Source organism: Cucurbita pepo, chromosome 19, assembly GCF_057944985.1.
Source record: "Cucurbita pepo subsp. pepo isolate OVF chromosome 19, ASM5794498v1, whole genome shotgun sequence".
Lineage (NCBI taxonomy): Eukaryota > Viridiplantae > Streptophyta > Magnoliopsida > Cucurbitales > Cucurbitaceae > Cucurbita > Cucurbita pepo.
Window position 1 is genome coordinate 6,497,538 of NC_141816.1, and position 72,089 is coordinate 6,569,626.

Below are 72,089 nucleotides of genomic sequence, written 5' to 3' on the forward strand. Positions count from 1 at the left end.
GCATGTACTTCAAATCTCACAGATTAGGATTTATTAATTAGGGTTCGATTTTCAGCACTCTTCTATTGTTTCATGCACACCGTCTCTTAGAAATTAATTCTATTCTAATTCATTGTGCCTGATCATTACACACGGAAATTTCAAAAAATGTTGACCGTGACTCGGATTTTTTAGCATGTACTTCAAACGTCACATATTAGGATTTATGAATTAGGGTTCGATTTTCAGCATTCTTGAATTGTTTAATGCACACCGTTTCTTAGAAATTAATTCTATTCTAATTCATTGTGCCTGATCATTACACACGGAAATTTAAAAAAATGTTGACCGTGACTCGGATTTTTTAACATGTACTTCAAAAGTCAAAGATTTGGATTTATGAATTAGGGTTCGATTTTCAGCACTCTTCTATTGTTTCATGCACACTGTTTCTTAGAAATTAATTTTATTCTAATTCATTGTGCCTGATCATTACACACGGAAATTTCAAAAAATGTTGACCGTGACTCGGATTTTTTAGCATGTACTTCAAACGTCACATATTAGGATTTATGAATTAGGGTTCGATTTTCAGCATTCTTGAATTGTTTCCTGCACACCGTTTCTTAGAAATTAATTCTATTCTAATTCATTGTGCCTGATCATTACACACGAAAAAATAAAAAAATGTTGACCGTGACTCGGATTTTTTAGCATGTACTTCAAACGTCACTGATTAGGATTTATGAATTAGGTTTCGATTTTCAGCACTCTTCTATTGTTTCATGCACACTGTTTCTTAGAAATTAATTTTATTCTAATTCATTGTGCCTGATCATTACACACGGAAATTTCAAAAAATGTTGACCGTGACTCGGATTTTTTAGCATGTACTTCAAACGTCACAGATTAGAATTTATGAATTAGGGTTCGATTTTCAGCACTCTTCTATTGTTTCATGCACACCGTTTCTTATAAATTAATTTGATTCTAATTCATTTTGCCTGATCACTACACACGGAAATTTGAAAAAATGTTGACCGTGACTCGGATTTTTTAGCATGTACTTCAAACGTCACATATTAGGATTTATGAATTAGGGTTCGATTTTCAGCACTCTTCTATTGTTTCATGCACACCGTTTCTTAGAAATTAATTCAATTCTAATTCTTTGTGCCTGATCATTACACACGGAAATTTCAAAAAATGTTGACCGTGCTTCGGATTTTTTAGCATGTACTTCAAACGTCAAGAATTATTATTTATGAATTAGGGTTCGATTTTCAGCACTCTTCTATTGTTTCATGCACACCGTTTCTTAGAAATTAATTCAATTCTAATTCTTTGTGCCTGATCATTACACACGGAAATTTCAAAAAATGTTGACCGTGACTCGGATTTTTTAGCATGTACTTCAAATGTCACAGATTAGGATTTATTAATGAGGGTTCGATTTTCAGCACTCTTCTATTGTTTCATGCACACCGTTTCTTAGAAATTAATTCTATTCTAATTCATTGTTCCTGATCATTACACACGGAAATTTCAAAAAATGTTGACCGTGACTCGGATTTTTTAGCATGAACTTGAAACGTCACATATTAGGATTTTTGAATTAGGGTTCGATTTTCAGCATTCTTGAATTGTTTCATGCACACCGTGTCTTAGAAATTAATTCTTTTCTAATTCATTGTGCCTGATCATTACACACGAAAAAATCAAAAAATGTTGACCGTGACTCAGATTTTTTAGCATGTACTTCAAACGTCACATATTAGAATTTATGAATTAGGGTTCGATTTTCAGCATTCTTGAATTGTTTCATGCACACCGTTTCTTAGAAATTAATAATATCCTAATTCATAATGCATGATCATTACACATGGAAAATTCAAAAAATGTTGACCGTGACTCCGATTTTTTAGCATGTACTTCAAATCTCACAGATTAGGATTTATTAATTAGGGTTCGATTTTCAGCACTCTTCTATTGTTTCATGCACACCGTCTCTTAGAAATTAATTCTATTCTAATTCATTGTGCCTGATCATTACACACGGAAATTTCAAAAAATGTTGACCGTGACTCGGATTTTTTAGCATGTACTCCAAACGTCACATATTAGGATTTATGAATTAGGGTTCGATTTTCAGCATTCTTGAATTGTTTAATGCACACCGTTTCTTAGAAATTAATTCTATTCTAATTCATTGTGCCTGATCATTACACACGGAAATTTAAAAAAATGTTGACCGTGACTCGGATTTTTTAACATGTACTTCAAAAGTCAAAGATTTGGATTTATGAATTAGGGTTCGATTTTCAGCACTCTTCTATTGTTTCATGCACACTGTTTCTTAGAAATTAATTTTATTCTAATTCATTGTGCCTGATCATTACACACGGAAATTTCAAAAAATGTTGACCGTGACTCGGATTTTTTAGCATGTATTTCAAAAGTCACAGATTAGGATTTATGAATTAGGGTTCGATTTTCAGCACTCTTCTATTGTTTCATGCACACCGTTTCTTAGAAATTAATTTTATTCTAATTCATTTTGCCTGATCACTACACACGGAAATTACAAAAAAATGTTGACCGTGACTCGGATTTTTAAGCATGTACTTCAAACGTCACAGATTAGGATTTATGAATTAGGGTTCGATTTTCAGCACTCTTCTTTTGTTTCATGCACACCGTTTCTTAGAAATTAATTCTATTCTAATTCATAATGCATGATCATTACACCTGGTAATTTCAAAAAATGTTGACCGTGACTCGGATTTTTTAGCATGTACTTCAAACGTCACATATTAGGATTTATGAATTAGGGTTCGATTTTCAGCATTCTTGAATTGTTTCATGCACACCGTTTCTTAGAAATTAATTCTATTCTAATTCATTGTGCGTGATCATTACACACGAAAAAATCAAAAAATGTTGACCGTGACTCGGATTTTTTAGCATGTACTTCAAACGTCACAGATTAGGATTTATGAATTAGGGTTCGATTTTCAGCACTCTTCTATTGTTTCATGCACACTGTTTCTTAGAAATTAATTTTATTCTAATTCATTGTGCCTGATTATTACACACGGAAATTTCAAAAAATGTTGACCATGACTCGGATTTTTTAGCATGTACTTCAAACGTCACATATTAGGATTTATGAATTAGGGTTCGATTTTCAGCATTCTTGAATTGTTTCATGCACACCGTTTCTTAGAAATGAATAATATCCTAATTCATAATGCATGATCATTACACATGGAAAATTCAAAAAATGTTGACCGTGACTCGGATTTTTTAGCATGTACTTCAAATCTCACAGATTAGGATTTATTAATTAGGGTTCGATTTTCAGCACTCTTCTATTGTTTCATGCACACCGTTTCTTAGAAATTAGTTCTATTCTAATTCATTGTGCCTGATCATTACACACGGAAATTTCAAAAAATGTTGACCGTGACTCGGATTTTTTAGCATGTACTTCAAACGTCACATATTAGGATTTATGAATTCGGGTTCGATTTTGAGCATTTTTGAATTGTTTAATGCACACCGTTTCTTAGAAATTAATTCTATTCTAATTCATTGTGCCTGATCATTACACACGAAAATTTAAAAAATTATGGACCGTGACTCGGATTTTTTAGCATGTACTTCAAACGTCACAGATTAGGATTTATGAATTAGGGTTCGATTTTCAGCACTCTTCTATTGTTTCATGCACACCGTTTCTAAGAAATTAATTTTATTCTAATTCATTGTGCCTGATCATTACACACGGAAATTTCAAAAAATGTTGACCGTGACTCGGATTTTTTAGCATGTACTTCAAACGTCACAGATTAGGATTTATGAATTAAGGTTCGATTTTCAGCCCTCTTCTATTGTTTCATGCACACCGTTTCTTAGAAATTAATTTTATTCTAATTCATTGTGCCTGATCATTACACACGGAAATTTCAAAAAATGTTGACCGTGACTCGGATTTTTGAGCATGTAATTCAAACGTCACAGGTTAGGATTTATGAATTAGGGTTCGATTTTCAGCACTCTTCTTTTGTTTCATGCACACCGTTTCTTAGAAATTAATTTTATTCTAATTCATAGTGCATGATCATTACACATGAAAATTTCAAAAAATGTTGACCGTGACTCGGATTTTTTAGCATGTACTTCAAATGTCACAAATTAGGATTTATTAATTAGGGTTCGATTTTCAGCACTCTTCTATTGTTTCATGCACACCGTTTCTTAGAAATTAATTCAATTCTAATTCTTTGTGCCTGATCATTACACACGGAAATTTCAAAAAATGTTGACGGTGACTCTGATTTTTTAGCATGTACTTCAAATGTCACAGATTAGGATTTATTAATTAGGGTTCGATTTTCAACATTCTTCTATTGTTTCATGCACACCGTTTCTTAGAAATTAATTCTATTCTAATTCATTGTGCCTGATCATTACACACGGAAATTTCAAAAAATGTTGACCATGACTCGGATTCTTTAGCATGTACTTCAAACGTCACATATTAGGATTTATGAATTAGGGTTCGATTTTAAGCATTCTTGAATTGTTTCATGCACATCGTTTCTTAGAAATTAATTCTATTCTAATTCATTGTGCCTGATCATTACACACGAAAAAATCAAAAAATGTTGACAGTGACTCAGATTTTTTAGCATGTACTTCAAACGTCACAAATTAGGATTTATGAATTAGGGTTCGATTTTCAGCACTCTTCTATTGTTTCATGCACACCGTGTCTTAGAAATTAATTTTATTCTAATTCATTGTGCCTGATCATTACACACGGAAATTTCAAAAAATGTTGACCGTGACTCGGATTTTTTAGCATGTACTTCAAACGTAACAGATTGGGATTTATGAATTAGGGTTCGATTTTCAGCACTCTTCTATTGTTTCATGCACACCGTTTCTTAGAAATTAATTTTATTCTAATTCATTGTGCCTAATCATTACACACGGAAATTTAAAAAAATGTTGACCGTGACTCAGATTTTTTATCGAGTAATTCAAACGTCACAGATTAGGATTTATGAATTAGGGTTCGATTTTCAGCACTCTTCTATTGTTTAATGCACACCGTTTCTTATAAATTATTTTTATTCTAATTCATTTTGCCTGATCACTACACACGGAAATTTAAAAAAATGATGACCGTGACTCGGATTTTTAAGCATGTACTTCAAACGTCACAGATTAGGATTTATGAATTAGGGTTCGATTTTCAGCACTCTTCTTTTGTTTCATGCACATCGTTTCTTAGAAATTAATTCTATTCTAATTCATAATGCATGATCATTACACCTGGAAATTTCAAAAAATGTTGACCATGACTCGGATTTTTTAGCATGTACTTGAAACGTCACATATTAGGATTTATGAATTAGGGTTCGATTTTCAGCATTCTTGAATTGTTTCATGCACACCGTTTCTTAGAAATTAATTCTATTCTAATTCATTGTGCGTGATCATTACACACGAAAAAATCAAAAAATGTTGACCGTGACTCGGATTTTTTAGCATGTACTTCAAACGTCACAGATTAGGATTTATGAATTAGGGTTCGATTTTCAGCACTCTTCTATTGTTTCATGCACACCGTTTCTTAGAAATTAATTTTATTCTAATTCATTGTGCCTGATTATTACACACGGAAATTTCAAAAAATGTTGACCATGACTCGGATTTTTTAGCATGTACTTCAAACGTCACATATTAGGATTTATGAATTAGGGTTCGATTTTCAGCATAATTGAATTGTTTCATGCACACCGTTTCTTAGAAATTAATTCTATTCTAATTCATTGTGCCTGATCATTACACACGAAAAAATCAAAAATGTTGACCGTGACTCGGATTTTTTAGCATGTACTTCAAACGTCACAGATTAGGATTTATGAATTAGGGTTCGATTTTCAGCACTCTTCTATTGTTTCATGCACACCGTGTCTTAGAAATTAATTTTATTCTAATTCATTGTGCGTGATCATTACACAGGGAAATTTCAAAAAATGTTGACCGTGACTCGGATTTTTTAGCATGTACTTCAAACGTCACAGATTAGGATTTATGAATTAGGGTTCGATTTTCAGCACTCTTCTATTGTTTCATATACATCGTTTCTTAGAAATTAATTTTATTCTAATTCATTGTGCCTTATCATTACACACGAAAAAATCAAAAAATGTTGACCGTGACTCGGATTTTTTAGCATGTACTTCAAACGTCACTGATTAGGATTTATGAATTAGAGTTCGATTTTCAGCACTCTTCAATTGTTTCATGCACACCGTTTCTTAGAAATTAATTCTATTCTAATTCATTGTGCTTGATCATTACACACGAAAAAATCAAAAAATGTTGTCCGTGACTCAGATTTTTTAGCATGTACTTCAAACGTCACAAATTAGGATTTATGAATTAGGGTTCGATTTTCAGCACTCTTCTATTGTTTCATGCACACCGTGTCTTAGAAATTAATTCTATTCTAATTCATTGTGCCTATTCATTACACACGAAAAAATAAAAAAATGTTGACCGTGACTCGGATTTTTTAGCATGTACTTCAAACGTCACATATTAGGATTTATGAATTAGGGTTCGATTTTCAGCATTCTTGAATTGTTTCATGCACACCGTTTCTTAGAAATTAATTCTATTCTAATTCATTGTGCCTGATCATTACACACGAAAAAATCAAAAAATGTTGACCGTGACTCGGATTTTTTAGCATGTACTTCAAACGTCACATATTAGGATTTATGAATTAGGGTTCGATTTTCAGCATTCTTGAATTGTTTCATGCACACCGTTTCTTAGAAATTAATTCTATTCTAATTCATTGTGCCTATTCATTACACACGAAAAAATAAAAAAATGTTGACCGTGACTCGGATTTTTTAGCATGTACTTCAAACGTCACATATTAGGATTTATGAATTAGGGTTCGATTTTTAGCATTCTTGAATTGTTTCATGCACACCGTTTCTTAGAAATTAATTCTATTCTAATTCATTGTGCCTATTCATTACACACGAAAAAATAAAAAAATGTTGACCGTGACTCGGATTTTTTAGCATGTACTTCAAACGTCACATATTAGGATTTATGAATTAGGGTTCGATTTTTAGCATTCTTGAATTGTTTCATGCACACCGTTTCTTAGAAATTAATTCTATTCTAATTCATTGTGCCTATTCATTACACACGAAAAAATAAAAAAATGTTGACCGTGACTCGGATTTTTTAGCATGTACTTCAAACGTCACATATTAGGATTTATGAATTAGGGTTCGATTTTTAGCATTCTTGAATTGTTTCATGCACACCGTTTCTTAGAAATTAATTCTATTCTAATTCATTGTGCCTATTCATTACACACGAAAAAATAAAAAAATGTTGACCGTGACTCGGATTTTTTAGCATGTACTTCAAACGTCACATATTAGGATTTATGAATTAGGGTTCGATTTTCAGCATTCTTGAATTGTTTCATGCACACCGTTTCTTAGAAATTAATTCTATTCTAATTCATTGTGCCTATTCATTACACACGAAAAAATAAAAAAATGTTGACCGTGACTCGGATTTTTTAGCATGTACTTCAAACGTCACATATTAGGATTTATGAATTAGGGTTCGATTTTTAGCATTCTTGAATTGTTTCATGCACACCGTTTCTTAGAAATTAATTCTATTCTAATTCATTGTGCCTATTCATTACACACGAAAAAATAAAAAAATGTTGACCGTGACTCGGATTTTTTAGCATGTACTTCAAACGTCACATATTAGGATTTATGAATTAGGGTTCGATTTTTAGCATTCTTGAATTGTTTCATGCACACCGTTTCTTAGAAATTAATTCTATTCTAATTCATTGTGCCTATTCATTACACACGAAAAAATAAAAAAATGTTGACCGTGACTCGGATTTTTTAGCATGTACTTCAAACGTCACTGATTAGGATTTATGAATTAGAGTTCGATTTTCAGCACTCTTCAATTGTTTCATGCACACCGTTTCTTAGAAATTAATTCTATTCTAATTCATTGTGCTTGATCATTACACACGAAAAAATCAAAAAATGTTGTCCGTGACTCAGATTTTTTAGCATGTACTTCAAACGTCACAAATTAGGATTTATGAATTAGGGTTCGATTTTCAGCACTCTTCTATTGTTTCATGCACACCGTGTCTTAGAAATTAATTCTATTCTAATTCATTGTGCCTGATCATTACACACGGAAATTTCAAAAAATGTTGACCGTGACTCGGATTTTTTAGCATGTACTTCAAACGTCACATATTAGGATTTATGAATTAGGGTTCGATTTTTAGCATTCTTGAATTGTTTCATGCACACCGTTTCTTAGAAATTAATTCTATTCTAATTCATTGTGCCTATTCATTACACACGAAAAAATAAAAAAATGTTGACCGTGACTCGGATTTTTTAGCATGTACTTCAAACGTCACATATTAGGATTTATGAATTAGGGTTCGATTTTCAGCATTCTTGAATTGTTTCATGCACACCGTTTCTTAGAAATTAATTCTATTCGAATTCATTGTGCTTGATCATTACACATGAAAAAATCAAAAAATGTTGTCCGTGACTCGGATTTTTTAGCATGTACTTCAAACGTCACAGATTAGGATTTATGAATTAGGGTTCGATTTTCAGCACTCTTCTATTGTTTCATGCACACCGTTTCTAAGAAATTAATTTTATTCTAATTCATTGTGCCTGATCATTACACATGGAAATTTAAAAAAATGTTGACCGTGACTCGGATTTTTTAGCATGTACTTCAAACGTCACAGATTAGGATTTATGAATTAGGGTTCGATTTTCAGCACTCTTCAATTGTTTCATGCACACCGTTTCTTAGAAATTAATTCTATTCTAATTCATTGTGCCTGATCATTACACACGGAAATTTCAAAAAATGTTGACCGTGACTCGGATTTTTTAGCATGTACTTCAAACGTCACAGATTAGGATTTATGAATTAGGGTTGGATTTTCAGCATTCTTGAATTTTTTCATGCACACCTTTTCTTAGAAATTAATTCTATTCTAATTCATTGTGCCTGATCATTACACACGAAAAAATCAAAAATGTTGACTGTGACTCGGATTTTTTAGCATGTACTTCAAACGTCACATATTAGGATTTATGAATTAGGGTTCGATTTTCTTCATTCTTAAATTATTTCATGCACACCGTTTCTTAGAAATTAATTCTATTCTAATTCATTGTGCCTATTCATTACACACGAAAAAATAAAAAAATGTTGACCGTGACTCGGATTTTTTAGCATGTACTTCAAACGTCACATATTAGGATTTATGAATTAGGGTTCGATTTTCAGCATTCTTGAATTGTTTCATGCACACCATTTCTTAGAAATTAATTCTATTCTAATTCATTGTGCCTGATCATTACACACGAAAAAATCAAAAAATGTTGACCGTGACTCGGTTTTTTTAGCATGTACTTCAAACGTCACAGATTAGGATTTATGAATTAGGGTTCGATTTTCAGCACTCTTCTATTGTTTCATGCACACCGTTTCTAAGAAATTAATTTTATTCTAATTCATTGTGCCTAATCATTACACACAGAAATTTCAAAAAATGTTGACCATGACTCGGATTTTTTAGCATGTACTTCAAACGTCACAGCTTAGGATTTATGAATTAGGGTTCGATTTTCAGCGTCTTCTTTTGTTTCATGCACACCGTTTCTTAGAAATTAATTCTATTCTAATTCATAGTGCATGATCATTACACATGGAAATTTCAAAAAATGTTGACCGTGACTCGGATTTTATAGCATGTACTTCAAATGTCTTAGATTCGGATTTATGAATTAGAGTTCGACTTTCAGCACTCTTCAATTGTTTCATGCACACCGTTTCATAGAAATTAATTCTATTCTAATTCATTGTGCCTGATCATTACACACGGAAATTTCAAAAAATGTTGACCGTGACTCGGATTTTTTAGCATGTACTTCAAACGTCATATATTAGGATTTATGAATTAGGGTTCGATTTTTAGCATTCTTGAATTGTTTCATGCACACCGTTTCTTAGAAATTAATTCTATTCTAATTCATTGTGCCTATTCATTACACACGAAAAAATAAAAAAATGTTGACCGTGACTCGGATTTTTTAGCATGTACTTCAAACGTCACATATTAGGATTTATGAATTAGGGTTCGATTTTTAGCATTCTTGAATTGTTTCATGCACACCGTTTCTTAGAAATTAATTCTATTCTAATTCATTGTGCCTATTCATTACACACGAAAAAATAAAAAAATGTTGACCGTGACTCGGATTTTTTAGCATGTACTTCAAACGTCACTGATTAGGATTTATGAATTAGAGTTCGATTTTCAGCACTCTTCAATTGTTTCATGCACACCGTTTCTTAGAAATTAATTCTATTCTAATTCATTGTGCTTGATCATTACACACGAAAAAATCAAAAAATGTTGTCCGTGACTCAGATTTTTTAGCATGTACTTCAAACGTCACAAATTAGGATTTATGAATTAGGGTTCGATTTTCAGCACTCTTCTATTGTTTCATGCACACCGTGTCTTAGAAATTAATTCTATTCTAATTCATTGTGCCTGATCATTACACACGGAAATTTCAAAAAATGTTGACCGTGACTCGGATTTTTTAGCATGTACTTCAAACGTCACATATTAGGATTTATGAATTAGGGTTCGATTTTTAGCATTCTTGAATTGTTTCATGCACACCGTTTCTTAGAAATTAATTCTATTCTAATTCATTGTGCCTATTCATTACACACGAAAAAATAAAAAAATGTTGACCGTGACTCGGATTTTTTAGCATGTACTTCAAACGTCACATATTAGGATTTATGAATTAGGGTTCGATTTTCAGCATTCTTGAATTGTTTCATGCACACCGTTTCTTAGAAATTAATTCTATTCGAATTCATTGTGCTTGATCATTACACATGAAAAAATCAAAAAATGTTGTCCGTGACTCGGATTTTTTAGCATGTACTTCAAACGTCACAGATTAGGATTTATGAATTAGGGTTCGATTTTCAGCACTCTTCTATTGTTTCATGCACACCGTTTCTAAGAAATTAATTTTATTCTAATTCATTGTGCCTGATCATTACACATGGAAATTTAAAAAAATGTTGACCGTGACTCGGATTTTTTAGCATGTACTTCAAACGTCACAGATTAGGATTTATGAATTAGGGTTCGATTTTCAGCACTCTTCAATTGTTTCATGCACACCGTTTCTTAGAAATTAATTCTATTCTAATTCATTGTGCCTGATCATTACACACGGAAATTTCAAAAAATGTTGACCGTGACTCGGATTTTTTAGCATGTACTTCAAACGTCACAGATTAGGATTTATGAATTAGGGTTGGATTTTCAGCATTCTTGAATTTTTTCATGCACACCTTTTCTTAGAAATTAATTCTATTCTAATTCATTGTGCCTGATCATTACACACGAAAAAATCAAAAATGTTGACTGTGACTCGGATTTTTTAGCATGTACTTCAAACGTCACATATTAGGATTTATGAATTAGGGTTCGATTTTCTTCATTCTTAAATTATTTCATGCACACCGTTTCTTAGAAATTAATTCTATTCTAATTCATTGTGCCTATTCATTACACACGAAAAAATAAAAAAATGTTGACCGTGACTCGGATTTTTTAGCATGTACTTCAAACGTCACATATTAGGATTTATGAATTAGGGTTCGATTTTCAGCATTCTTGAATTGTTTCATGCACACCATTTCTTAGAAATTAATTCTATTCTAATTCATTGTGCCTGATCATTACACACGAAAAAATCAAAAAATGTTGACCGTGACTCGGTTTTTTTAGCATGTACTTCAAACGTCACAGATTAGGATTTATGAATTAGGGTTCGATTTTCAGCACTCTTCTATTGTTTCATGCACACCGTTTCTAAGAAATTAATTTTATTCTAATTCATTGTGCCTAATCATTACACACAGAAATTTCAAAAAATGTTGACCATGACTCGGATTTTTTAGCATGTACTTCAAACGTCACAGCTTAGGATTTATGAATTAGGGTTCGATTTTCAGCGTCTTCTTTTGTTTCATGCACACCGTTTCTTAGAAATTAATTCTATTCTAATTCATAGTGCATGATCATTACACATGGAAATTTCAAAAAATGTTGACCGTGACTCGGATTTTATAGCATGTACTTCAAATGTCTTAGATTCGGATTTATGAATTAGAGTTCGACTTTCAGCACTCTTCAATTGTTTCATGCACACCGTTTCATAGAAATTAATTCTATTCTAATTCATTGTGCCTGATCATTACACACGGAAATTTCAAAAAATGTTGACCGTGACTCGGATTTTTTAGCATGTACTTCAAACGTCATATATTAGGATTTATGAATTAGGGTTCGATTTTTAGCATTCTTGAATTGTTTCATGCACACCGTTTCTTAGAAATTAATTCTATTCTAATTCATTGTGCCTATTCATTACACACGAAAAAATAAAAAAATGTTGACCGTGACTCGGATTTTTTAGCATGTACTTCAAACGTCACATATTAGGATTTATGAATTAGGGTTCGATTTTTAGCATTCTTGAATTGTTTCATGCACACCGTTTCTTAGAAATTAATTCTATTCTAATTCATTGTGCCTATTCATTACACACGAAAAAATAAAAAAATGTTGACCGTGACTCGGATTTTTTAGCATGTACTTCAAACGTCACTGATTAGGATTTATGAATTAGAGTTCGATTTTCAGCACTCTTCAATTGTTTCATGCACACCGTTTCTTAGAAATTAATTCTATTCTAATTCATTGTGCTTGATCATTACACACGAAAAAATCAAAAAATGTTGTCCGTGACTCAGATTTTTTAGCATGTACTTCAAACGTCACAAATTAGGATTTATGAATTAGGGTTCGATTTTCAGCACTCTTCTATTGTTTCATGCACACCGTGTCTTAGAAATTAATTCTATTCTAATTCATTGTGCCTGATCATTACACACGGAAATTTCAAAAAATGTTGACCGTGACTCGGATTTTTTAGCATGTACTTCAAACGTCACATATTAGGATTTATGAATTAGGGTTCGATTTTTAGCATTCTTGAATTGTTTCATGCACACCGTTTCTTAGAAATTAATTCTATTCTAATTCATTGTGCCTATTCATTACACACGAAAAAATAAAAAAATGTTGACCGTGACTCGGATTTTTTAGCATGTACTTCAAACGTCACATATTAGGATTTATGAATTAGGGTTCGATTTTCAGCATTCTTGAATTGTTTCATGCACACCGTTTCTTAGAAATTAATTCTATTCGAATTCATTGTGCTTGATCATTACACATGAAAAAATCAAAAAATGTTGTCCGTGACTCGGATTTTTTAGCATGTACTTCAAACGTCACAGATTAGGATTTATGAATTAGGGTTCGATTTTCAGCACTCTTCTATTGTTTCATGCACACCGTTTCTAAGAAATTAATTTTATTCTAATTCATTGTGCCTGATCATTACACATGGAAATTTAAAAAAATGTTGACCGTGACTCGGATTTTTTAGCATGTACTTCAAACGTCACAGATTAGGATTTATGAATTAGGGTTCGATTTTCAGCACTCTTCAATTGTTTCATGCACACCGTTTCTTAGAAATTAATTCTATTCTAATTCATTGTGCCTGATCATTACACACGGAAATTTCAAAAAATGTTGACCGTGACTCGGATTTTTTAGCATGTACTTCAAACGTCACAGATTAGGATTTATGAATTAGGGTTGGATTTTCAGCATTCTTGAATTTTTTCATGCACACCTTTTCTTAGAAATTAATTCTATTCTAATTCATTGTGCCTGATCATTACACACGAAAAAATCAAAAATGTTGACTGTGACTCGGATTTTTTAGCATGTACTTCAAACGTCACATATTAGGATTTATGAATTAGGGTTCGATTTTCTTCATTCTTAAATTATTTCATGCACACCGTTTCTTAGAAATTAATTCTATTCTAATTCATTGTGCCTATTCATTACACACGAAAAAATAAAAAAATGTTGACCGTGACTCGGATTTTTTAGCATGTACTTCAAACGTCACATATTAGGATTTATGAATTAGGGTTCGATTTTCAGCATTCTTGAATTGTTTCATGCACACCATTTCTTAGAAATTAATTCTATTCTAATTCATTGTGCCTGATCATTACACACGAAAAAATCAAAAAATGTTGACCGTGACTCGGTTTTTTTAGCATGTACTTCAAACGTCACAGATTAGGATTTATGAATTAGGGTTCGATTTTCAGCACTCTTCTATTGTTTCATGCACACCGTTTCTAAGAAATTAATTTTATTCTAATTCATTGTGCCTAATCATTACACACAGAAATTTCAAAAAATGTTGACCATGACTCGGATTTTTTAGCATGTACTTCAAACGTCACAGCTTAGGATTTATGAATTAGGGTTCGATTTTCAGCGTCTTCTTTTGTTTCATGCACACCGTTTCTTAGAAATTAATTCTATTCTAATTCATAGTGCATGATCATTACACATGGAAATTTCAAAAAATGTTGACCGTGACTCGGATTTTATAGCATGTACTTCAAATGTCTTAGATTCGGATTTATGAATTAGAGTTCGACTTTCAGCACTCTTCAATTGTTTCATGCACACCGTTTCATAGAAATTAATTCTATTCTAATTCATTGTGCCTGATCATTACACACGGAAATTTCAAAAAATGTTGACCGTGACTCGGATTTTTTAGCATGTACTTCAAACGTCATATATTAGGATTTATGAATTAGGGTTCGATTTTTAGCATTCTTGAATTGTTTCATGCACACCGTTTCTTAGAAATTACTTCTATTCTAATTCATTGTGCCTATTCATTACACACGAAAAAATAAAGAAATGTTGACCGTGACTCGGATTTTTTAGCATGTACTTCAAACGTCACATATTAGGATTTATGAATTAGGGTTCGATTTTCAGCATTCTTGAATTGTTTCATGCACACCGTTTCTTAGAAATTAATTCTATTCTAATTCATTGTGCCTGATCATTACACACGAAAAAATCAAAAAATGTTGACCGTGACTCGGATTTTTTAGCATGTACTTCAAACGTCACATATTAGGATTTATGAATTAGGGTTCGATTTTCAGCATTCTTGAATTGTTTCATGCACACCGTTTCTTAGAAATTAATTCTATTCCAATTCATTGTGCCTGATCATTACACACGAAAAAATAAAAAAATGTTGACCGTGACTCGGATTTTTTAGCATGTACTTCAAACGTCACATATTAGGATTTATGAATTAGGGTTCGATTTTCAGCATTCTTGAATTGTTTCATGCACACCGTTTCTTAGAAATTAATTCTATTCGAATTCATTGTGCTTGATCATTACACATGAAAAAATCAAAAAATGTTGTCCGTGACTCGGATTTTTTAGCATGTACTTCAAACGTCACAGATTAGGATTTATGAATTAGGGTTCGATTTTTAGCATTCTTGAATTGTTTCATGCACACCGTTTCTTAGAAATTAATTCTATTCTAATTCATTCTGCCTGATCATTACACAAAAAAAAATTAAAAAAATGTTGACCGTGACTCGGATTTTTTAGCATGTACTTCAAACGTCACATATTAGGATTTATGAATTAGGGTTCGATTTTTAGCATTCTTGAATTGTTTCATGCACACCGTTTCTTAGAAATTAATTCTATTCTAATTCATTGTGCCTATTCATTACACACGAAAAAATAAAAAAATGTTGACCGTGACTCGGATTTTTTAGCATGTACTTCAAACGTCACATATTAGGATTTATGAATTAGGGTTCGATTTTCAGCATTCTTGAATTGTTTCATGCACACCGTTTCTTAGAAATTAATTCTATTCGAATTCATTGTGCTTGATCATTACACATGGAAATTTCAAAAAATGTTGACCGTGACTCGGATTTTATAGCATGTACTTCAAATGTCTTAGATTCGGATTTATGAATTAGAGTTCGATTTTCAGCACTATTCAATTGTTTCATGCATACCGTTTGATAGAAATTAATTCTATTCTAATTCATTGTGCCTGATCATTACACACGGAAATTTCAAAAAATGTTGACCGTGACTCGGATTTTTTAGCATGTACTTCAAACGTCATATATTAGGATTTATGAATTATGGTTCGATTTTTAGCATTCTTGAATTGTTTCATGCACACCGTTTCTTAGAAATTAATTCTATTCTAATTCATTGTGCCTATTCATTACACACGAAAAAATAAAAAAATGTTGACCGTGACTCGGATTTTTTAGCATGTACTTCAAACGTCACATATTCGGATTTATGAATTAGGGTTCGATTTTCAGTATTCTTGAATTGTTTCATGCACACCGTTTCTTAGAAATTAATTCTATTCTAATTCATTGTGCCTGATCATTACACACGAAAAAATCAAAAAATGTTGACCGTGACTCGGATTTTTTAGCATGTACTTCAAACGTCACATATTAGGATTTATGAATTAGGGTTCGATTTTCAGCATTCTTGAATTGTTTCATGCACACCGTTTCTTAGAAATTAATTCTATTCGAATTCATTGTGCTTGATCATTACACATGAAAAAATCAAAAAATGTTGTCCGTGACTCGGATTTTTTAGCATGTACTTCAAACGTCACAGATTAGGATTTATGAATTAGGGTTCGATTTTTAGCATTCTTGAATTGTTTCATGCACACCGTTTCTTAGAAATTAATTCTATTCTAATTCATTGTGCCTGATCATTACACACAAAAAAATAAAAAAATGTTGACCGTGACTCGGATTTTTTAGCATGTACTTCAAACGTCACATATTAGGATTTATGAATTAGGGTTCGATTTTTAGCATTCTTGAATTGTTTCATGCACACCGTTTCTTAGAAATTAATTCTATTCTAATTCATTGTGCCTATTCATTACACACGAAAAAATAAAAAAATGTTGACCGTGACTCGGATTTTTTAGCATGTACTTCAAACGTCACATATTAGGATTTATGAATTAGGGTTCGATTTTCAGCATTCTTGAATTGTTTCATGCACACCGTTTCTTAGAAATTAATTCTATTCTAATTCATTGTGCCTGATCATTACACACGAAAAAATCAAAAAATGTTGACCGTGACTCGGATTTTTTAGCATGTACTTCAAACGTCACATATTAGGATTTATGAATTAGGGTTCGATTTTCAGCATTCTTGAATTGTTTCATGCACACCGTTTCTTAGAAATTAATTCTATTCGAATTCATTGTGCTTGATCATTACACATGAAAAAATCAAAAAATGTTGTCCGTGACTCGGATTTTTTAGCATGTACTTCAAACGTCACAGATTAGGATTTATGAATTAGGGTTCGATTTTTAGCATTCTTGAATTGTTTCATACACACCGTTTCTTAGAAATTAATTCTATTCTAATTCATTGTGCCTGATCATTACACACAAAAAAATAAAAAAATGTTGACCGTGACTCGGATTTTTTAGCATGTACTTCAAACGTCACATATTAGGATTTATGAATTAGGGTTCGATTTTTAGCATTCTTGAATTGTTTCATGCACACCGTTTCTTAGAAATTAATTCTATTCTAATTCATTGTGCCTATTCATTACACACGAAAAAATAAAAAAATGTTGACCGTGACTCGGATTTTTTAGCATGTACTTCAAACGTCACATATTAGGATTTATGAATTAGGGTTCGATTTTTAGCATTCTTGAATTGTTTCATGCACACCGTTTCTTAGAAATTAATTCTATGCTAATTCATTGTGCCTATTCATTACACACGAAAAAATAAAAAAATGTTGACCGTGACTCGGATTTTTTAGCATGTACTTCAAACGTCACATATTAGGATTTATGAATTAGGGTTCGATTTTCAGCATTCTTGAATTGTTTCATGCACACCGTTTCTTAGAAATTAATTCTATTCTAATTCATTGTGCCTGATCATTACACACGAAAAAATCAAAAAATGTTGACCGTGACTCGGATTTTTTAGCATGTACTTCAAACGTTACATATTAGGATTTATGAATTAGGGTTCGATTTTCAGCATTCTTGAATTGTTTCATGCACACCGTTTCTTAGAAATTAATTCTATTCGAATTCATTGTGCTTGATCATTACACATGAAAAAATCAAAAAATGTTGTCCGTGACTCGGATTTTTTAGCATGTACTTCAAACGTCACAGATTAGGATTTATGAATTAGGGTTCGATTTTCAGCACTCTTCTATTGTTTCATGCACACCGTTTCTAAGAAATTAATTTTATTCTAATTCATTGTGCCTGATCATTACACATGGAAATTTAAAAAAATGTTGACCGTGACTCGGATTTTTTAGCATGTACTTCAAACGTCACAGATTAGGATTTATGAATTAGGGTTCGATGTTCAGCACTCTTCAATTGTTTCATGCACACCGTTTCTTAGAAATTAATTCTATTCTAATTCATTGTGCCTGATCATTACACACGGAAATTTCGAAAAATGTTGACCGTGACTCGGATTTTTTAGCATGTACTTCAAACGTCACAGATTAGGATTTATGAATTAGGGTTGGATTTTCAGCATTCTTGAATTTTTTCATGCACACCTTTTCTTAGAAATTAATTCTATTCTAATTCATTGTGCCTGATAATTACACACGAAAAAATCAAAAATGTTGACCGTGACTCGGATTTTTTAGCATGTACTTCAAACGTCAAATATTAGGATTTATTAATTAGGGTTCGATTTTCAGCACTCTTCTATTGTTTCATAAACACCGTTTCTTAGAAATTAATTTTATTCTAATTCATTGTGCCTGATCATTACACACGGAAATTTAAAAAAATGTTGACCGTGACTCGGATTTTTTAGAATGTAATTCAAACGTCAAAGATTAGGATTTATGAATTAGGGTTCGATTTTCAGCACTCTTCTTTTGTTTCATGCACACCGTTTCTTAGAAATTAATTCTATTCTAATTCATAATGCATGATCATTACACATGGAAATTTCAAAAAATGTTGACCGTGACTCGGATTTTTTAGCATGAACTTCAAACGTCACATATTAGGATTTATGAATTACGGTTCGATTTTCAGCATTCTTGAATTGTTTCATGCACACCGTTTCTTAGAAATTAATTCTATTCTAATTCATTGTGGGTGATCATTACACACGGAAATTTCAAAAAATGTTGACCATGACTCGGATTTTTTAGCATGTACTTCAAACGTCACATATTAGGAGTTATGAATTAGGGTTCGATTTTCAGCATTCTTGAATTGTTTCATGCACACCATTTCTTAGAAATTAATTCTATTCTAATTCATTGTGCCTGATCATTACACACGAAAAAATCAAAAAATGTTGACCGTGACTCGGTTTTTTTAGCATGTACTTCAAACGTCACAGATTAGGATTTATGAATTAGGGTTCGATTTTCAGCACTCTTCTATTGTTTCATGCACACCGTTTCTAAGAAATTAATTTTATTCTAATTCATTGTGCCTGATCATTACACACAGAAATTTCAAAAAATGTTGACCATGACTCGGATTTTTTAGCATGTACTTCAAACGTCACAGATTAGGATTTATGAATTAGGGTTCGATTTTCAGCGTCTTCTTTTGTTTCATGCACACCGTTTCTTAGAAATTAATTCTATTCTAATTCATAGTGCATGATCATTACACATGGAAATTTCAAAAAATGTTGACCGTGACTCGGATTTTATAGCATGTACTTCAAATGTCTTAGATTCGGATTTATGAATTAGAGTTCGATTTTCAGCACTTTTCAATTGTTTCATGCACACCGTTTCATAGAAATTAATTCTATTCTAATTCATTGTGCCTGATCATTACACACGGAAATTTCAAAAAATGTTGACCGTGACTCGGATTTTTTAGCATGTACTTCAAACGTCACATATTAGGATTTATGAATTAGGGTTCGATTTTTAGCATTCTTGAATTGTTTCATGCACACCGTTTCTTAGAAATTAATTCTATTCTAATTCATTGTGCCTATTCATTACACACGAAAAAATAAAAAAATGTTGACCGTGACTCGGATTTTTTAGCATGTACTTCAAACGTCACATATTAGGATTTATGAATTAGGGTTCGATTTTCAGCATTCTTGAATTGTTTCATGCACACCGTTTCTTAGAAATTAATTCTATTCTAATTCATTGTGCCTGATCATTACACACGAAAAAATAAAAAAATGTTGACCGTGACTCGGATTTTTTAGCATGTACTTCAAACGTCACATATTAGGATTTATGAATTAGGGTTCGATTTTCAGCATTCTTGAATTGTTTCATGCACACCGTTTCTTAGAAATTAATTCTATTTGAATTCATTGTGCTTGATCATTACACATGAAAAAATCAAAAAATGTTGTCCGTGACTCGGCTTTTTTAGCATGTACTTCAAACGTCACATATTAGGATTTATGAATTAGGGTTCGATTTTCAGCATTCTTGAATTGTTTCATGCACACCATTTCTTAGAAATTAATTCTATTCTAATTCATTGTGCCTGATCATTACACACGAAAAAATAAGAAAATGTTGACCGTGACTCGGTTTTTTTAGCATGTACTTCAAACGTCACATATTAGGATTTATGAATTACGGTTCGATTTTCAGCATTCTTGAATTGTTTCATTTACACCGTTTCTTAGAAATTAATTTTATTCTAATTCATTGTGACTGATCATTACACACAGAAATTTCAAAAAATGTTGACCATGACTCGGATTTTTTAGCATGTACTTCGAACGTCGCAGATTAGGATTTATGAATTAGGGTTCGATTTTCAGTGTCTTCTTTTGTTTCATGCACACCGTTTCTTAGAAATTAATTCTATTCTAATTCATAGTGCATGATCATTACACATGGAAATTTCAAAAAATGTTGACCGTGACTCGGATTTTATAGCATGTACTTCAAATGTCTTAGATTCGGATTTATGAATTAGAGTTCGATTTTCAGCACTCTTCAATTGTTTCATGCACACCGTTTCATACAAATTAATTCTATTCTAATTCATTGTGCCTGATCATTACACACGGAAATTTCAAAAAATGTTGACCGTGACTCGGATTTTTTAGCATGTACTTCAAACGTCACATATTAGGATTTATGAATTAGGGTTCGATTTTCAGCATTCTTGAATTGTTTCATGCACACCGTTTCTTAGAAATTAATTCTATTCGAATTCATTGTGCTTGATCATTACACATGAAAAAATCAAAAAATGTTGTCCGTGACTCGGATTTTTTAGCATGTACTTCAAACGTCACAGATTAGGATTTATGAATTAGGGTTCGATTTTCAGCACTCTTCTATTGTTTCATGCACACCGTTTCTAAGAAATTAATTTTATTCTAATTCATTGTGCCTGATCATTACACATGGAAATTTAAAAAAATGTTGACCGTGACTCGGATTTTTTAGCATGTACTTCAAACGTCACAGATTAGGATTTATGAATTAGGGTTCGATTTTCAGCACTCTTCAATTGTTTCATGCACACCGTTTCTTAGAAATTAATTCTATTCTAATTCATTGTGCCTGGTCATTACACACGGAAATTTCAAAAAATGTTGACCGTGACTCGTTTTTTTTAGCATGTACTTCAAACGTCACAGATTAGGATTTATGAATTAGGGTTGGATTTTCAGCATTCTTGAATTTTTTCATGCACACCTTTTCTTAGAAATTAATTCTATTCTAATTCATTGTGCCTGATCATTACACACGAAAAAAATCAAAAATGTTGACCGTGACTCGGATTTTTTAGCATGTACTTCAAACGTCACATATTAGGATTTATGAATTAGGGTTCGATTTTCTTCATTCTTAAATTATTTCATGCACACCGTTTCTTAGAAATTAATTCTATTCTAATCCATTCTGCCTGATCATTACACACGAAAAAATCAAAAAATGTTGACCGTTACTTGGATTTTTTAGCATGTACTTCAAACGTCAAATATTAGGATTTATGAATTAGGGTTCGATTTTCAGCATTCTTTAATTGTTTCATGCACACCGTTTCTTAGAAATTAATTCTATTCTAATTCATTGTGCCTGATCATTACACACAAAAAAATAAAAAATGTTGACCGTGACTCGGATTTTTTAGCATGTACTTCAAACGTCACATATTAGGAGTTATGAATTAGGGTTCGATTTTCTTCATTCTTAAATTATTTCATGCACACCGTTTCTTAGAAATTAATTCTATTCTAATTCATTGTGCCTGATGATTACACACGAAAAAATCAAAAAATGTTGACCGTGACTCGGATTTTTTAGCATGTACTTCAAACGTCACATATTAGGATTTATGAATTAGGGTTCGATTTTCAGCATTCTTGAATTGTTTCATGCACACCGTTTCTTAGAAATTAATTCTATTCTAATTCATTGTGCCTGATCATTACACACGAAAAAATCAAAAAATGTTGACCGTGACTCGGAGTTTTTAGCATGTACTTCAAACGTCACAGATTAGGATTTATGAATTAGGGTTGGATTTTCAGCATTCTTGAATTTTTTCATGCACACCTTTTCTTAGAAATTAATTCTATTCTAATTCATTGTGCCTGATCATTACACACGAAAAAATCAAAAATGTTGACCGTGACTCGGATTTTTTAGCATGTACTTCAAACGTCACATATTAGGATTTATGAATTAGGGTTCGATTTTCTTCATTCTTAAATTATTTCATGCACACCGTTTCTTAGAAATTAATTCTATTCTAATTCATTGTGCCTGATGATTACACACGAAAAAATCAAAAAATGTTGACCGTGACTCGGATTTTTTAGCATGTACTTCAAACGTCAAATATTAGGATTTATTAATTAGGGTTCGATTTTCAGCACTCTTCTATTGTTTCATAAACACCGTTTCTTAGAAATTAATTTTATTCTAATTCATTGTGCCTGATCATTACACACGGAAATTTAAAAAAATGTTGACCGTGACTCGGATTTTTTAGAATGTAATTCAAACGTCACAGATTAGGATTTATGAATTAGGGTTCGATTTTCAGCACTCTTCTTTTGTTTCATGCACACCGTTTCTTAGAAATTAATTCTATTCTAATTCATAATGCATGATCATTACACATGAAAATTTCAAAAAATGTTGACCGTGACTCGGATTTTTTAGCATGAACTTCAAACGTCACATATTAGGATTTATGAATTACGGTTCGATTTTCAGCATTCTTGAATTGTTTCATGCACACCATTTCTTAGAAATTAATTCTATTCTAATTCATTGTGGGTGATCATTACACACGGAAATTTCAAAAAATGTTGACTGTGACTCGGATTTTTTAGCATGTACTTCAAACGTCACATATTAGGATTTATGAATTAGGGTTCAATTTTCAGCATTCTTGAATTGTTTCATGCACACCGTTTCTTAGAAATTAATTCTATTCGAATTCATTGTGCTTGATCATTACACATGAAAAAATCAAAAAATGTTGTCCGTGACTCGGATTTTTTAGCATGTACTTCAAACGTCACAGATTAGGATTTATGAATTAGGGTTCGATTTTCAGCACTCTTCTATTGTTTCATGCACACCGTTTCTAAGAAATTAATTTTATTCTAATTCATTGTGCCTGATCATTACACATGGAAATTTAAAAAAATGTTGACCGTGACTCGGATTTTTTAGCATGTACTTCAAACGTCACAGATTAGTGTTTATGAATTAGGGTTAGATTTTCAGCACTCTTCAATTGTTTCATGCACACCGTTTCTTAGAAATTAATTCTATTCTAATTCATTGTGCTTGATCATTACACACGAAAAAATCAAAAAATGTTGTCCGTGACTCAGATTTTTTAGCATGTACTTCAAACGTCACAAATTAGGATTTATGAATTAGGGTTCGATTTTCAGCACTCTTCTATTGCTTCATGCACACCGTGTCTTAGAAATTAATTCTATTCTAATTCATTGTGCCTGATCATTACACACGGAAATTTCAAAAAATGTTGACCGTGACTCGGATTTTTTAGCATGTACTTCAAACGTCACATATTAGGATTTATGAATTAGGGTTCGATTTTCTTCATTCTTAAATTATTTCATGCACACCGTTTCTTAGAAATTAATTCTATTCTAATTCATTGTGCCTGATGATTACACACGAAAAAATCAAAAAATGTTGACCGTGACTCGGATTTTTTAGCATGTACTTCAAACGTCAAATATTAGGATTTATGAATTAGGGTTCGATTTTCAGCATTCTTTAATTGTTTCATGCACACCGTTTCTTAGAAATTAATTCTATTCTAATTCATTGTGCCTGATCATTACACTCAAAAAAATAAAAAAATGTTGACCGTGAGTCGGATTTTTTAGCATGTACTTCAAACGTCACATATTAGGATTTATGAATTAGGGTTCGATTTTCAGCATTCTTGAATTGTTTCATGCACACCGTTTCTTAGAAATTAATTCTATTCTAATTCATTGTGCCTGATCATTACACACGAAAAAATCAAAAAATGTTGACCGTGACTCGGATTTTTTAGCATGTACTTCAAACGTCACATATTAGGATTTATGAATTAGGGTTCGATTTTCAGCATTCTTGAATTGTTTCATGCACACCGTTTCTTAGAAATTAATTCTATTCCAATTCATTGTGCCTGATCATTACACACGAAAAAATCAAAAAATGTTGACCGTGACTCGGATTTTTTAGCATGTACTTCAAACGTCACAGATTTGGATTTATGAATTAGGGTTCAATTTTCAGCACTCTTCTATTGTTTCCTGCACACCGTTTCTTAGAAATTAATTCTATTCTAATTCATTGTGCCTGATCATTACACACGGGAAATTCAAAAAACGTTGACCGTGACTCGGATCTTTTAATATGTACTTCAAACTTCACAGATTAGGATTTATGAATTAGGGTTCCATTTTCAGCACACTTCTATTGTTTCATGCACACAGTTTATTAGAATTTAATTCTATTCTAATTCATTGTGCCTGATCATTACACACAGAAATTTCAAAAAATGTTGACCGTGAGTCGGATTTTTTAGCATGTACTTCAAACGTCACAGATTAGGATTTATTAATTAGGGTTCGATTTTCAGCACTCTTCAATTGTTTCATGCACACCGTTTCTTAGAAATTAATTCTCTTCTAATTCATTGTGCCTGATCATTACACACGGAAATTTCAAAAAATGTTGACCGTGACTCGGATTTTTTAGCATGTACTTCAAACGTCACAGATTAGGATTTATGAATTAGGGTTCGATTTTCAGCACTTTTCTATTGTTTCATGCACACCGTTTCTAAGAAATTACTTTTATTCTAATTCATTGTGCCTGATCATTACACATGAAAAAATCAAAAAATGTTGACTGTGACTCGGATTTTTTAGCATGTACTTCAAACGTCACAGATTAGGATTTATGAATTAGGGTTCAATTTTCAGCACTCTTCTATTGTTTCCTGCACACCGTTTCTTAGAAATTAATTCTATTCTAATTCATTGTGCCTGATCATTACACACGGGAAATTCAAAAAACGTTGACCATGACTCGGATCTTTTAATATGTACTTCAAACTTCACAGATTAGGATTTATGAATTAGGGTTCCATTTTCAGCACACTTCTATTGTTTCATGCACACAGTTTGTTAGAATTTAATTCTATTCTAATTCATTGTGCCTGATCATTACACACAGAAATTTCAAAAAATGTTGACCGTGACTCGGATTTTTTAGCATGTACTTCAAACGTCACAGATTAGGATTTATTAATTAGGGTTCGATTTTCAGCACTCTTCAATTGTTTCATGCACACTGTTTCTTAGAAATTAATTCTATTCTAATTCATTGTGCATGATCATTACACACGGAAATTTCAAAAAATGTTGACCGTGACTCGGATTTTTTAGCATGTACTTCAAACGTCACAGATTAGGATTTATGAATTAGGGTTCGATTTTCAGCACTCTTCTATTGTTTCATGCACACCGTTTCTAAGAAATTAATTTTATTCTAATTCATTGTGCCTGATCATTACACATGAAAAAATCAAAAAATGTTGACCGTGACTCGGATTTTTTAGCATGTACTTCAAACGTCACAGATTAGGATTTATGAATTAGGGTTCAATTTTCAGCACTCTTCTATTGTTTCCTGCACTCCATTTCTTAGAAATTAATTATATTCTAATTCATTGTGCCTGATCATTACACACGGGAAATTCAAAAAACGTTGACCGTGACTCGGATCTTTTCATATGTACTTCAAACTTCACAGATTAGGATTTATGAATTAGGGTTCCATTTTCAGCACACTTCTATTGTTTCATGCACATAGTTTGTTAGAATTTAATTCTATTCTAATTCATTGTGCCTCATCATTACACACAGAAATTTCAAAAAATGTTGACCGTGAGTCGGATTTTTTAGCATGTACTTCAAACGTCACAGATTAGGATTTATTAATTAGGGTTCGATTTTCAGCACTCTTCAATTGTTTCATGCACACCGTTTCTTAGAAATTAATTCTATTCTAATTCATTGTGCCTGATCATTACACACGAAAAAATCAAAAAATGTTGACCGTGACTCGGATTGTTTAGCATGTACTTCAAACGTCACAGATGAGGATTTATGAATTAGGGTTCGATTTTCAACACTCTTCTATTGTTTCATGCACACCGTTTCTAAGAAATTAATTTTATTATAATTCACTGTGCCTGATCATTACACATGAAAAAATCAAAAAATGTTGACCGTGACTCGGATTTTTTAGCATGTACTTCAAACGTCACAGATTTGGATTTATGAATTAGGGTTCAATTTTCAGCACTCTTCTATTGTTTCCTGCACACCGTTTCTTAGAAATTAATTCTATTCTAATTCATTGTGCCTGATCATTACACACGGGAAATTCAAAAAACGTTGACCGTGACTCGGATCTTTTAATATGTACTTCAAACTTCACAGATTAGGATTTATGAATTAGGGTTCCATTTTCAGCACACTTCTATTGTTTCATGCACACAGTTTATTAGAATTTAATTCTATTCTAATTCATTGTGCCTGATCATTACACACAGAAATTTCAAAAAATGTTGACCGTGAGTCGGATTTTTTAGCATGTACTTCAAACGTCACAGATTAGGATTTATTAATTAGGGTTCGATTTTCAGCACTCTTCAATTGTTTCATGCACACCGTTTCTTAGAAATTAATTCTCTTCTAATTCATTGTGCCTGATCATTACACACGGAAATTTCAAAAAATGTTGACCGTGACTCGGATTTTTTAGCATGTACTTCAAACGTCACAGATTAGGATTTATGAATTAGGGTTCGATTTTCAGCACTTTTCTATTGTTTCATGCACACCGTTTCTAAGAAATTACTTTTATTCTAATTCAGTGTGCCTGATCATTACACATGAAAAAATCAAAAAATGTTGACTGTGACTCGGATTTTTTAGCATGTACTTCAAACGTCACAGATTAGGATTTATGAATTAGGGTTCAATTTTCAGCACTCTTCTATTGTTTCCTGCACACCGTTTCTTAGAAATTAATTCTATTCTAATTCATTGTGCCTGATCATTACACACGGGAAATTCAAAAAACGTTGACTGTGACTCGGATCTTTTAATATGTACTTCAAACTTCACAGATTAGGATTTATGAATTAGGGTTCCATTTTCAGCACACTTCTATTGTTTCATGCACACCGTTTGTTAGAATTTAATTCTATTCTAATTCATTGTGCCTGATCATTACACACAGAAATTTCAAAAAATGTTGACCGTGAGTCGGATTTTTTAGCATGTACTTCAAACGTCACAGATTAGGATTTATTAATTAGGGTTCGATTTTCAGCACTCTTCAATTGTTTCATGCACACCGTTTCTTAGAAATTAATTCTATTCTAATTCATTGTGCCTGATCATTACACACGGAAATTTCAGAAAATGTTGAACGTGACTCGGATTTTTTAGCATGTACTTCAAACGTCACATATTAGGATTTATGAATTAGGGTTCGATTTTAAGCATTCTTGAATTGTTTCATACACACCGTTTCTTAGAAATTAATTCTATTCTAATTCATTGTGCCTGATCATTACACACGAAAGAATCAAAAAATGTGGACCGTGACTCGGATTTTTTAGCATGTACTTCAACGTCATCACATATTAGGATTTATGAATTAGGGTTCGATTTTCAGCATTCTTGAATTGTTTCATGCACACCGTTTCTTAGAAATTAATTCTATTCTAATTCATTGTGCCTGATCATTACACACGAAAAAATCAAAAAATGTTGACCGTGACTCGGATTTTTTAGCATGTACTTCAAACGTCACAGATTAGGATTTATGAATTAGGGTTCGATTTTCAGCACTCTTCTATTGTTTCATGCACACCGTTTCTAAGAAATTAATTTTATTCTAATTCAATGTGCCTGATCATTACACATGAAAAAATCAAAAAATGTTGACCGTGACTCGGATTTTTTAGCATGTACTTCAAACGTCACAGATTAGGATTTATGAATTAGGGTTCAATTTTCAGCACTCTTCTATTGTTTCCTGCACACCGTTTCTTAGAAATTAATTCTATTCTAATTCATTGTGCCTGATCATTACACACGGGAAATTCAAAAAACGTTGACCCTGACTCGGATCTTTTAATATGTACTTCAAACTTCACAGATTAGGATTTATGAATTAGGGTTCCATTTTCAGCACACTTCTATTGTTTCATGCACACAGTTTATTAGAATTTAATTCTATTCTAATTCATTGTGCCTGATCATTACACACAGAAATTTCAAAAAATGTTGACCGTGAGTCGGATTTTTTAGCATGTACTTCAAACGTCACAGATTAGGATTTATTAATTAGGGTTCGATTTTCAGCACTCTTCAATTGTTTCATGCACACCGTTTCTTAGAAATTAATTCTATTCTAATTCATTGTGCCTTATCATTACACACGAAAAAATCAAAAAATGTTGACCGTGACTCGGATTTTTTAGCATGTACTTCAAACGTCACAGATTAGGATTTATGAATTAGGGTTCGATTTTCAGCACTCTTCTATTGTTTCATGCACACCGTTTCTAAGAAATTAATATTATTCTAATTCACTGTGCCTGATCATTACACATGAAAAAATCAAAAAATGTTGACCGTGACTCGGATTTTTTAGCATGTACTTCAAACGTCACAGATTAGGATTTATGAATTAGGGTTCAATTTTCAGCACTCTTCTATTGTTTCCTGCACACCGTTTCTTAGAAATTAATTCTATTCTAATTCATTGTGCCTGATCATTACACACGGGAAATTCAAAAAACGTTGACCGTGACTCGGATCTTTTAATATGTACTTCAAACTTCACAGATTAGGATTTATGAATTAGGGTTCCGTTTTCAGCACACTTCTATTGTTTCATGCACACCGTTTGTTAGAATTTAATTCTATTCTAATTCATTGTGCCTGATCATTACACACAGAAATTTTAAAAAATGTTGACCGTGAGTCGGATTTTTTAGCATGTACTTCAAACGTCACAGATTAGGATTTATTAATTAGGGTTCGATTTTCAGCACTCTTCAATTGTTTCATGCACACCGTTTCTTAGAAATTAATTCTATTCTAATTCATTGTGCCTGATCATTACACACGGAAATTTCAGAAAATGTTGAACGTGACTCGGATTTTTTAGCATGTACTTCAAACGTCACATATTAGGATTTATGAATTAGGGTTCGATTTTAAGCATTCTTGAATTGTTTCATACACACCGTTTCTTAGAAATTAATTCTATTCTAATTCATTGTGCCTGATCATTACACACGAAAGAATCAAAAAATGTTGACCGTGACTCGGATTTTTTAGCATGTACTTCAACGTCATCACATATTAGGATTTATGAATTAGGGTTCGATTTTCAGCATTCTTGAATTGTTTCATGCACACCGTTTCTTAGAAATTAATTCTATTCTAATTCATTGTGCCTGATCATTACACACGAAAAAATCAAAAAATGTTGACCGTGACTCGGATTTTTTAGCATGTACTTCAAACGTCACTGATTAGGATTTATGAATTAGGGTTCGATTTTCAGCACTCTTCTATTGTTTCATGCACACCGTTTCTAAGAAATTAATTTTATTCTAATTCACTGTGCCTGATCATTACACATGAAAAAATCAAAAAATGTTGACCGTGACTCGGATTTTTTAGCATGTACTTCAAACGTCACAGATTAGGATTTATGAATTAGGGTTCAATTTTCAGCACTCTTCTATTGTTTCCTGCACACCGTTTCTTAGAAATTAATTCTATTCTAATTCATTGTGCCTGATCATTACACACGGGAAATTCAAAAAATGTTGACCATGACTCGGATCTTTTAATATGTACTTCAAACTTCACAGATTAGGATTTATGAATTAGGGTTCCATTTTCAGCACACTTCTATTGTTTCATGCACACAGTTTGTTAGAATTTAATTCTATTCTAATTCATTGTGCCTGATCATTACACACGAAAGAATCAAAAAATGTTGACCGTGACTCGGATTTTTTAGCATGTACTTCAACGTCATCACATATTAGGATTTATAAATTAGGGTTCGATTTTCAGCATTCTTGAATTGTTTCATGCACACCGTTTCGTAGAAATTAATTCTATTCTAATTCATTGTGCCTGATCATTACACACGAAAAAATCAAAAAATGTTGACCGTGACTCGGATTGTTTAGCATGTACTTCAAACGTCACAGATTAGGATTTATGAATTAGGGTTCGATTTTCAGCACTCTTCTATTGTTTCATGCACACCGTTTCTAAGAAATTAATTTTATTCTAATTCATTGTGCCTGATCATTACACATGAAAAAATCAAAAAATGTTGACCGTGACTCGGATTTTTTAGCATGTACTTCAAACGTCACAGATTAGGATTTATGAATTAGGGTTCAATTTTCAGCACTCTTCTATTGTTTCCTGCACACCGTTTCTTAGAAATTAATTCTATTCTAATTCATTGTGCCTGATCATTACACACGGGAAATTCAAAAAACGTTGACCGTGACTCGGATCTTTTAATATGTACTTCAAACTTCACAGATTAGGATTTATGAATTAGGGTTCCATTTTCAGCACACTTCTATTGTTTCATGCACACAGTTTATTAGAATTTAATTCTATTCTAATTCATTGTGCCTGATCATTACACACAGAAATTTCAAAAAATGTTGACCGTGAGTCGGATTTTTTAGCATGTACTTCAAACGTCACAGATTAGGATTTATTAATTAGGGTTCGATTTTCAGCACTCTTCAATTGTTTCATGCACACCGTTTCTTAGAAATTAATTCTATTCTAATTCATTGTGCCTGATCATTACACACGAAAAAATCAAAAAATGTTGACCGTGACTCGGATTTTTTAGCATGTACTTCAAACGTCACAGATTAGGATTTATGAATTAGGGTTCGATTTTCAGCACTCTTCTATTGTTTCATGCACACCGTTTCTAAGAAATTAATATTATTCTAATTCACTGTGCCTGATCATTACACATGAAAAAATCAAAAAATGTTGACCGTGACTCGGATTTTTTAGCATGTACTTCAAACGTCACAGATTAGGATTTATGAATTAGGGTTCAATTTTCAGCACTCTTCTATTGTTTCCTGCACACCGTTTCTTAGAAATTAATTCTATTCTAATTCATTGTGCCTGATCATTACACACGGGAAATTCAAAAAACGTTGACCGTGACTCGGATCTTTTAATATGTACTTCAAACTTCACAGATTAGGATTTATGAATTAGGGTTCCGTTTTCAGCACACTTCTATTGTTTCATGCACACCGTTTGTTAGAATTTAATTCTATTCTAATTCATTGTGCCTGATCATTACACACAGAAATTTCAAAAAATGTTGACCGTGAGTCGGATTTTTTAGCATGTACTTTCAACGTCACAGATTAGGATTTATTAATTAGGGTTCGATTTTCAGCACTCTTCAATTGTTTCATGCACACCGTTTCTTAGAAATTAATTCTATTCTAATTCATTGTGCCTGATCATTACACACGGAAATTTCAGAAAATGTTGAACGTGACTCGGATTTTTTAGCATGTACTTCAAACGTCACATATTAGGATTTATGAATTAGGGTTCGATTTTAAGCATTCTTGAATTGTTTCATACACACCGTTTCTTAGAAATTAATTCTATTCTAATTCATTGTGCCTGATTATTACACACGAAAGAATCAAAAAATGTTTACCGTGACTCGGATTTTTTAGCATGTACTTCAACGTCATCACATATTAGGATTTATGAATTAGGGTTCGATTTTCAGCATTCTTGAATTGTTTCATGCACACCGTTTCTTTGAAATTAATTCTATTCTAATTCATTGTGCCTGATCATTACACACGAAAAAATCAAAAAATGTTGACCGTGACTCGGATTTTTTAGCATGTACTTCAAACGTCACAGATTAGGATTTATGAATTAGGGTTCGATTTTCAGCACTCTTCTATTGTTTCATGCACACCGTTTCTAAGAAATTAATTTTATTCTAATTCACTGTGCCTGATCATTACACATGAAAAAATCAAAAAATGTTGACCGTGACTCGGATTTTTTAGCATGTACTTCAAACGTCACAGATTAGGATTTATGAATTAGGGTTCAATTTTCAGCACTCTTCTATTGTTTCCTGCACACCGTTTCTTAGAAATTAATTCTATTCTAATTCATTGTGCCTGATCATTACACACGGGAAATTCAAAAAACGTTGACCATGACTCGGATCTTTTAATATGTACTTCAAACTTCACAGATTAGGATTTATGAATTAGGGTTCCATTTTCAGCACACTTCTATTGTTTCATGCACAAAGTTTGTTAGAATTTAATTCTATTCTAATTCATTGTGCCTGATCATTACACACGAAAGAATCAAAAAATGTTGACCGTGACTCGAATTTTTTAGCATGTACTTCAACGTCATCACATATTAGGATTTATAAATTAGGGTTCGATTTTCAGCATTCTTGAATTGTTTCATGCACACCGTTTCTTAGAAATTAATTCTATTCTAATTCATTGTGCCTGATCATTACACACGAAAAAATCAAAAAATGTTGACCGTGACTCGGATTGTTTAGCATGTACTTCAAACGTCACAGATTAGGATTTATGAATTAGGGTTCGATTTTCAGCACTCTTCTATTGTTTCATGCACACCGTTTCTAAGAAATTAATTTTATTCTAATTCATTGTGCCTGATCATTACACATGAAAAAATCAAAAAATGTTGACCGTGACTCGGATTTTTTAGCATGTACTTCAAACGTCACAGATTAGGATTTATGAATTAGGGTTCAATTTTCAGCACTCTTCTATTATTTCCTGCACACCGTTTCTTAGAAATTAATTCTATTCTAATTCATTGTGCCTGATCATTACACACGGGAAATTCAAAAAACGTTGACCGTGACTCGGATCTTTTAATATGTACTTCAAACTTCACAGATTAGGATTTATGAATTAGGGTTCCATTTTCAGCACACTTCTATTGTTTCATGCACACAGTTTATTAGAATTTAATTCTATTCTAATTCATTGTGCCTGATCATTACACACAGAAATTTCAAAAAATGTTGACCGTGAGTCGGATTTTTTAGCATGTACTTCAAACGTCACAGATTATGATTTATTAATTAGGGTTCGATTTTCAGCACTCTTCAATTGTTTCATGCACACCGTTTCTTAGAAATTAATTCTATTCTAATTCATTGTGCCTGATCATTACACACGAAAAAATCAAAAAATGTTGACATCGACTCGGATTTTTTAGCATGTACTTCAAACGTCACAGATTAGGATTTATGAATTAGGGTTCGATTTTCAGCACTCTTCTATTGTTTCATGCACACCGTTTCTAAGAAATTAATATTATTCTAATTCACTGTGCCTGATCATTACACATGAAAAAATCAAAAAATGTTGACCGTGACTCGGATTTTTTAGCATGTACTTCAAACGTCACAGATTAGGATTTATGAATTAGGGTTCAATTTTCAGCACTCTTCTATTATTTCCTGCACACCGTTTCTTAGAAATTAATTCTATTCTAATTCATTGTGCCTGATCATTACACACGGGAAATTCAAAAAACGTTGACCGTGACTCGGATCTTTTAATATGTACTTCAAACTTCACAGATTAGGATTTATGAATTAGGGTTCCATTTTCAGCACACTTCTATTGTTTCATGCACACAGTTTATTAGAATTTAATTCTATTCTAATTCATTGTGCCTGATCATTACACACAGAAATTTCAAAAAATGTTGACCGTGAGTCGGATTTTTTAGCATGTACTTCAAACGTCACAGATTATGATTTATTAATTAGGGTTCGATTTTCAGCACTCTTCAATTGTTTCATGCACACCGTTTCTTAGAAATTAATTCTATTCTAATTCATTGTGCCTGATCATTACACACGAAAAAATCAAAAAATGTTGACATCGACTCGGATTTTTTAGCATGTACTTCAAACGTCACAGATTAGGATTTATGAATTAGGGTTCGATTTTCAGCACTCTTCTATTGTTTCATGCACACCGTTTCTAAGAAATTAATATTATTCTAATTCACTGTGCCTGATCATTACACATGAAAAAATCAAAAAATGTTGACCGTGACTCGGATTTTTTAGCATGTACTTCAAACGTCACAGATTAGGATTTATGAATTAGGGTTCAATTTTCAGCACTCTTCTATTATTTCCTGCACACCGTTTCTTAGAAATTAATTCTATTCTAATTCATTGTGCCTGATCATTACACACGGGAAATTCAAAAAACGTTGACCGTGACTCGGATCTTTTAATATGTACTTCAAACTTCACAGATTAGGATTTATGAATTAGGGTTTCATTTTCAGCACACTTCTATTGTTTCATGCACACAGTTTATTAGAATTTAATTCTATTCTAATTCATTGTGCCTGATCATTACACACAGAAATTTCAAAAAATGTTGACCGTGAGTCGGATTTTTTAGCATGTACTTCAAACGTCACAGATTATGATTTATTAATTAGGGTTCGATTTTCAGCACTCTTCAATTGTTTCATGCACACCGTTTCTTAGAAATTAATTCTATTCTAATTCATTGTGCCTGATCATTACACACGAAAAAATCAAAAAATGTTGACATCGACTCGGATTTTTTAGCATGTACTTCAAACGTCACAGATTAGGATTTATGAATTAGGGTTCAATTTTCAGCACTCTTCTATTTTTTCCTGCACACCGTTTCTTAGAAATTAATTTTATTCTAATTCATGGTGCCTGATCATTACACACGGAAATTTAAAAAAATGTTGACCGTGACTCGGATTTTTTAGAATGTAATTCAAACGTCAAAGATTAGGATTTATGAATTAGGGTTCGATTTTCAGCACTCTTCTTTTGTTTCATGCACACCGTTTCTTAGAAATTAATTCTATTCTAATTCATAATGCATGATCATTACACATGGAAATTTCAAAAAATGTTGACCGTGACTCGGATTTTTTAGCATGAACTTCAAACGTCACATATTAGGATTTATGAATTACGGTTCGATTTTCAGCATTCTTGAATTGTTTCATGCACACCGTTTCTTAGAAATTAATTCTATTCTAATTCATTGTGGGTGATCATTACACACGGAAATTTCAAAAAATGTTGACCATGACTCGGATTTTTTAGCATGTACTTCAAACGTCACATATTAGGAGTTATGAATTAGGGTTCGATTTTCAGCATTCTTGAATTGTTTCATGCACACCATTTCTTAGAAATTAATTCTATTCTAATTCATTGTGCCTGATCATTACACACGAAAAAATCAAAAAATGTTGACCGTGACTCGGATTTTTTAGCATGTACTTCAAACGTCACAGATTAGGATTTATGAATTAGGGTTCGATTTTCAGCACTCTTCTATTGTTTCATGCACACCGTTTCTAAGAAATTAATTTTATTCTAATTCACTGTGCCTGATCATTACACATGAAAAAATCAAAAAATGTTGACCGTGACTCGGATTTTTTAGCATGTACTTCAAACGTCACAGATTAGGATTTATGAATTAGGGTTCAATTTTCAGCACTCTTCTATTGTTTCCTGCACACCGTTTCTTAGAAATTAATTCTATTCTAATTCATTGTGCCTGATCATTACACACGGAAAATTCAAAAAACGTTGACCGTGACTCGGATCTTTTAATATGTACTTCAAACTTCACAGATTAGGATTTATGAATTAGGGTTCCGTTTTCAGCACACTTCTATTGTTTCATGCACACCGTTTGTTAGAATTTAATTCTATTCTAATTCATTGTGCCTGATCATTACACAGAAATTTCAAAAAATGTTGACCTTGAGTCGGATTTTTTAGCATGTACTTCAAACGTCACAGATTAGGATTTATTAATTAGGGTTCGATTTTCAGCACTCTTCAATTGTTTCATGCACACCGTTTCTTAGAAATTAATTCTATTCTAATTCATTGTGCCTGATCATTACACACGGAAATTTCAGAAAATGTTGAACGTGACTCGGATTTTTTAGCATGTACTTCAAACGTCACATATTAGGATTTATGAATTAGGGTTCGATTTTAAGCATTCTTGAATTGTTTCATACACACCGTTTCTTAGAAGTTAATTCTATTCTAATTCATTGTGCCTGATCATTACACACGAAAGAATCAAAAAATGTTGACCGTGACTCGGATTTTTTAGCATGTACTTCAACGTCATCACATATTAGGATTTATGAATTAGGGTTCGATTTTCAGCATTCTTGAATTGTTTCATGCACACCGTTTCTTAGAAATTAATTCTATTCTAATTCATTGTGCCTGATCATTACACACGAAAAAATCAAAAAATGTTGACCGTGACTCGGATTTTTTAGCATGTACTTCAAACGTCACAGATTAGGATTTATGAATTAGGGTTCGATTTTCAGCACTCTTCTATTGTTTCATGCACACCGTTTCTAAGAAATTAATTTTATTCTAATTCACTGTGCCTGATCATTACACATGAAAAAATCAAAAAATGTTGACCGTGACTCGGATTTTTTAGCATGTACTTCAAACGTCACAGATTAGGATTTATGAATTAGGGTTCAATTTTCAGCACTCTTCTATTGTTTCCTGCACACTGTTTCTTAGAAATTAATTCTATTCTAATTCATTGTGAATGATCATTACACACGGGAAATTCAAAAAACGTTGACCATGACTCGGATCTTTTAATATGTACTTCAAACTTCACAGATTAGGATTTATTTATTAGGGTTCCATTTTCAGCACACTTCTATTCTTTCATGCACACAGTTTGTTAGAATTTAATTCTATTCTAATTCATTGTGCCTGATCATTACACACAGAAATTTCAAAAAATGTTGACCGTGAGTCGGATTTTTTAGCATGTACTTCAAACGTCACAGATTAGGATTTATTAATTAGGGTTCGATTTTCAGCACTCTTCAATTGTTTCATGCACACTGTTTCTTAGAAATTAATTCTATTCTAATTCATTGTGCCTGATCATTACACACAGAAATTTCAAAAAATGTTGACCGTGAGTCGGATTTTTTAGCATGTACTTCAAACGTCACAGATTAGGATTTATTAATTAAGGTTCGATTTTCAGCACTCTTCTTTTGTTCATGCACACCGTTTCTTAGAAATTAATTATATTCTAATTCATTGTGCCTGATCATTACACACGGAAATTTCAAAAAATGTTGAACGTGACTCGGATTTTTGAGCATGTACTTCAAACGTCACATATTAGGATTTATGAATTAGGGTTCGATTTTCAGCATTCTTGAATTTTTTCATGTACACCTTTTCTTAGAAATTAATTCTATTCTAATTCATTGTGCCTGATCATTACACACGAAAAAATAAAAAAATGTTGACCGTGACTCGGATTTTTTAGCATGTACTTCAAACGTCACATATTAGGATTTATGAATTAGGGTTCGATTTTCTTCATTCTTAAATTATTTCATGCACACCGTTTCTTAGAAATTAATTCTATTCTAATTCATTGTGCCTGATCATTACACACGAAAAAATCAAAAAATGTTGACCGTGACTCGGATTTTTTAGCATGTACTTCAAACGTCAAATATTAGGATTTATGAATTTGGGTTCGATTTTCAGCATTCTTGAATTGTTTCATGCACACCGTTTCTTAGAAATTAATTCTATTCTAATTCATTGTGCCTGGTCATTACACACGAAAAAATCAAAAAATGTTGACCGTGACTCGGATTTTTTAGCATGTACTTCAAACGTCACAGATTAGGATTTATGAATTAGGGTTCGATTTCCAGCACTCTTCTATTGTTTCCTGCACACCGTTTCTTTGAAATTAATTCTATTCTAATTCATTGTGCCTGATCATTACACACGAAAAAATCAAAAAATGTTGACCGTGACTCGGATTTTTTAGCATGTACTTCAAACGTCACAGATTAGGATTTATGAATTAGGGTTAATATTTTCAGCACTCTTCTATTGTTTTCTGCACACCGTTTCTTAGAAATTAATTCTATTCTAATTCATTTTGCCTGATCATTACACACGGGAAATTCAAAAAACGTTGACCGTGACTCGGATCTTTTAATATGTACTTCAAACTTCACAGATTAGGATTTATTAATTAGGGTTCGATTTTCAGCACTCTTCTTTTGTTTCATGCACACCGTTTCTTAGAAATTAATTCTATTCTAATTCATAGTGCATGATCATTACACACGGAAATTTGAAAAAATTTTGACCGTGACTCGGATTTTTTAGCATGTACTTCAAACGTCACAGATTAGGATTTATGATTTAGGGTTCGATTTTCAGCACTCTTCTATTGTTTCATATACACCGTTTCTTAGAAATTAATTATATTCTAATTCATTGTGCCTGATCATTACGAACGAAAAATTCAAAAAATGTTGACCGTGACTCGGATTTTTTAGCATGTACTTCAAACGTCAAAGATTAGGATTTATGAATTAGGGTTCGATTTTCAGCACTCTTCTATTGTTTCATATACACTGTTTCTTAGAAATTAATTATATTCTAATTCATTGTGCCTGATCATTACGCACGAAAAATTCAAAAAATGTTGACCGTGACTCGGATTTTTTAGCATGTACTTCAAATGTCACAGGTTAAGGTTTATGAATTAGGGTACGATTTTCAGCACTGTTTTATTGTTTCTTGCACACCGTTTCTTAGAAATTAATTCTATTCTAATTCTTTATGCCTGATCATTACACACGGAAATTTCAAAAAATGTTGACCGTGACTCGGATTTTTTAGCATGTACTTCAAACGTCACATATTAGGATTTATGAATTAGTGTTCGATTTTCAGCATTCTTGAATTGTTTCATGCACACCGTTTCTTAGAATTTAATTCTATTCTAATTCATTGTGCCTTATCATTACACACAGAAATTTCAAAAAATGTTGACCGTGAGTCGGATTTTTTAGCATGTACTTCAAACGTCACAGATTAGGATTTATTAATTAAGGTTCGATTTTCAGCACTCTTCTTTTGTTCATGCACACCGTTTCTTAGAAATTAATTCTATTCTAATTCATAGTGCATGATCATTACACATGAAATTTCAAAAAATGTCGACCATGACTCGGATTTTTTAGCATTTACTTCAAACGTCACAGATTAGGATTTATGAATTAGAGTTCGATTTTCAGCACTCTTCTATTGTTTCATGTACACTGTGTCTTAGAAATTAATTTTATTCTAATTCATTGTGCCTGATCACTACACACGGAAATTTGAAAAAATGTTGACCGTGACTCGGATTTTTTAGCATGTACTTCAAACGTCACAGATTAGGATTTATGAATTAGGGTTCGATTTTCAGCACTCTTCTATTGTTTCATATACACCGTTTCTTAGAAATTAATTATATTCTAATTCATTGTGCCTAATCATTACGCACGAAAAATTCAAAAAATGTTGACCGTGACTCCGATTTTTTAGCATGTACTACAAATGTCACAGGTTAAGGTTTATGAATTAGGGTACGATTTTCAGCACTCTTTTATTGTTTCCTGCACACCGTTTCTTAGAAATTAATTCTATTCTAATTCCTTATGCCTGATCATTACACACGGAAATTTCAAAAAATGTTGACCGTGACTCGGATTTTTTAGCATGTACTTCAAACGTCACATATTAGGATTTATGAATTAGGGTTCGATTTTCAGCATTCTTGAATTGTTTCATGCACACCGTTTCTTAGAAATTAATTCTATTCTAATTCATTGTGCCTGATCATTACACACGAAAAAATCAATAAATGTTGACCGTGACTCGGATTTTTTAGCATGTACTTCAAACGTCACAAATAAGGATTTATGAATTAGGGTTCGATTTTCAGCACTCTTCTATTGTTTCATGCACACCGTGTCTTAAAAATTAATTTTATTTTAATTCATTGTGCCTGATCATTACACACGGAAATTTCAAAAAATGTTGACCGTGACTCGGATTTTTTAGCATGTACTTCAAACGTCACAGATTAGGATTTATGAATTAGGGTTCGATTTTCATCACTCTTCTATTGTTTCATATACACCGTTTCTTAGAAGATAATTATATTCTAATTCATTGTGCCTGATCATTACGCACGAAAAATTCAAAAAATGTTGACCGTGACTACGATTTTTTAGCATGTACTTCAAATGTCACAGGTTAAGGTTTATGAATTAGGGTACGATTTTCAGCACTCTTTTATTGTTTCCTGCACACCGTTTCTTAGAAATTAATTCTATTCTAATTCTTTGTGCCTGATCATTACACACAGAAATTTCAAAAAATGTTGACCGTGACTCGGATTTTTTAGCATGTACTTCAAACGTCACAGATTAGGATTTATGAATTAGGGTTCGATTTTCAGCACTCTTCTATTGTTTCATGCACACCGTTTCTTAGAAATTAATTTTATTCTAATTCATTTTGCCTGATCACTACACACGGAAATTTGAAAAAATGTTGACCGTGACTCGGATTTTTTAGCATGTACTTCAAACGTCATTGATTAGGATTTATGAATTAGGGTTCGATTTTCAGCACTCTTCTTTTGTTTCATGCACACCGTTTCTTAGAAATTAATTCTATTCTAATTCATAGTGCATGATCATTAAACATGGAAATTTCAAAAAATTTTGACCGTGACTCGGATTTTTTAGCATGTACTGCAAATGTCACAGATTAGGATTTATTAATTAGGGTTCGATTTTCAGCACTCTTCTATTGTTTCATGCACACCGTTTCTTAGAAATTAATTCTATTCTAATTTTTTGTGCCTGATCATTACACACGAAAATTTCAAAAAATGTTGACCGTGACTCGGATTATTTAGCATGTACTTCAAACGTCACATATTAGGATTTATGAATTAGGGTTCGTTTTTCAGCATTCTTGAATTGTTTCATGCACACCGTTTCTTAGAAATTAATTCTATTCTAATTCATTGTGCCTGATCATTACACACGAAAAAATCAATAAATGTTGACCATGACTCGGATTTTTTAGCATGTACTTCAAACGTCACAGATTAGGATTTATGAATTAGGGTTCGATTTTCAGCACTCTTCTATTGTTTCATGCACACCGTGTCTTACAAATTAATTTTATTCTAATTCATTATGCCTGATCAGTACACACGGAAATTTCAAAAAATGTTAACCGTGACTCGGATTTTTTAGCATGTACTTCAAACGTCACATATTAGGATTTATGAATTAGGGTTCGATTTTAAGCACTCTTCTATTGTTTCATATACACCGTTTCTTAGAAATGAATTCTATTCTAATTCATTGTGCCTGATCATTACACACGAAAAAATCAATAAATGTTGACCGTGACTCGGATTTTTTAGCATGTACTTCAAACGTCACGTATTTGGATTTATGAATTAGGGTTCGATTTTCAGCACTCTTCTATTGTTTCATGCACACCGTTTCTAAGAAATTAATTTTATTCTAATCCATTGTGCCTGATCATTACACATGGAAATTTAAAAAAATGTTGACCGTGACTCGGATTTTTTAGCATGTACTTCAAACGTCACAGATTAGGATTTATGAATTAGGGTTCGATTTTCAGCACTCTTCTATTGTTTCATGCACATCGTTTCTTAGAAATTAATTTTATTCTAATTCATTTTGCCTGATCACTACACACGGAAATTTGAAAAAATGTTGACCGTGACTCGGATTTTTTAGCATGTACTTCAAACGTCAGAGATTAGAATTTATGAATTAGGGTTCGATTTTCAGCACTCTTCTTTTGTTTCATGCACACCGTTTCTTAGAAATTAATTCTATTCTAATTCATAGTGCAAGATCATTAAACATGGAAATTTCAAAAAATTTTGACCGTGACTCGGATTTTTTAGCATGTACTTCAAATGTCACAGATTAGGATTTATAAATTAGGGTTCGATTTTCAGCACTCTTCTATTGTTTCATGCACACCGTTTTTAAGAAATTAATTTTATTCTAATTCATTGTGCCTGATCATTACACACGAAAGAATCAAAAAATGTTGACCGTGACTCGGATTTTTTAGCATGTACTTCAAACGTCACAGATTAGGATTTATGAATTAGGGTTCGATTTTCAGCACTCTTCTATTGTTTCATGCACACCGTTTCTTAGAAATTAATTTTATTCTAATTCATTTTGCCTGATCACTACACACGGAAATTTAAAAAAATGTTGACCGAGACTCGGATTTTTTAGCATGTACTTCAAACGTCACAGATTAGGATTTATGAATTAGGGTTCGATTTCCAGCACTCTTCTATTGTTTCCTGCACACCGTTTCTTAGAAATTAATTCTATTCTAATTCATTGTGCCTGATCATTACACACGAAAAAATCAAAAAATGTTGACCGTGACTCTGATTTTTTAGCATTTACTTCAAACGTCACAGATTAGGATTTATGAATTAGGGTTAAAATTTTCAGCACTCTTCTATTGTTTCCTGCACACCGTTTCTTAGAAATTAATTCTATTCTAATTCATTTTGCCTGATCATTACACACGGGAAATAAAAAAAAACGTTGACCGTGACTCGGATCTTTTAATATGTACTTAAAACTTCACAGATTAGGATTTATGAATCAGGGTTCCATTTTCAGCACACTTCCATTTTTTCATGCACACCGTTTGTTAGAAATTAATTCTATTCTAATTCATTGTGCCTTATCATTACACACAGAAATTTCAAAAAATGTTGACCGTGAGTCGGATTTTTTAGCATGTACTTCAAACGTCACAGATTAGGATTTATTAATTAGGGTTCGATTTTCAGCACTCTTCTTTTGTTTCATGCACACCGTTTCTTAGAAATTAATTCTATTCTAATTCATTGTGCCTGATCACTACACACGGAAATTTGAAAAAATGTTGACCATGACTCGGATTTTTTAGCATTTACTTCAAACGTCACAGATTAGGATTTATGAATTAGAGTTCGATTTTCAGCACTCTTCTATTGTTTCATGTACACCGTGTCTTAGAAATTAATTTTATTCTAATTCATTGTGCCTGATCACTACACACGGAAATTTGAAAAAATGTTGACCGTGACTCGGATTTTTTAGCATGTACTTCAAACGTCACAGATTAGGATTTATGAATTAGGGTTCGATTTTCAGCACTCTTCTATTGTTTCATATACACCGTTTCTTAGAAATTAATTATATTCTAATTCATTGTGCCTGATCATTACGCACGAAAAATTCAAAAAATGTTGACCGTGACTCCGATTTTTTAGCATGTACTACAAATGTCACAGGTTAAGGTTTATGAATTAGGGTACGATTTTCAGCACTCTTTTATTGTTTCCTGCACACCGTTTCTTAGAAATTAATTCTATTCTAATTCTTTATGCCTCATCATTACACACGAAAATTTCAAAAAATGTTGACCGTGACTCGGATTTTTTAGCATGTACTTCAAACGTCACATATTAGGATTTATGAATTAGGGTTCGATTTTCAGCATTCTTGAATTGTTTCATGCACACCGTTTCTTAGAAATTAATTCTATTCTAATTCATTGTGCCTGATCATTACACACGAAAAAATCAATAAATGTTGACCGTGACTCAGATTTTTTAAAATGTACTTCAAACGTCACAGATTAGGATTTATGAATTAGGATTCGATTTTCAGCACTCTTTTATTGGTTCATGCACACAGTTTCTTAGAAATTAATTCTATTCTAATTCATTGTGTCTGATCATTACCCACGGAAATTTTAAAAAATGTTGACCGTGACTCGGATTTTTTAGCATGTACTTCAAACGTTATAGATTCGGATTTATGTATTAGGGTTCCATTTTAAGCACTCTTGTATTGTTTCTTGCACACCGTTTCTTAGAAATTAATTTTCTTCTAATTCATTGTGCCTGATCATTACACACGAAAATTTAAAAAAATGTTGACCGTGACTCGGATTTTTTAGCATGTACTTCAAACGTCACAGATTGGGATTTATGAATTAGGGTTCCATTTTCAGCACTCTTCTATTGTTTCATGCACACCGTTTCTTAGAAATTAATTCTATTCTAATTCATTGTGCCCGATCATTACACACGGAAATTTCAAAAAATGTTGACCGTGACTCGGATTTTTTAGCATGTACTTCAAACATTAAAAATTAGGATTTATGAATTAGGGTTCCATTTTAAGCACTCTTCTATTGTTTCTTGCACACCGTTTCTTAGAAAGTAATTTTATTCTAATTCATTGTGCCTAATCATTACACACGGAAATTTAAAAAAATGTTGACCGTGACTCGAATTTTTTAGCATGTACTTCAAACGTCACAGATTGGGATTTATGAATTAGGGTTCGATTTTCAGCACTCTTCTATTATTTCCTGCACACCGTTTCTTAGAAATTAATTCTATTATAATTCATTGTGCCTGATCATTACACAAGGAAATTTAAAAAAATGTTGACCGTGACTCGGATTTTTTAGCATGTACTTCAAACATCACAGATTGGGATTTATGAATTAGGGTTTGATTTTCAGCACTCTTCTATTGGTTAATGCACACCGTTTCTTAGAAATTAATTTTATTCTAATTCTTTGTGCCTGATCATTACACACAAAAATTTAAAAAAATGTTGACCGTGACTCGAATTTTTTAGCATGTACTTCAAACGTCACAGATTGGGATTTATGAAGTAGGGTTCGATTTTCACCACTCTTCTATCGTTTTCTGCACACCGTTTCTTAGAAATTAATTTTGTTCTAATTCATTGTGCCCGATCATTACACACGAAAATTTCAAAAAATGTTGACCGTGACTCGGATTTTTTAGCATGTACTTCAAACATTACAAATTAGGATTTAAGAATTAGGGTTCCATTTTAAGCACTTTTCTATTGTTTCATGAACACCGTTTCTTAGAAATTAATTCTATTCTAATTCATTGTGCCTGATCATTACACAAGGAAATTTAAAAAAATGTTGACCGTCACTCGGATTTTTTAGCATGTGCTTCAAACGTCACAGAATGGGATTTATGAATTAGGGTTCGATTTTCAGCACTCTTCTATTGTTTCATGCACACCGTTTCTTAGAAATTAATTTTATTCTAATTCTTTGTGCCTGATCATTACACACGAAAATTTAAAAAAATGTTGACCGTGACTCGGATTTTTTAGCATGTACTTCAATCGTCACAGATTAGGATTTATGAATTAGGGTTCGATTTTCAGCACTCTTCTATTGTTTCGTGCACACCGTTTCTTAGAAATTAATTCTATTCTAATTCATTGTGCCTGATCATTACACACAGAAATTTCAAAAAATGTTGACAATGACTCGGATTTTTTAGCATGTACTCAAATGTCACAGATTAGGATTTATGAATTACAGTTCGATTTTCAGCACTCTTCTATTGGTTCATGCACATCGTTTCTTAGAAATTAATTCTATTCTAATTCATTGTGCCTGATCATTACACACGGAACTTTCAAAAAATGTTGACCGTGACTCGGATTTTTTAACATGTACTTCAAAAGTCACAGATTAGGATTTATGAATTAGGGTTCCATTTTCAGCACTCTTCTATTGTTTCATGCACACCGTTTCTTAGAAATTAATTTTATTCTAATTCATTGTGCCTGATCGTTACACACGAAAATTTAAAAAAATGTTGACCGTGACTCGAATTTTTTAGCATGTACTTCAAATGTCACAGATTAGGATTTATGAATTAGGGTTCGATTTTCAGCACTCTTCTATTGGTTCCTGCACACCGTTTCTTAGAAATTAATTCTATTCTAATTCATTGTGCCTGATCAATACACACGGAAAATTGAAAAAATGTTGACCGTCACTCGGATCTTTTAGCATGTACTTCAAATGTCACAGATTAGGATTTATTAATTAGGGTTCCATTTTCAGCACTCTTCTATTGTTTCAAGCACGCCGTTTGTTAGAAATTAATTCTATTCTAATTCATTGTACCTGATCATTGCACACTGAAATTTCAAAAATGTTGACCGTGACTCGGATTTTTTAGCATGTACTTCAAACGTCACAGATTAGGATTTATGAATTAGGGTTCAATTTTCAGCACTCTTGTATTATTTCCTGCACACCGTTTCGTAAAATTAATTCTATTCTAATTCATTGTGCCTGATCATTACACAAGAAAATTTCAAAAAATGTTGACCGTGACTAGAATTTTTTAGCATGTACTTCAAATGTCATAGATTAGGATTTATGAATTAGGCTTCGATTTTCAGCACTCTTCTATTGTTTCATGCACTCCGTTTCTTAGAAGTTAATTGTCTTCTAATTTATTGTGTCTGATCATTACACACGGAAATTTAAAAAAATGTTGATCGTGACTCGGATTTTTTAGCATGTACTTCAAACGTCACAGATTGGGATTTATTAATTAGGGTTCGATTTTCATCACTCTTCAATTGTTTCATGCACACCGTTTCTTAGAAATTGATTTTATTCTAATTCATTGTGCCTCATCATTACACACGGAAATTTCAAAAATGTGGACCGTGACTCGGATTTTTTAGCATGTACTTCAAATGTCACAGATTAGGATTTATGAATTAGGGTTCGATTTTCAGCACTCTTCTATTGTTTCATGCACACCGTTTCTTAGAAATTAATTCTATTCTAATTCATTGTGCCTGATCATTACCCACGGAAATTTCAAAAAATGTTGACCGTGACTCGGATTTTTTAGCATGTACTTCAAACGTTACAGATTCGGATTTATGAATTAGGGTTCCATTTTAAGCACTCTTGTATTGCTTCTTGCACACCGTTTCTTAGAAATTGATTTTATTCTAATTCATTGTGCCTGATCATTACACACGGAAATTTCAAAAAATGTTGACCGTGACTTGGATTTTTTAGCATGTTCTTCCAACTTCACAGATTGGGATTTATGAATTAGGGTTCCATTTTAAGCACTCTTCTATTGTTTCTTGCACACCGTTTCTTAGAAATTAAATTTCTTCTAATTCATTGTGTCTGATCATTACACACGGAAATTTAAAAAAATGTTGACCGTGACTCGTATTTTTTAGCATGTACTTCAATCGTCACAGATTGGGATTTATGAATTAGGGTTCGATTTTCAGCACTCTTCTATTGTTTCTTGCACACCGTTTCTTAGAAATTAATTTTCTTCGAATTCATTGTGCCTGATCATTACACAAGGAAATTAAAAAAAATGTTGACCGTGACTCGGATTTTTTAGCATGTACTTCAAACGTCACAGATTGGGATTTATGAATTAGGGTTCCATTTTCAGCACTCTTCTATTGTTTCATGCACTCCGTTTCTTAGAAATTAATTGTCTTCTAATTCATTGTGTCTGATCATTACACACGGAAATTTAAAAAAATGTTGACCGTGACTCGGATTTTTTAGCATGTACTTCAAAGTTACAGATTGGGATTTATGAATTAGGGTTCGATTTTCAGCACTCTTCTATTGTTTCATGCTCACCGTTTCTTAGAAATTGATTTTATTCTAATTCATTGTGCCTGATCATTACACACGGAAATTTCAAACAATGTGGACCGTGACTCGGATTTTTTAGCATGTACTTCAAACGTTACAGATTCGGATTTATGAATTAGGGTTCCATTTTAAGCACTCTTGTATTGTTTCTTGCACACCGTTTCTTAGAAATTAATTTTCTTCTAATTCATTGTGCCTGATCATTACACACGAAAATTTAAAAAAATGTTGACCGTGACTCGGATTTTTTAGCATGTACTTCAAACGTCACAGATTGGGATTTATGAATTAGGGTTCGATTTTCAGCACTCTTCTATTGTTTCATGCACACCGTTTCTTAGAAATTGATTTTATTCTAATTCACTGTGCCTGATCATTACACACGCAAATTTCAAAAAATGTGGACCGTGACTCGGATTTTTTAGCATGTACTTCAAAAGTCACAGATTCGGATTTATGAATTAGGGTTCGATTTTCAGCACTCTTCTATTGTTTCTTGCACACCGTTTCTTAGAAATTAATTCTATTCTAATAAATTGTGCCTGATCATTACACACGAAAATTTCAAAAACTGTTGACCATGACTCGGATTTTTTAGCATGTACTTCAAACCTAACAGATTCGATTTTATGAATTAGGGTTCCATTTTAAGCACTCTTGTATTATTTCTTTCACACCGTTTCTTAGAAATTAATTTTCTTCTAATTCATTGTGCCTGATCATTACACACGGAAATTTAAAAAAATGTTGACCTTGACTCGGATTTTTTAGCATGTACTTCAAACGTTACAGATTCGGATTTATGAATTAGGGTTCGATTTTCAGCACTCTTCTATTGTTTCATGCACACCGTTTCTTAGAAATTAATTCTATTCTAATTCATTGTGCCACATCATTACACACGGAAATTTCAAAAAATGTTGACCGTGACTCGGATTTTTTAACATGTACTTCAAACGTTACAGATTCGGATTTATGAATTAGGGTTCCATTTTAAGCACTCTTCTATTGTTTCTTGCACACCGTTTCTTAGAAATTAATTTTCTTCTAATTCATTGTGCCTAATCATTACACACGGAAATTTAAAAAAATGTTGACCGTGATTCGGATTTTTTAGAATGTACATCAAACGTCACAGATTGGGATTTATTAATTAGGGTTCGATTTTTAACACTCTTCTATTGTTTCATGCACACCGTTTCTTAGAAATTGATTTTATTCTAATTCATTGTGCCTGATCATTACACACGGAAATTTAAAAAAATGTGGACCGTGACTCGGATTTTTTAGCATGTACTTCAAAAGTCACAGATTAGGATTTATGAATTAGGGTTCGATTTTCAGCACTCTTCTATTGTTTCATGCACACCGTTTCTTAGAAATTAATTCTATTCTAATTCATTGTCCCTGATCATTACACACGGAAATTTCAAAAAATGTTGACCGTGACACGGATTTTTTAGCATGTACTTCAAACGTTACAGATTCAGATTTATGAATTAGGGTTCCATTTTAAGCACTCTTATATTGTTTCTTGCACACCGTTTCTTAGAAATTAATTTTCTTCTAATTCATTGTGCCTGATCATTACATAAGGAAATTTAAAAAAATGTTGACCGTGACTCGGATTTTTTAGACTGTACTACAAATGTCACCGATTGGGATTTATGAATTAGGGTTCCATTTTCAGCACTCTTCTATTGTTTCATGCACTCCGTTTCTTAGAAATTAATTGTCTTCTAATTCAATGTGTCTAATCATTACACACGGAAATTTAAAAAAATGTTGACCGTGACTCGGATTTTTTAGCATGTACTTCAAACGTCACAGATTGGGATTTATTAATTAGGGTTCGATTTTCAGCACTCTTCTATTGTTTCATGCACACCGTTTCTTAGAAATTAATTATATTCTAATTCATTGTGCCTGATCATTACACACGGAAATTTCAAAAAATGTTGACCGTGACTCGGATTTTTTAGCATGTACTTCCAACGTCACAGATTGGCATTTATTAATTAGGGTTCGATTTTCAGCACTCTTCTATTGTTTCATGCACACCGTTTCTTAGAAATTGATTTTATTCTAATTCATTGTGCCTGATCCTTACACACGGAAATTTCAAAAAATGTGGACCGTGACTCGGATTTTTTAGCATGTACTTCAAAAGTCACAGATTACGATTTATGAATTAGGGTTCGATTTTCAGCACTCTTCTATTGTTTCATGCACACCGTTCCTTAGAAATTAATTATATTATAATTCATTGTGCCTGATCATTACACACGGAAATTTCAAAAAATGTTGACCGTGACTCGGATTTTTTAGCATGTACTTCCAACGTCACAGATTGGCATTTATTAATTAGGGTTCGATTTTCAGCACTCTTCTATTGTTTCATGCACACCGTTTCTTAGAAATTGATTTTATTCTAATTCATTGTGCCTGATCCTTACACACGGAAATTTCAAAAAATGTGGACCGTGACTCGGATTTTTTAGCATGTACTTCAAAAGTCACAGATTACGATTTATGAATTAGGGTTCGATTTTCAGCACTCTTCTATTGTTTCATGCACACCGTTTCTTAGAAATTGATTTTATTCTAATTCATTGTGCCTGATCCTTACACACGGAAATTTCAAAAAATGTGGACCGTGACTCGGATTTTTTAGCATGTACTTCAAAAGTCACAGATTACGATTTATGAATTAGGGTTCGATTTTCAGCACTCTTCTATTGTTTCATGCACACCGTTTCTTAGAAATTGATTTTATTCTAATTCATTGTGGCTGATCATTACACACGGAAATTTCAAAAAATGTGGACCGTGACTCGGATTTTTTAGCATGTACTCAAACGTTACAGATTCGGATTTATGAATTAGGGTTCGATTTTCAGCACTCTTCTATTGTTTCATGCACACCGTATCTTAGAAATTAATTCTATTCTAATTCACTGTGCCTGATCATTACACACGAAAATTTCAAAAACTGTTGACCATGACTCGGATTTTTTAGCATGTACTTCAAACCTTACAGATTCGATTTTATGAATTAGGGTTCCATTTTAAGCACTCTTGTATTATTTCTTTCACACTGTTTCTTAGAAATTAATTTTCTTCTAATTCATTGTGCCTGATCATTACACACGGAAATTTAAAAAAATGTTGACCTTGACTCGGATTTTTTAGCATGTACTTCAAACGTTACAGATTCGGATTTATGAATTAGGGTTCGATTTTCAGCACTCTTCTATTGTTTCATGCACACCGTTTCTTAGAAATTAATTCTATTCTAATTCATTGTGCCACATCATTACACACGGAAATTTCAAAAAATGTTGACCGTGACTCGGATTTTTTAGCATGTACTTCAAACATTACAGATTCGGATTTATGAATTAGGGTTCCATTTTAAGCACTCTTCTATTGTTTCTTGCACACCGTTTCTTAGAAATTAATTTTCTTCTAATTCATTGTGCCTAATCATTACACACGGCAATTTAAAAAAATGTTGACCGTGACTCGGATTTTTTAGAATGTACATCAAACGTCACAGATTGGGATTTATTAATTAGGGTTCGATTTTTAACACTCTTCTATTGTTTCATGCACACCGTTTCTTAGAAATTGATTTTATTCTAATTCATTGTGCCTGATCATTACACACGGAAATTTAAAAAAATGTGGACCGTGACTCGGATTTTTTAGCATGTACTTCAAAAGTCACAGATTAGGATTTATGAATTAGGGTTCGATTTTCAGCACTCTTCTATTGTTTCATGCACACCGTTTCTTAGAAATTAATTCTATTCTAATTCATTGTCCCTGATCATTACACACGGAAATTTCAAAAAATGTTGACCGTGACACGGATTTTTTAGCATGTACTTCAAACGTTACAGATTCAGATTTATGAATTAGGGTTCCATTTTAAGCACTCTTATATTGTTTCTTGCACACCGTTTCTTACAAATTAATTTTCTTCTAATTCATTGTGTCTGATCATTACACACGGAAATTTAAAAAAATGTTGACCGTGACTCGGATTTATTAGCATGTACTTCAAACGTCACAGATTGGGATTTATGAATTAGGGTTCCATTTTCAGCACTCTTCTATTGTTTCATGCACTCCGTTTCTTAGAAATTAATTGTCTTCTAATTCAATGTGTCTAATCATTACACACGGAAATTTAAAAAAATGTTGACCGTGACTCGGATTTTTTAGCATGTACTTCAAACGTCACAGATTGGGATTTATTAATTAGGGTTCGATTTTCAGCACTCTTCTATTGTTTCATGCACACCGTTTCTTAGAAATTGATTTTATTCTAATTCATTGTGCCTGATCATTACACACGGAAATTTCAAAAAATGTGGACCGTGACTCGGATTTTTTAGCATGTACTTCAAACGTTACAGATTCGGATTTATGAATTAGGGTTCCATTTTCAGCACTCTTCTATTGTTTCATGCACACCGTTTCTTAGAAATTAATTCTATTCTAATTCATTGTGCCTGATCATTACACACGGAAATTTCAAAAAATGTTGACCGTGACTCGGATTTTTTAGCATGTACTTCAAACGTTACAGATTCGGATTTATGAATTAGGGTTCCATTTTAAGCACTCTTCTATTGTTTCTTGCACACCGTTTCTTAGAAATTAATTTTCTTCTAATTAATTGTGTCTGATCATTACACACGGAAATTTAAAAAAATGTTGACCCTGACTCGGATTTTTTAGCATGTACTTCAAACATCACAGATTGGGATTTATAAATCAGGGTTCGATTTTCAGCACTCTTCTATTGTTTCTTGCACACCGTTTCTTAGAAATTAATTTTCTTCTAATTCATTGTGCCTGATCATTACATAAGGAAATTTAAAAAAATGTTGACCGTGACTCGGATTTTTTAGACTGTACTTCAAATGTCACCGATTGGGATTTATGAATTAGGGTTCCATTTTCAGCACTCTTCTATTGTTTCATGCACTCCGTTTCTTAGAAATTAATTGTCTTCTAATTCAATGTGTCTAATCATTACACACGAAAATTTAAAAAAATGTTGACCGTGACTCGTATTTTTTAGCATGTACTTCAAACGTCACAGATTGGGATTTATGAATTAGTGTTCGATTTTCAGCACTCTTCTATTGTTTCTTGCACACCGTTTCTTAGAAATTAATTTTCTTCGAATTCATTGTGCCTGATCATTACACAAGGAAATTAAAAAAAATGTTGACCGTGACTCGGATTTTTTAGCATGTACTTCAAACGTCACAGATTGGGATTTATGAATTAGGGTTCCATTTTCAGCACTCTTCTATTGTTTCATGCACACCGTTTCTTAGAAATTGATTTTATTCTAATTTATTGTGCCTGATCATTACACACGGAAATTTCAAAAAATGTGGACCGTGACTCGGATTTTTTAGCATGTACTTCAAACGTTACAGATTCGGATTTATGAATTAGGGTTCCATTTTAAGCACTCTTCTATTGTTTCATGCACACCATTTCTCAGAAATTAATTCTATTCTAATTCATTGTGCCTGATCATTACCCACGGAAATTTCAAAAAATGTTGACCGTGACTCGGATTTTTTAGCATGTACTTCAAACGTCACAGATTGGGATTTATTAATTAGGGTTCGATTTTCATCACTCTTCAATTGTTTCATGCACACCGTTTCTTAGAAATTGATTTTATTCTAATTCATTGTGCCTGATCATTACACACGGAAACTTCAAAAAATGTTGACCGTGACTTGGATTTTTTAGCTTGTTCTTCCAACGTCACAGATTGGGATTTATGAATTAGGGTTCCATTTTAAGCACTCTTCTATTGTTTCTTGCACACCGTTTCTTAGAAATTAATTTCTTCTAATTCATTGTGTCTGATCATTACACACGGAAATTTAAAAAAATGTTGACCGTGACTCGTATTTTTTAGCATGTACTTCAAACGTCACAGATTGGGATTTATGAATTAGGGTTCGATTTTCAGCACTCTTCTATTGTTTCTTGCACACCGTTTCTTAGAAATTAATTTTCTTCGAATTCATTGTGCCTAATCATTACACAAGGAAATTAAAAAAAATGTTGACCGTGACTCGGATTTTTGAGCATGTACTTCAAACGTCACCGATTGGGATTTATGAATTAGGGTTCCATTTTCAGCACTCTTCTATTGTTTCATGCACTCCGTTTCTTAGAAATTAATTGTCTTCTAATTCATTGTGTCTGATCATTACACACGGAAATTTAAAAAAATGTTGACCGTGACTCGGATTTTTTAGCATGTACTTCAAAGTTAGAGATTGGGATTTATGAATTAGGGTTCGATTTTCAGCACTCTTCTATTGTTTCATGCTCACCGTTTCTTAGAAATTGATTTTATTCTAATTCATTGTGCCTGATCATTACACACGGAAATTGCAAACAATGTGGACCGTGACTCGGATTTATTAGCATGTACTTCTAACGTCACAGATTAGGATTTATGAATTAGGATTCGATTTTCAGCACTCTTTTATTGGTTCATGCACACAGTTTCTTAGAAATTAATTCTATTCTAATTCATTGTGTCTGATCATTACCCACGGAAATTTCAAAAAATGTTGACCGTGACTCGGATTTTTTAGCATGTACTTCAAACGTTCCAGATTCAGATTTATGAATTAGGGTTCCATTTTAAGCACTCTTGTATTGTTTCTTGCACACCGTTTCTTACAAATTAATTTTCTTCTAATTCATTGTGCCTGATCATTACACACGAAAATTTAAAAAAATGTTGACCGTGACTCGGATTTTTTAGCATGTACTTCAAACGTCACAGATTGGGATTTATGAATTAGGGTTCGATTTTCAGCACTCTTCTATTGTTTCATGCACACCGTTTCTTAGAAATTGATTTTATTCTAATTCACTGTGCCTGATCATTACACACGGAAATTTCAAACAATGTGGACCGTGACTCGGATTTTTTAGCATGTACTTCAAAAGTCACAGATTCGGATTTATGAATTAGGGTTCGATTTTCAGCACTCTTCTATTGGTTCATGCACACCGTTTCTTAGAAATTAATTCTATTCTAATAAATTATGCCTGATCATTACACACGAAAATTTCAAAAAATGTTGACCGTGACTCGGATTTTTTAGCATGTACTTCAAACGTTACAGATTCGGATTTATGAATTAGGGTTCCATTTTAAGCACTCTTGTATTGTTTCTTTCACACCGTTTCTTAGAAATTAATTTTCTTCTAATTCATTGTGCCTGATCATTACACACGAAAATTTAAAAAAATGTTGACCGTGACTCGGATTTTTTAGCATGTACTTCAAACGTCACAGATTACGATTTATGAATTAGGGTTCGATTTTCAGCACTCTTCTATTGTTTCATGCACACCGTTTCTTAGAAATTGATTTTATTCTAATTCACTGTGCCTGATCATTACACACGCAAATTTCAAAAAATGTGGACCGTGACTCAGATTTTTTAGCATGTACTTCAAAAGTCACAGATTCGGATTTATGAATTAGGGTTCGATTTTCAGCACTCTTCTATTGGTTCATGCACACCGTTTCTTAGAAATTAATTCTATTCTAATAAATTGTGCCTGATCATTACACACGAAAATTTCAAAAAATGTTGACCGTGACTCGGATTTTTTAGCATGTACTTCAAACGTTACAGATTCGATTTTATGAATTAGGGTTCCATTTTAAGCACTCTTGTATTATTTCTTGCACACTGTTTCTTAGAAATTAATTTTCTTCTAATTCATTGTCCCTGATCATTACACACGGAAATTTAAAAAAATGTTGACCGTGACTCGGATTTTTTAGCATGTACTTAAAATGTCACATATTGGGATTTATGAATTAGGGTTCGATTTTCAGCACTCTTCTATTGTTTCATGCACACCATATCTTAGAAATTGATTTTATTCTAATTCATTGTGCCTGATCATTACACACGCAAATTTCAAAAATGTGGACCGTGACTCGGATTTTTTAGCATATACTTCAAAAGTCACAGATTCGAATTTGTGAATTAGGGTTCGATTTTCAGCACTCTTCTATTGTTTCATGCACACCGTTTCTTAGAAATTAATTATATTCTAATTCATTGTGCCTGATCATTACACACGGAAATTTCAAAAAATGTAGACCGTGACTCGGATTTTTTAGCATGTTCTTCCAACGTCACAGATTGGGATTTATGAATTAGGGTTCGATTTTCAGCACTCTTCTATTTTTTCTTGCACACCGTTTCTTAGAAATTAATTTTATTCTAACTCATTGTGCATGATCATTACATAAGGAAATTTAAAAAAATGTTGACCGTGACTTAGATTTTTTAGCATGTACTTCAAACGTCACAGATTGGGATTTATGAATTTGTGTTCCATTTTCAGCACTCTTCAATTGTTTCATGCACTCCGTTTCTTAGAAATTAATTGTCTTCTAATTTATTGTGTCTGATCATTAAACACGGAAATTTAAAAAAATGTTGACCGTGACTCGGATTTTTTAGCATGTACTTCAAACGTCACAGATTGGGATTTATTAATTAGGGTTCGATTTTCATCACTCTTCAATTGTTTCATGCACACCGTTTCTTAGAAATTGATTTTATTCTAATTCATTATGCCTGATCATTACACACGCAAATTTAAAAAATGTGGACCGTGACTCGGATTTTTTAGCATGTACTTCAAAAGTCACAGATTAAGATTTATGAATTAGGGTTCGATTTTCAGCACTCTTCTATTGTTTCATGCACACCGTTTCTTAGAAATTAATTCTATTCTAATTCATTGTGCCTTATCATTACCCACGGAAATTTCAAAAAATGTTGACCGTGACTCGGATTTTTTAGCATGTACTTCCAACGTCACAGATTGGGATTTATGAATTAGGGTTCCATTTTAAGCACTCTTCTATTGTTTCTTGCACACCGTTTCTTAGAAATTAATTTTCTTCTAATTCATTGTGTCTGATCATTACACACGGAAATTTAAAAAAATGTTGACCCTGACTCGGATTTTTTAGCATGTACTTCAAACATCACAGATTGGGATTTATAAATCAGGGTTCGATTTTCAGCACTCTTCTATTGTTTCTTGCACACCGTTTCTTAGAAATTAATTTTCTTCTAATTCATTGTGCCTGATCATTACAAAAGGAAATTTAAAAAAATGTTGACCGTGACTCGGATTTTTTAGACTGTACTACAAATGTCACCGATTGGGATTTATGAATTAGGGTTCCATTTTCAGCACTCTTCTATTGTTTCATGCACTCCGTTTCTTAGAAATTAATTGTCTTCTAATTCAATGTGTCTAATCATTACACACGGAAATTTAAAAAAATGTTGACCGTGACTCGGATTTTTTAGCATGTACTTCAAACGTCACAGATTGGGATTTATTAATTAGGGTTCGATTTTCAGCACTCTTCTATTGTTTCATGCACACCGTTTCTTAGAAATTAATTATATTCTAATTCATTGTGCCTGATCATTACACACGGAAATTTCAAAAAATGTTGACCGTGACTCGGATTTTTTAGCATGTACTTCCAACGTCACAGATTGGCATTTATTAATTAGGGTTCGATTTTCAGCACTCTTCTATTGTTTCATGCACACCGTTTCTTAGAAATTGATTTTATTCTAATTCATTGTGCCTGATCCTTACACACGGAAATTTCAAAAAATGTGGACCGTGACTCGGATTTTTTAGCATGTACTTCAAAAGTCACAGATTACGATTTATGAATTAGGGTTCGATTTTCAGCACACTTCTATTGTTTCATGCACACGGTTCCTTAGAAATTAATTATATTCTAATTCATTGTGCCTGATCATTACACACGGAAATTTCAAAAAATGTTGACCGTGACTCGGATTTTTTAGCATGTACTTCCAACGTCACAGATTGGCATTTATTAATTAGGGTTCGATTTTCAGCACTCTTCTATTGTTTCATGCACACCGTTTCTTAGAAATTGATTTTATTCTAATTCATTGTGCCTGATCCTTACACACGGAAATTTCAAAAAATGTGGACCGTGACTCGGATTTTTTACCATGTACTTCAAAAGTCACAGATTACGATTTATGAATTAGGGTTCGATTTTCAGCACTCTTCTATTGTTTCATGCACACCGTTTCTTAGAAATTGATTTTATTCTAATTCATTGTGCCTGATCCTTACACACGGAAATTTCAAAAAATGTGGACCGTGACTCGGATTTTTTAGCATGTACTTCAAAAGTCACAGATTACGATTTATGAATTAGGGTTCGATTTTCAGCACTCTTCTATTGTTTCATGCACACCGTTTCTTAGAAATTGATTTTATTCTAATTCATTGTGGCTGATCATTACACACGGAAATTTCAAAAAATGTGGACCGTGACTCGGATGTTTTAGCATGTACTCAAACGTTACAGATTCGGATTTATGAATTAGGGTTCGATTTTCAGCACTCTTCTATTGTTTCATGCACACCGTTTCTTAGAAATTAATTCTATTCTAATTCATTGTGCCTGATCATTACACACGGAAATTTCAAAAAATGTTGACCGTGACTCGGATTTTTTAGCATGTACTTCAAACGTTACAGATTCGGATTTATGAATTAGGTTTCCATTTTAAGCACTCTTCTATTGTTTCTTGCACACCGTTTCTTACAAATTAATTTTCTTCTAATTCATTGTGTCTGATCATTACACACGGAAATTTAAAAAAAATTTGACCGTGACTCGGATTTTTTAGCATGTACTTCCAACGTCACAGATTGGCATTTATTAATTAGGGTTCCATTTTAAGCACTCTTCTATTGTTTCATGCACACCGTTTCTTAGAAATTAATTATATTCTAATTCATTATGCCTGATTATTACACACGGAAATTTCAAAAAATGTTGACCGTGACTCGGATTTTTTAGCATGTACTTCCAACGTCACAGATTGGGATTTATGAATTAGGGTTCCATTTTAAGCACTCTTCTATTGTTTCTTGCACACCGTTTCTTAGAAATTAATTTTCTTCTAATTCATTGTGTCTGATCATTACACACGGAAATTTAAAAAAATGTTGACCGTGACTCGGATTTTTTAGCATGTACTTCAAACGTCACAGATTGGGATTTATGAATTAGGGTTCCATTTTCAGCACTCTTCTATTGGTTCATGCACACCGTTTCTTAGAAATTAATTCTATTCTAATTCATTGTGCCTGATCATTACACACGGAAATTTCAAAAAATGTTGACCGTGACTCGGATTTTTTAGCATGTACTTCAAACGTCACAGATTGGGATTTATGAATTAGGGTTCCATTTTCAGCACTCTTCTATTGTTTCATGCACTCCGTTTCTTAGAAATTAATTGTCTTCTAATTCATTGTGTCTAATCATTACACACGGAAATTGAAAAAAATGTGGACCGTGACTCGGATTTTTTAGCATGTACTTCAAACGTCACAGATTGGGATTTATTAATTAGGGTTCGATTTTCAGCACTCTTCTATTGTTTCATGCACACCGTTTCTTAGAAATTGATTTTATTCTAATTCATTGTGCCTGATCCTTACACACGGAAATTTCAAAAAATGTGGACCGTGACTCGGATTTTTTAGCATGTACTTCAAAAGTCACATATTGGGATTTATGAATTAGGGTTCGATTTTCAGCACTCTTCTATTGTTTCATGCACACCGTTTCTTAGAAATTTATTTTATTCTAATTCATTGTGCCTGATCATTACACACGGAAATTTCAAAAAATGTTGACCGTGACTCGGATTTTTTAGCAAGTACTTCAAAAGTCACAGATTGGGATTTATGAATTAGGGTTCCATTTTAAGCACTCTTCTATTGTTTCTTGCACACCGTTTCTTAGAAATTAATTTTCTTCTAATTCATTGTGTTTGATCATTACACACGTCAATTTAAAAAAATGTTCACCGTGACTCGGATTTTTTAGCATGTACTTCAAACGTCAATGATTTGGATTTATTAATTAGGGTTCGATTTTCAGCACTCTTCTATTGTTTCATGAACACCGTTTCATAGAAATTGATTTTATTCTAATTCATTGTGCCTGATCATTACACACGGAAATTTCAAAAAATGTGGACCGTGACTCTGACTTTTTAGCATGTACTTCAAAAGTCACAGATTAGGATATATGAATTAGGGTTCGATTTTCAGCACTCTTCTATTGGTTCATGCACATCGTTTCTTAGAAATTAATTCTATTCTAATTCATTGTGCCTGATCATTACACACGGAAGTTTCAAAAAATGTGGACCGTGACTCGGATTTTTTAGCATGTACTTCAAACGTCACATATTGGGATTTATGAATGAGGGTTCGATTTTCAGCACTCTTCTATTGTTTCATGCACACCGTTTCTTAGAAATTGATTTTATTCTAATTCATTGTGCCTGATCCTTACACACGCAAATTTCAAAAAATGTGGACCGTGACTCGGATTTTTTAGCATGTACTTCAAAAGTCACAGATTACGATTTATGAATTAGGGTTCGATTTTCAGCACTCTTCTATTGTTTCATGCACACCGTTTCTTAGAAATTGATTTTATTCTAATTCATTGTGCCTGATCCTTACACACGGAAATTTCAAAAAATGTGGACCGTGACTCGGATTTTTTAGCATGTACTTCAAAAGTCAAAGATAACGATTTATGAATTAGGGTTCGATTTTCAGCACTCTTCTATTGTTTCATGCACACCGTTTCTTAGAAATTGATTTTATTCTAATTCATTGTGCCTGATCATTACACACGGAAATTTCAAAAAATGTGGACCGTGACTCGGATGTTTTAGCATGTACTCAAACGTTACAGATTCGGATTTATGAATTAGGGTTCCATTTTAAGCACTCTTCTATTGTTTCATGCACACCGTTTCTTAGAAATTAATTTTATTCTAATTCATTGTGCCTGATCATTACACACGGAAATTTCAAAAAATGTTGACCGTGACTCGGATTTTTTAGCATGTACTTCAAACGTTACAGATTCGGATTTATGAATTAGGTTTCCATTTTAAGCACTCTTCTATTGTTTCTTGCACACCGTTTCTTACAAATTAATTTTCTTCTAATTCATTGTGTCTGATCATTACACACAGAAATTTAAAAAAATTTTGACCGTGACTCGGATTTTTTAGCATGTACTTCAAACGTCACAGATTGGGATTTATGAATTAAGGTTCCATTTTCAGCACTCTTCTATTGTTTCATGCACACCGTTTCTTAGAAATTAATTATATTCTAATTCCTTGTGCCTGATCATTACACACGGAAATTTCAAAAAATGTTGACCGTGACTCGGATTTTTTAGCATGTACTTCAAACGTCACAGATTGGCATTTATTAATTAGGGTTCGATTTTCAGCACTCTTCTATTGTTTCATGCACACCGTTTCTTCGAAATTGATTTTATTCTAATTCATTGTGCCTGATCCTTACACACGGAAATTTCAAAAAATGTGGACCGTGACTCGGATTTTTTAGCATGTACTTCAAAAGTCACAGATTACGATTTATGAATTACGGTTCGATTTTCAGCACTCTTCTATTGTTTCATGCACACCGTTCCTTAGAAATTAATTATATTCTAATTCATTGTGCCTGATCATTACACACGGAAATTTCAAAAAATGTTGACCGTGACTCGGATTTTTTAGCATGTACTTCCAACGTCACAGATTGGCATTTATTAATTAGGGTTCGATTTTCAGCACTCTTCTATTAATTCATGCACACCGTTTCTTAGAAATTTATTTTATTCAAATTCATTGTGCCTGATCCTTACACACGGAAATTTAAAAAAATGTGGACCGTGACTCGGATTTTTTAGCATGTACTTCAAAAGTCACAGATTACGATTTATGAATTAGGGTTTGATTTTCAGCACTCTTCTATTGTTTCATGCACACCGTTTCTTAGAAATTGATTTTATTCTAATTCATTGTGCCTGATCCTTACACACGGAAATTTCAAAAAATGTGGACCGTGACTCGGATTTTTTAGCATGTACTTCAAAAGTCACAGATTACGATTTATGAATTAGGGTTCGATTTTCAGCACTCTTCTATTGTTTCATGCACACCGTTTCTTAGAAATTGATTTTATTCTAATTCATTGTGCCTGATCATTACACACGGAAATTTCAAAAAATGTGGACCGTGACTCGGATTTTTTAGCATGTACTCAAACGTTACAGATTCGGATTTATGAATTAGGGTTCCATTTTAAGCACTCTTCTATTGTTTCATGCACACCGTTTCTTAGAAATTAATTCTATTCTAATTCATTGTGCCTGATCATTACACACGGAAATTTCAAAAAATGTTGACCGTGACTCGGATTTTTTAGCATGTACTTCAAACGTTACAGATTCGGATTTATGAATTAGGTTTTAATTTTAAGCACTCTTCTATTGTTTCTTGCACACCGTTTCTTACAAATTAATTTTCTTCTAATTCATTGTGTCTGATCATTACACACGGAAATTTAAAAAAAATTTGACCGTGACTCGGATTTTTTAGCATGTACTTCCATCGTCACAGATTGGCATTTATTAATTAGGGTTCGATTTTCAGCACTCTTCTATTGTTTCATGCACACCGTTTCTTAGAAATTGATTTTATTCTAATTCATTGTGCCTGATCCTTACACACGGAAATTTCAAAAAATGTGGACCGTGACTCGGATTTTTTAGCATGTACTTCAAAAGTCACAGATTACGATTTATGAATTAGGGTTCGATTTTCAGCACTCTTCTATTGTTTCATGCACACCGTTTCTTAGAAATTGATTTTATTCTAATTCATTGTGCCTGATCCTTACACACGGAAATTTCAAAAAATGTGGACCGTGACTCGGATTATTTAGCATGTACTTCAAAAGTCACAGATTACGATTTATGAATTAGGGTTCGATTTTCAGCACTCTTCTATTGTTTCATGCACACCGTTTCTTAGAAATTGATTTTATTCTAATTCATTGTGCCTGATCATTACACACGGAAATTTCAAAAAATGTGGACCGTGACTCGGATTTTTTAGCATGTACTCAAACGTTACAGATTCGGATTTATGAATTAGGGTTCCATTTTCAGCACTCTTCTATTGTTTCATGCACACCGTTTCTTAGAAATTAATTCTATTCTAATTCATTGTGCCTGATCATTACACACGGAAATTTCAAAAAATGTTGACCGTGACTCGGATTTTTTAGCATGTACTTCAAACGTTACAGATTCGGATTTATGAATTAGGTTTTAATTTTAAGCACTCTTCTATTGTTTCTTGCACACCGTTTCTTACAAATTAATTTTCTTCTAATTCATTGTGTCTGATCATTACACACGGAAATTTAAAAAAAATTTGACCGTGACTCGGATTTTTTAGCATGTACTTCCATCGTCACAGATTGGCATTTATTAATTAGGGTTCGATTTTCAGCACTCTTCTATTGTTTCATGCACACCGTTTCTTAGAAATTGATTTTATTCTAATTCATTGTGCCTGATCCTTACACACGGAAATTTCAAAAAATGTGGACCGTGACTCGGATTTTTTAGCATGTACTTCAAAAGTCACAGATTACGATTTATGAATTAGGGTTCGATTTTCAGCACTCTTCTATTGTTTCATGCACACCGTTTCTTAGAAATTGATTTTATTCTAATTCATTGTGCCTGATCCTTACACACGGAAATTTCAAAAAATGTGGACCGTGACTCGGATTTTTTAGCATGTACTTCAAAAGTCACAGATTACGATTGATGAATTAGGGTTCGATTTTCAGCACTCTTCTATTGTTTCATGCACACCGTTTCTTAGAAATTGATTTTATTCTAATTCATTGTGCCTGATCCTTACACACGGAAATTTCAAAAAATGTGGACCGTGACTCGGATTTTTTAGCATGTACTTCAAAAGTCACAGATTACGATTTATGAATTAGGGTTCGATTTTCAGCACTCTTCTATTGTTTCATGCACACCGTTTCTTAGAAATTGATTTTATTCTAATTCATTGTGCCTGATCATTACACACGGAAATTTCAAAAAATGTGGACCGTGACTCGGATTTTTTAGCATGTACTCAAACGTTACAGATTCGGATTTATGAATTAGGGTTCCATTTTCAGCACTCTTCTATTGTTTCATGCACACCGTTTCTTAGAAATTAATTCTATTCTAATTCATTGTGCCTGATCATTACACACGGAAATTTCAAAAAATGTGGACCGTGACTCGGATTTTTTAGCATGTACTCAAACGTTACAGATTCGTATTTATGAATTAGGGTTCCATTTTAAGCACTCTTCTATTGTTTCATGCACACCGTTTCTTAGAAATTAATTTTATTCTAATTCATTGTGCCTGATCATTACACACGGAAATTTCAAAAAATGTTGACCGTGACTCGGATTTTTTAGCATGTACTTCAAACGTTACAGATTCGGATTTATGAATTAGGTTTCCATTTTAAGCACTCTTCTATTGTTTCTTGCACACCGTTTCTTACAAATTAATTTTCTTCTAATTCATTGTGTCTGATCATTACACACGGAAATTTAAAAAAAATTTGACCGTGACTCGGATTTTTTAGCATGTACTTCAAACGTCACAGATTGGGATTTATGAATAAGGGTTCGATTTTCAGCACTCTTCTATTGTTTCATGCACACCGTTTCTTAGAAATTGATTTTATTCTAATTCATTGTGCCTGATCATTACACACGCAAATTTCAAAAAATGTGGACCGTGACTCGTATTTTTTTGCATGTACTTCAAAAGTCACAGATTCGGATTTATGAATTAGGGTTCGATTTTCAGCACTCTTCTATTGTTTCATGCACACCGTTTCTTAGAAATTAATTCTATTCTAATTCATTGTGCCTGATCATTACACACGGAAATTTCAAAAAATGTTGACCGTGACTCGGATTTTTTAGCATGTACTTCAAAAGTCACAGATTACGATTTATGAATTAGGGTTCGATTTTCAGCACTCTTCTATTGTTTCATGCACACCGTTTCTTAGAAATTGATTTTATTCTAATTCATTGTGCCTGATCATTACACACGGAAATTTAAAAAAATGTGTCCCGTGACTCGGATTTTTTAGCATGTACTCAAACGTTACAGATTCGGATTTATGAATTAGGGTTCCATTTTAAGCACTCTTCTATTGTTTCATGCACACCGTTTCTTAGAAATTAATTTTATTCTAATTCATTGTGCCTGATCATTACACACGGAAATTTCAAAAAATGTTGACCGTGACTCGGATTTTTTAGCATGTACTTCAAACGTTACAGATTCGGATTTATGAATTAGGTTTCAATTTTAAGCACTCTTCTATTGTTTCTTGCACACCGTTTCTTACAAATTAATTTTCTTCTAATTCATTGTGTCTGATCATTACACACGGAAATTTAAAAAAATTTTGACCGTGACTCGGATTTTTTAGCATGTACTTCAAACGTCACAGATTGGGATTTATGAATTAAGGTTCCATTTTCAGCACTCTTCTATTGTTTCATGCACACCGTTTCTTAGAAATTAATTATATTCTAATTCATTGTGCCTGATCATTACACACGGAAATTTCAAAAAATGTGGACCGTGACTCGGATTTTTTAGCATGTACTTCAAAAGTCACAGATTATGATTTATGAATTAGGGTTCGATTTTCAGCACTCTTCTATTGTTTCATGCACACCGTTTCTTAGAAATTAATTATATTCTAATTCATTGTGCCTGATCATTACACACGGAAATTTCAAAAAATGTTGACCGTGACTCGGATTTTTTAGCATGTACTTCCAACGTCACAGATTGGCATTTATTAATTAGGGTTCGATTTTCAGCACTCTTCTATTGTTTCATGCACACCGTTTCTTAGAAATTGATTTTATTCTAATTCATTGTGCCTGATCCTTACACACGGAAATTTCAAAAAATGTGGACCGTGACTCGGATTTTTTAGCATGTACTTCAAAAGTCACAGATTACGATTTATGAATTAGGGTTCGATTTTCAGCACTCTTCTATTGTTTCATGCACACCGTTTCTTAGAAATTGATTTTATTCTAATTCATTGTGCCTGATCCTTACACACGGAAATTTCAAAAAATGTGGACCGTGACTCGGATTTTTTAGCATGTACTTCAAAAGTCACAGATTACGATTTATGAATTAGGGTTCGATTTTCAGCACTCTTCTATTGTTTCATGCACACCGTTTCTTAGAAATTGATTTTATTCTAATTCATTGTGCCTGATCCTTACACACGGAAATTTAAAAAAATGTGGACCGTGACTCGGATTTTTTAGCATGTACTTCAAAAGTCACAGATTACGATTTATGAATTAGGGTTCGATTTTCAGCACTCTTCTATTGTTTCATGCACACCGTTTCTTAGAAATTAATTATATTCTAATTCATTATGCCTGATCATTACACACGGAAATTTCAAAAAATGTTGACCGTGACTCGGATTTTTTAGCATGTACTTCCAACGTCACAGATTGGGATTTATGAATTAGGGTTCCATTTTAAGCACTCTTCTATTGTTTCTTGCACACCGTTTCTTAGAAATTAATTTTCTTCTAATTCATTGTGTCTGATCAATACACACGGAAATTTAAAAAAATGTTGACCGTGACTCGGATTTTTTAGCATGTACTTCAAACGTCACAGATTGGGATTTATGAATTAGGGTTCCATTTTCAGCACTCTTCTATTGTTTCATGCACTCCGTTTCTTAGAAATTAATTGTCTTCTAATTCATTGTGTCTAATCATTACACACGGAAATTTCAAAAAATGTGGACCGTGACTCGGATTTTTTAGCATGTACTTCAAAAGTCACAGATTCGGATTTATGAATTAGGGTTCGATTTTCAGCACTCTTCTATTGGTTCATGCACACCGTTTCTAAGAAATTAATTCTATTCTAATTCATTGTGCCTGATCATTACACACGGAAATTTCAAAAAATGTTGACCGTGACTCGGATTTTTTAGCATGTACTTCAAACGTCACAGATTGGGATTTATGAATTAGGGTTCCATTTTCAGCACTCTTCTATTGTTTCATGCACTCCGTTTCTTAGAAATTAATTATCTTCTAATTCATTGTGTCTAATCATTACACACGGAAATTGAAAAAAATGTTGACCGTGACTCAGATTTTTTAGCATGTACTTCCAACGTCACAGATTGGCATTTATTAATTATGGTTCGATTTTCAGCACTCTTCTATTGTTTCATGCACACCGTTTCTTAGAAATTGATTTTATTCTAATTCATTGTGCCTGATCATTACACACGGAAATTTCAAAAAATGTGGACCGTGACTCGGATTTTTTAGCATGTACTCAAACGTTACAGATTCGGATTTATGAATTAGGGTTCCATTTTCAGCACTCTTCTATTGTTTCATGCACACCGTTTCTTAGAAATTAATTCTATTCTAATTCATTGTGCCTGATCCTTACACACGGAAATTTCAAAAAATGTGGACCGTGACTCGGATTTTTTAGCATGTACTTCAAAAGTCACAGATTATGATTTATGAATTAGGGTTCGATTTTCAGCACTCTTCTATTGTTTCATGCACACCGTTTCTTAGAAATTAATTATATTCTAATTTATTGTGCCTGATCATTACACACGGAAATTTCAAAAAATGTTGACCGTGACTCGGATTTTTTAGCATGTACTTCCAACGTCACAGATTGGCATTTATTAATTAGGGTTCGATTTTCAGCACTCTTCTATTGTTTCATGCACACCGTTTCTTAGAAATTGATTTTATTCTAATTCATTGTGCCTGATCCTTACACACGGAAATTTCAAAAAATGTGGACCGTGACTCGGATTTTTTAGCATGTACTTCAAAAGTCACAGATTACGATTTATGAATTAGGGTTCGATTTTCAGCACTCTTCTATTGTTTCATGCATACCGTTTCTTAGAAATTAATTATATACTAATTCATTATGCCTGATCATTACACACGGAAATTTCAAAAAATGTTGACCGTGACTCGGATTTTTTAGCATGTACTTCCAACGTCACAGATTGGGATTTATGAATTAGGGTTCCATTTTAAGCACTCTTCTATTGTTTCTTGCACACCGTTTCTTAGAAATTAATTTTCTTCTAATTCATTGTGTCTGATCAATACACACGGAAATTTAAAAAAATGTTGACCGTGACTCGGATTTTTTAGCATGTACTTCAAACGTCACAGATTGGGATTTATGAATTAGGGTTCCATTTTCAGCACTCTTCTATTGTTTCATGCACTCCGTTTCTTAGAAATTAATTGTCTTCTAATTCATTGTGTCTAATCATTACACACGGAAATTTCAAAAAATGTGGACCGTGACTCGGATTTTTTAGCATGTACTTCAAAAGTCACAGATTACGATTTATGAATTAGGGTTCGATTTTCAGCACTCTTCTATTGTTTCATGCACACCGTTTCTTATAAATTTATTTTATTCTAATTCATTGTGCCTGATCATTACACACGGAAATTTCAAAAAATGTGGACCGTGACTCGGATTTTTTAGCATGTACTCAAACGTTACAGATTCGGATTTATGAATTAGGGTTCCATTTTAAGCACTCTTCTATTGTTTCATGCACACCGTTTCTTAGAAATTAATTTTATTCTAATTCATTGTGCCTGATCATTACACACGGAAATTTCAAAAAATGTTGACCGTGACTCGGATTTTTTAGCATGTACTTCAAAAGTCACAGATTATGATTTATGAATTAGGGTTCGATTTTCAGCACTCTTCTATTGTTTCATGCACACCGTTTCTTAGAAATTAATTATATTCTAATTCATTATGCCTGATCATTACACACGGAAATTTCAAAAAATGTTGACCGTGACTCGGATTTTTTAGCATGTACTTCCAACGTCACAGATTGGGATTTATGAATTAGGGTTCCATTTTAAGCACTCTTCTATTGTTTCTTGCACACCGTTTCTTAGAAATTAATTTTCTTCTAATTCATTGTGTCTGATCAATACACACGGAAATTTAAAAAAATGTTGACCGTGACTCGGATTTTTTAGCATGTACTTCAAACGTCACAGATTGGGATTTATGAATTAGGGTTCCATTTTCAGCACTCTTCTATTGTTTCATGCACTCCGTTTCTTAGAAATTAATTGTCTTCTAATTCATTGTGTCTAATCATTACACACGGAAATTTCAAAAAATGTGGACCGTGACTCGGATTTTTTAGCATGTACTTCAAAAGTCACAGATTCGGATTTATGAATTAGGGTTCGATTTTCAGCACTCTTCTATTGGTTCATGCACACCGTTTCTAAGAAATTAATTCTATTCTAATTCATTGTGCCTGATCATTACACACGGAAATTTCAAAAAATGTTGACCGTGACTCGGATTTTTTAGCATGTACTTCAAAAGTCACAGATTATGATTTATGAATTAGGGTTCGATTTTCAGCACTCTTCTATTGTTTCATGCACACCGTTTCTTAGAAATTAATTATATTCTAATTCATTATGCCTGATCATTACACACGGAAATTTCAAAAAATGTTGACCGTGACTCGGATTTTTTAGCATGTACTTCCAACGTCACAGATTGGGATTTATGAATTAGGGTTCCATTTTAAGCACTCTTCTATTGTTTCTTGCACACCGTTTCTTAGAAATTAATTTTCTTCTAATTCATTGTGTCTGATCAATACACACGGAAATTTAAAAAAATGTTGACCGTGACTCGGATTTTTTAGCATGTACTTCAAACGTCACAGATTGGGATTTATGAATTAGGGTTCCATTTTCAGCACTCTTCTATTGTTTCATGCACTCCGTTTCTTAGAAATTAATTGTCTTCTAATTCATTGTGTCTAATCATTACACACGGAAATTTCAAAAAATGTGGACCGTGACTCGGATTTTTTAGCATGTACTTCAAAAGTCACAGATTCGGATTTATGAATTAGGGTTCGATTTTCAGCACTCTTCTATTGGTTCATGCACACCGTTTCTAAGAAATTAATTCTATTCTAATTCATTGTGCCTGATCATTACACACGGAAATTTCAAAAAATGTTGACCGTGACTCGGATTTTTTAGCATGTACTTCAAAAGTCACAGATTATGATTTATGAATTAGGGTTCGATTTTCAGCACTCTTCTATTGTTTCATGCACACCGTTTCTTAGAAATTAATTATATTCTAATTCATTATGCCTGATCATTACACACGGAAATTTCAAAAAATGTTGACCGTGACTCGGATTTTTTAGCATGTACTTCCAACGTCACAGATTGGGATTTATGAATTAGGGTTCCATTTTAAGCACTCTTCTATTGTTTCTTGCACACCGTTTCTTAGAAATTAATTTTCTTCTAATTCATTGTGTCTGATCAATACACACGGAAATTTAAAAAAATGTTGACCGTGACTCGGATTTTTTAGCATGTACTTCAAACGTCACAGATTGGGATTTATGAATTAGGGTTCCATTTTCAGCACTCTTCTATTGTTTCATGCACTCCGTTTCTTAGAAATTAATTGTCTTCTAATTCATTGTGTCTAATCATTACACACGGAAATTTCAAAAAATGTGGACCGTGACTCGGATTTTTTAGCATGTACTTCAAAAGTCACAGATTCGGATTTATGAATTAGGGTTCGATTTTCAGCACTCTTCTATTGGTTCATGCACACCGTTTCTAAGAAATTAATTCTATTCTAATTCATTGTGCCTGATCATTACACACGGAAATTTCAAAAAATGTTGACCGTGACTCGGATTTTTTAGCATGTACTTCAAACGTCACAGATTGGGATTTATGAATTAGGGTTCCATTTTCAGCACTCTTCTATTGTTTCATGCACTCCGTTTCTTAGAAATTAATTGTCTTCTAATTCATTGTGTCTAATCATTACACACGGAAATTGAAAAAAATGTTGACCGTGACTCAGATTTTTTAGCATGTACTTCCAACGTCACAGATTGGCATTTATTAATTATGGTTCGATTTTCAGCACTCTTCTATTGTTTCATGCACACCGTTTCTTAGAAATTGATTTTATTCTAATTCATTGTGCCTGATCATTACACACGGAAATTTCAAAAAATGTGGACCGTGACTCGGATTTTTTAGCATGTACTCAAACGTTACAGATTCGGATTTATGAATTAGGGTTCCATTTTCAGCACTCTTCTATTGTTTCATGCACACCGTTTCTTAGAAATTAATTCTATTCTAATTCATTGTGCCTGATTATTACACACGGAAATTTCAAAAAATGTTGACCGTGACTCGGATTTTTTAGCATGTACTTCAAATGTTACAGAATAGGATTTATGAATTAGGTTTCCATTTTAAGCACTCTTCTATTGTTTCTTGCACACCGTTTCTTACAAATTAATTTTCTTCTAATTCATTGTGTCTGATCATTACACACGGAAATTTAAAAAAATTTTGACCGTGACTCGGATTTTTTAGCATGTACTTCAAACGTCACAGATTGGGATTTATGAATTAAGGTTCCATTTTCAGCACTCTTCTATTGTTTCATGCACACCGTTTCTTAGAAATTAATTCTATTCTAATTCATTGTGCCTGATCCTTACACACGGAAATTT